A 72089-nucleotide genomic window follows, 5' to 3' on the forward strand; every position below is an offset into this window, starting at 1 on the left:
TTGGAAGTGGTTTCACATCTGTTATCAATATCAATTATTAGGGTGTTACCTCATATATTTGTCTCATCATACGTCAGAGAAAGAAATGAATAAAATACAAAAATCTTTTACTATTATTATAGATAATGTAATAAAATATATATAAATAATTTTATTAATGTGATTTTGATTGTGTTGGATTAAGATTTTAATTTCTTAAGATGCTCAAGCTTAAACTTTTATTATGGATATGTTGAATTACTCATATTTTATAATTAATAAACACAAAAGATTAAATAAGTCATTTATAAATACCGACAAACTTATTTATAAATATATAAATAAATTTAAATACCAATATTTGGGATTCAAAGATTAAACAACAACTCTAGTAACAATCTATGAAAAACAAATGATTAGACAGTAATAAGTTAATATTTTAGTTACTTAATATCATCTCTCGACTATTTGAATTAATCATCTCCGTTAAATTGCTAACCGACTTCAATGTGGGTCGTTAAGTCATTATTTCTCAAATATATTTGGGTAAGCTGTAACATTAATCACCCAATTATTAAGTAAAAGTTACAAAATGATCACTATGGACTGATGAAGTACTATAACTAAAATATCAATTTTGTAAATTTAGTATTTTTAACAGAAAATAAAGATTCTAAAATTATAAAAAAAATGAAATTTCATAATTTATTTTCTGAAATTATAAAAATATTTTAAAGTTTATAATTATGCAAAAAATATAAAAAAAAACTAAATTCTCATTGTCCAGCTGCATGACTTTTCACTGTATGCTCCTTTGCTTATCTCCACTTGATGATGAATAGAGTCCAGGTTCTTTTTCTGCTCATCTTCTTTCCAGCTGATGGTCCTCATTTCGAAAGGAAGTTCAAGATGTTCAACATGATAAGAGCACATTTATTTTATTTTATTTTTGCTTGATGGATGGCATATCTTTGTAGTTTTCTTTCATGTTATTATCACTATCATGCTAAGAATGTTTGAGAACTCACCTGGATTGAAGAGGAAATGCAATGTTAGAATGACTTGAATCATGCCAAAGAAATTCTATTTGGCCAATTGGTTCAAAGGCTTGTTACCTTCACAAGTATTATAAGAATGTTATATATTACTAGCTTGATTACCTTTATTTATCCAATGAATTTTTTAAATTTATGTTTGCTTATTAATGAAATGATTTATGCTAAATCCCAACACAAAGACTAAGGGAATGCAAATGAGTGTATAGCCCGAAGCCCAGCAAAGAGTGCATATAATTTGTGTAATGCCCAAACAACTCAAACATATCAAAATTTTATATATAATCCTTATTGGCAAGTCAATTGATTCCTAACTATTGCGGTAATCTTCCCTAATCATAATAGCATAAGATAAGTACGGATATTCAAGGGTACTTACCTCTTGGATGTACAAACACTCAAGATCAAGCTTCCAAATAATTGACTTCATCTTCATCCTAGCTTGAAAATATATTATCTAACATGTCCTCAATTTCTCATCCACAAAAATATAACCATATATTAGTACCTAAGCTTTTCAAGCTTTTACATGGTAACCAAACTCAAATATCAAGTTAGGAGAGGTGGAAAATACTATTACTTACCATGATGAAGGTTTCTCTCTCTATCTCCAACTTGTTGGATTGCCGGTAAGCCCTTTGGCGTAGCAGAAAAATTATTCCGGCGATCACAACCAATGATTCATGTAAGAGGAATGAACTCGAGTTTGAGAAAGGTCGAAAATATACCTTTAATATTTTGGAAACATGTATAGTACGAAGGGGATCCTTCTGCCTATGTCGCAAACCACAACCGCAATGTAAATTCCGAACTCTACATGATCCACCTAGAAGAGAATGATCAGAAACTGTTCAGAGGAAAAACGGAACTTTTCTTTCTGCTAGTAAAGATAGTCTTTCGGGTGAAAACAAAAGCTAGGATTAAGCCTTTTTCACAAACAAGTTTTAATTTCTTAAAACTCTTAGAGGAAAATTAGGATATATCTTTTTAAATGTGATTATCTCTTTTACTTAAGGAGACATCGATTTAATTTTAAATCCTAATTGAACCCCTCAACCAAATCGTTTATTAAATACAATATTTAATAAATTCGATTAGGCAGGCTTATAAAATTAAAATGTGTGAAACTCATTGTTCACATTATTTTAATTCAGTCATCTATATACATGTGCATAAAGTATGTACATATATAATGTATTATTTTAACATTTTAAAATTAAATTAATTATTAGAACATTACTATAATAATTAAATTTAACTTCTGTGACATGTTAAACATAGTCCCAACTTTCATTACATTCTAATTGTCCCAATCAAAGGGTGTGACCCTATAGGATCCTATAACGTTGGTAGTAACATTAAAATGATTCTAATGTTACAAACAGTGAGTGGCATCTAGCAATGCATCACTGCTACCCAAGTCGCAGGAAGTCGTGGTTCGACATGCTTTTCTATGACAACACTATTATGTAGTGTTGAGAAATGTGCCCATATTGTAGTAAACATGTAATTGTTTTATCTTTATTTGAACGATGAATAAATAAAGTTAATTTCACATTTAACTATTATGTCTTTTGTATTTTTTGTCTTTTATATTTTGCGTGCATAGCGAAATTGTGACAAGCAAATATTAGTTCATTGATTGTTTAAAGTTCAAACCGAAGTTAAGTGGCTTTGTAAAGAATGTTTACATTGTGAGAAAGACAACTTACTTCAGTAGATAATCTAAATGAGTCTGTAATTCCGTAAAAGAATCAAAGTGAGAATTTGATTCAAATACTGAGAAGGATTATTATGTCGTCTACAATTCCAATTGGGGAGAAAGCTAGTCTTGGCTATTGGAGCAGTTGACTCTACGAATAGAGATATAGATGTATTCATTGGTAGAATGATACATTAGACTGGACCCAAGATGAATTAATTCTGAATCTATTTGTGAATTAATTCACTTGTGACGTTCATGGTGTGATTTACCTAAATCCTGAGTTAGTCACTGACCATGCGTATGCAACTCATGTGCTTTGATATAAGTGGAGGTTTATGCTCTAAAGATGATTGAACCCATAGCTGGTATGTTGGGTATATGAATTGTGTATGGTATGGCTTTACTAGCAACAGTCGAATTTATAGCTCAATTAAAGAGTTAATGATATCCTCTCATTGGCATTGTGAGGATTGATAAATATTGGACGTGACCACGAATTGCTTGTTCTCGAATGAGCAATTTATCACAGTCATTTGTTGACAGTGGTCATATTAATCATTAAGAAGACACAATGGTCACAATGAGATAAAATAGTATTGTATTGAGTGAATGAATTTAACTCAAAGGAATCAAAGATATCATATGGGGGTAACACACACATGACGAGGTCATTGGACAAAGTAATTTGATGAATTACTTTCGTAAAGAGTATACAGTAAGGAGTTTTCAACCATGGTACTTCTTGTGGACTAACTCCTTGATTAAGTAATTGCGAATTATCAGAACGATGCTTTTGGACATAATTGCAATCACTAGAGCCTAATTGTATATGTCTGATTGGTCCCTCTGCTTGCTCAACAAAAGTTCGATAAGATTGCATTTGAATCAGAAGAAAATTCTACAACTTTGGGAACAGTTTAATTAAATCGATTTATTCGATGTGAACTTAAATTAGATGGTCGTAAGAATTGTTCAATTAAAGAATTTGATTAAAGAATTTTCTTGAAAAATTAATTTGGAAAATCTAAGTGATTTTTGGAAAAAAATTAATTTTGATTAAGTAAAATTAAATTAATCAAATTAATTAAAATTAATATGATATTTTTGGAAGTTAATTTTCAAGTCAGACAATTGGCCTAATGGACAATTAATTTGAAAATTGGACCTGAGATTGTAAATTGGGTCCGGGAGCCAAAAACCGAGACTAAGACCCAAAAACTGATCGAACTAGGCCTGATATGTGAAACGAGGCTGACGGTTCAATTGGTGGCTAGACTAGACTGGTCGGGTTGTCATTGACACGGACCAAGCGGTATGGTGAACCAACTTGGGGTCTTAGTAAGGCGTCGACTGCATCACCGTACGGTGGTCTTTGATTCTTTGTGAGGTAACATCGTGGTGGCCGACGACAGTTGGTCTTCGGTGGTTGAGTAGTGGAAAGGTTACACTCTTACAGGGACTCTACTAGAGAATTTGATTTCAGATTGATTATTTCAAAAATAATATTATTTAATAGTTTAATAAGATTATATTAAACATTATATTATTTTAATAAGATTTAATATTAAACTTAATCTAATATTTATCTTAATAAATCTTATATTAATTTAATATTAAAGTGATTAAGTTTAATCATAGTTTAACTCTCTAAACTCTCCCTATATAAAAAAAGTCTTGGGTCATTATTTACACACACTTGAATTCAAGAGAAAGTTGTAGAGAGAAAATTCTCTGAAGAGATTATTCCAAAAAATTTCTAGAGATATTTTTCTAATTTACAACTTGACCCAAAAGTTTAGAGAAATTACCAAATTAGTCCACTGGTAATTTTTGTGAAAATTTTTTTGATTTGAAGTGAGCCCACACTCAGCAGATGTGAATTTGTGGATAGCGGAGAAGACTACTTGGTTAAAGTGCTCATCCTAGACGAATCGAAAATGTATAATTTTGATTAAGTGTTTATTACTTTAGATATAACAACCAAGATCTTGTTTTGGAAAAATTTTTAAAACTCTGATTTTTCCCTAAATTTATTTTTCGCTGCATTTTCCAAACCTGTTTTTCCAACATGTAGTACATCCTTTTGTCTTTTATATCTAGATTGAAAACAAGTCATGTAATAGTCACACTTGCATAGTCTAATATCTTGTTTCTTGATTCCCGAGTAGACTAAGATAAACAAATAATTGTGATATTTCATATTAACTAATTTGAGCATGACCATGCATTTCTACTCTCATTCGATCAAGAGGCCTGAGATATTTCTCCCATTATGTAGGAGGGACAAATCCTATCTTGATAACTCACATCCCATTACACAGACTATGGCACACTCAACATCAATTTTTATAGTACAACCATTTATAGAAGACATTTGATTGTGTCAAAGCATATGACTCAAGATGTTAGAATAATGATGATCTCAAGTTTAAGGATCATAAATGTAATTATCACTATGAGAAATGTTGTGACTATTACATAATAATCCAAGAACCATTTTGTAACACCTATATCCCGACTCCGTTGCCAGATAAAGGATCAGAGTGTTACAAAACCAAACAGAACAATTTATTTTAATTCGGAACAAATATTCAATTAAATGATAAATATATAATAATTCATAGAATAATTATTCATATGGGCCCTATTTCAGGTTTACGGGGCCTTAAAATTAGTTTGAAAGCAATCAGGGATCAAATTGAATCAAAACATAAATTTTAGAAAAAAAACTTCAAAATTTGGAAAACAGGGGTCACACGGCCATGTGACACAGCTCAGACCATGTGAGCATTTGAGTAGGGGCACATGGCCATGTCCAGCCCGTGTCATAGATCGTGTAACTCACTGACTTAGATCACACGGCCGAGTCGCATGCAGTGTGCTAGCCCGTGTAACCTACTGACTTGAGACACATGGCCGTGTCTCAACCCATGTCTTAGACCGTGTGAAACTTGCACCTATTTTATAAATTACACACGACTGTACGGTTAGGCTGTGTGTGCCACAGGGCTGTGTGACGACTCGTGTCCCAGGTTATGTGTACCAAATTTAACCCTTACAACAATCCATTTCAACACTTATTCTTGTTCATCAAGACACATCATTTGCTCATTCGTTCAATAGCTCAAAACACACCTTAAACACTCACCAATATACCAAATAAACAACCTAAAGATTTTGACCAATATGCCATTCAAAGGCACCTCAATCTATAAGCAATTCAACATTACACTCTATCCAAGATTTTTCATAAAAACAACCAAATCTATATCAACCATCTTAACCACACATATTAACATTTCTAATCCAAATACACGTCATGATAATCATCAATATATATAGATATCATAATTCAGCATTACATGACACATTTCAAATAGTTAATTAACCTTCTGTAGCATCTATAACTATTAACATTAACATTCTTTCAACAAAAACCTATATACATGCCACAACCCAAAATGAGATACAAAAACTACCAAAATAGATAGATAGTGTGAGCTTTGAGGTTGATCCTTCCAAACTGTCAGCAACAATTATCTACAAAACAACATGAGAAAAAACATAAGCTTACATAGCCTAGTAAGGACATAGTGTAACTTTTACTTTAAATTAATTAAACCTGGTTTATACAATAGGTCAATATTCCATTTTTAGGGGCATCAATGATGCAACTCTGAGGCATTCAGAGGCACTGAATTACAAATAGGAGTACGTATGTGCATTTAAGGGTACCGAAGTACAAACAGGAGCATGTATGTGCATTTAGGGGTATCAAAGTACAAACAGGAGCACGTCTGTGCATTCAGGGGTACCAAAGTATAAATAGGAGCACGTATGTGCGTTTAAAGGTACCGAAGTACAAACAAGAGCACGTATATGTATTCAGGGGTACTAAAGTACAAACCGGAGCATGTTTGTGCATTCAGAGGTACCGAAGTACAAACAGGAGCACGTATGTGCATTCAGGGGTACCGAAGTACAAATAGGAGAAAATATGTATGTTGAAGGGTACCGAAGTACAAACAGGAGCACGTATGTGCATTCAAGGGTACCAAAGTACAAACAGGAGCATGTTTGTGCATTCAAGGGTATCGAAATACAAACAGCAGGAGTACATATATGCGTTCAGGGGTACCGAAATACAAACAGGAGCACGTATGTCCATTCAGGGGTACCCGAGTACAATCAGGAGCACGTCTTCATTTCTGTAAATACTATCCAATGCACTTCGTTCATATATAAACTTAATACAATTCAATCACCATAATAATAATCTTTTCTCAATTTCTTACACATCTATTTAACATTTGAAACTTATATTGTAGTATATCTATAATCAAATTATAAACCAATAAAAATATAAATTATAAGTTAATTGTAATAAGAAACAAGCCACTACGAACTTACCTGGGCTAAATTGCAATGGTTGTAGAAGTTCAGGGACTACTTCGCTACTTTTCCTTTTCCCCGTATGTCTTTAGAATCTTGATCTAAAATATAATTTATTTCATTTATTAGCTTAAATTTCATATATTTATAAATTCTAATGTTTGTACCCTTCTATTTATAAAATTACATAATTGCCCCTAACTTTTACAATTTATGCGACTTAGTCCCTTAACCCAAAAATCGTCAAATTAGCCACTTTTGAAAATCACTATATCCAGTCGAATATTTAAGGCTTCAAAGCAGTCCCTAAAATATCACTAGTTCACCATTATACCATGAGGTTTTTAACATTTTAACAATTTAATCATTTAACCAAAAACTAACAAAAATCACTTTACAAAACCATCCAAAACACAACCACGACTTCAAACACATCATTAACATCAAGAAAAATCAAGATTCATCAATGGCAACATTCAAGAGTTTTAACAGTTTCAAAAATAAAGGTACGATTTAGCTAGACCTATTTGTAATGACCTCAAAAACATAAAATTCATTAAAAACGGGACTATAAAACTCACCCATGCAAAGAAATGTGCTAGTCGAACCTCCAAGCTTTTACTCCCATGGTGTTTTCAGCCACAACAAGTGAAAATCAAGAAGATGGTGTCATTCTGTAGGGAGCAATTGATATTGGAGCAGTACCTGGCATTACTTCAATACCAAACTCTACTTCTCTAATCGGAGGCAAACCTGGCAACTCTTCTGGGAACACATCTAAATATTCACATACCACTAGCACTGATTCGACCTTTATTTCAGACACTTTTGTATTCAACACATAAGTAAGATATGCTTCACAACCATTTTTCAAACATTTCTGAACAGACATGGCAGAAATCACAATTGGCATTACATTTGACTTATCTGTTTCAACCGGAAGAACTGTACCACTACTACACTTCAACTCAAGAATTTTCTAACTACAATTTATCTTAGCCTTATGCAATGTCAACCAATCCATTCCCAAAATAACATCAAATTCATCAAATGGCAACAACATCAAGTTGGCAGGGAATTGTATCATCAAAGGACAATTTTTGCATATTTTATCAACTATCACATGCTTGCCTAAAGGGTTCTACACTTTAACTACACACTCAATCAATTCAACACACAAATTCTTATCGGACACTAAATTCATGCATACATACGAGTGAGTAGAACCAGAATCAATCAATGCAAGAACATCAGTGTCGTAAAGAGAAAATATACCAGTGATCACATCAGGGGAAGATGCTTCCTCTCTAGCTCGGATGGCATAAGCTCTCGCTGGAGCTCTCATTTCAAATCTTACAGTAGTGTCTTTTGTTACACCTTTACCACTATTTCCAGTCCCCACATTTCTCGGTGGTCTTCCTCTAGTAGTCACACTGCTCGATCTCACATTCTGAAGCTTTTCTATCTCTTCTCTTTCTGGACAATCTTTCACAAAATGATCTTGAGATCCATATTTAAAACATGCTTGGCTGATTAAATAACATTCCCCCAAATGTCATTTTCCACAATGTTGACATTCCGGTCTAGTAGGTTTAACACTACCTACACTTGCCATAGAAGTCGCTTGAGCTTTAGAACTTGAATATTGTCTTCCTCGATCTCTTTGAAAATTCACACTAGAAGCATTCAATCGAGTATTCATTTCTCTAGACTTCTTCACTTGAGACTGAAATGACTTGTCCATTGATCTTTTTCTTTCATCTCTTGCTTCACTTTCCACCTTTCTTTTCTCTTTGCTCAATTCTTCAGCCTTGATAGCTCTTTCAACTAGTACCATTAACTCTTTAATTTCAAGGATTCCCACTAACAATCAGATATACTCGTTTAATCCATCTTGAAACCTTTTGCACAATGTAGCTTCATTAGATACACATTCTTGGGCATACTTACTTAATTTGACAAATTCTCATTCATATTCGGCTACCGTCATGCGCCTTTGTTTCAATTCAAGAAACTCTTTTCTCTTTTGATCAATGAAACGCTGACTTACATACTTCTTTCGGAATTCTTCTTGAAAAAAATCCCATGTAACTTTCTCTTTAGGCACTACTGACACTAAAGTTTTCCACCAATTATAAGCTGAATCCCTCAACAATGATATAACACATTTGAGACTTTCTTCTGGAGTACAAGATAATTCATCCAACACTCTGATGGTATTATCAAGCCAGAACTCTGCTATTTCAGGATCATCATTTACATTAGCTCGGAACTCTTCGGCTCCATACTTTCAAATTTTGTCCACTGGAGGCTTTGACAATCTTAACACTTCAGTTTGTTGAGGAGCTATGGGAACAGTTTGAGGAATAGGAGGGGGCGGAGGAGGTTGAGCATTAGGATTAGTTCTAACAAACTTAGTATACCAATTGCTCATCATATGGAGAAAAGCTTCCCTAGCTTCATCTCTTTGACCCTGAGTCTCGGGTCGACTTTCAACAGGCACATTACTTTGAGCATCATCAGCTGTATCTCGATTAGGATCCATTACTATAAATTTTTTTTAAGATGTCAGGAGTCGTCACACTATCATTATTCAATTATGGCATGTATAGATAGTCTATTACACTCGCTACGTTAGTCCGAGAATCAACTAAACTGTAGCTCTGATACCACTAAATGTAACACCCCTTACCCGAGACCATCGCCAAAATCAAGTACGAGATGTTATCCAACTTAACTTACCAATTCGGAGCATAAAAACTTGCTTTTAAAATTAAGTTAACTGTTCACAACAAAACTGTCCACCTGTACAACTGTCACTAATTTAATTATATATTGAGTTATGAAACTCAAAATTTAAATCCTTAAATTTTCTATAAAACTATACACATATACCTTCTTACCATAAAATTTTTAGAATTTTTGGTTTAGCCAATTAGTACACTTTATTCATTAAAGTCTCCCCTGTTTCACTACTTGACAGTTCTGACCTCTTGGCACTAAAAATAAATTATCTCATTTTACAGAATTCATATAAGGTTATCATTTATTTATTTTGAAAATAGGCTCACTAAGGAATCTAGACATATAAATTATGACCTATAATTATTTCTGTGCAATTTATAATGATTTTCTAAAGTTAGAACAGGGGACTTCAAAAACCATTCTGACCCTGTCACACTAAAATTCAAATATCTCAAAATATAAAATTCCTTTTCCTACACCATTTCTTTTATGTAAAAATAGACTTGAGAAGATTTAATTATATATATAATTCATTCTCTAATTACATTTATACTATTTATGGTGATTTTTTCACATTCACGTCACTCTAACATCAAAGAAAGCGCTTCTTTGTATTAACTACCATTTACACATATATAACACCAAAACATAATCTTTACTAACCATTTCAATAGCTAATCTTAGCCATATCATATGAACATACTCAAAATGATTAAGACTCTATACATGCCATAGTTTTAAACATTCTGGAAAACACATAATACCGAGATGGTTATGATAGTGTGATACGAACTCCGACGATCCCCAATTCGAGCAAGCTCAAATCACTATAAAACAAAGGAAAGGAGTAAATGTGTAAGCTACAAATAGCTTAGTAAGCTACATGTAAACAATAAGTACTCATTTAATAATTAACACTTTTAACATATAACTAATCAAAACATTTCTTAGCAATTTCAATCACTTACACATGCACAATCTTACCAATTCACTTGCATATACATTTTCACACTTAACATTTATCACATATGCTCAATTCTTTCAATTGTACCTGCATACACACTTCATTTCATATTCACTTTAACTCATTATTAATCCCGTTGAACACTTGGAATATACACAGATACGTAGAGATTTAGCACATAAGTGCCACACTGATATGTAGCCAAAGCTACCACTGATATGTAGCCGTAGCTACCACTGAAATGTAGCCGAAGCAACCACTGATATGTAGCCGTAGCTATCACTGAATTGTAGCTGAAGCTACCACTGATCAATAACACTGGAAATGTCCACGGGCCTGCTCACACAAGCTGTCAGGTGTCTGCAACACATGCTAGATCACCCACACACGGGACTCCTTGTAACAACTTGTAACTCGATCTCTAGTGACATGTCACTTGTATCCACTTCTATTCCTAAGTTTAACAGGAATTTACACTTAACACTTTATTTTCAACACTTTATCACTTGAATAATTCATGAACAATTTTCCTTCCACATTCAATATTAATTCACATATCAAATATAGTTCACAATTTATAAAAATACAACTATTATTTACACGTAACTTACCTCGAATGCAAAACGACTATTTTTGTAAATTAGTCGATAACCTTCTCTTTTCCTCGATCACTTTCACTATTCCTTCTTTCTTGATCTATATTAACACAATTTAATACATTTTATGAACATTCCATTCAAATTCAATTCATACACAACATTTTGACAAATTTACATTTTTCCCCATAACTTTTCAAAAATTGCAGTTTTGTCCCAAAGCTCGTAAAAATAAAATTCAATAAATTCTTAAATTTCAAGCTTCACTAAATCATAGTTCATGCTCATAACAACCCTCAATTTCACAAAATCACAACTTTATGCACACTTTACCATCTTTCACAATTTAGCCCTTTTTCAACATTTTCATCAAAATTCATCTAGTAAAACTTGTAATTAACACTTCAAACATTCATTATCTAACATCACTAATCAATTTACAATTATATCATGAATGGGTCAATTTTTAAACTTTAATTTCATTTAAATTAAATGGTAGAAACATGAAATTCAAGCTTCAATAAGCATAAAAATACGAAAATAATTAAAAATGGGGCAAGAAATCACTTACAATTGAGCTTAGAAAAATCAAGAACCCTAGCTATGGTGACATGAATTTTTTTGGCAGCAAACGTCTGATTTTGAAGAAGATGGACACTTATTTTCACTTTATTTTGTCTTTTATTCAATTTGGACAAAAATGCCCTTGACCCATTACTTAGATATTTTTCTAGAATTATCCTTTTGTGTCCATGTAATGACCCAAAATTTACAAGCATCGAAAAAGTACATTATTGGGCCTCCGTCTTAGTAAGCTGAGTCAAAAAAAATTTACTTGAAATAATTATGAGTTTAGTTGAGTTCTTAATTAGGTATTAATTGGGTGAATTTAGTTTAATTAAGAGAAATTAGGAAAAAGGATTAAATTGAATTAGGGTAAAAGTTAAATTATAGATTAATAGAAAATAAAAGGATTAAAATAGCAATTAAGCCATTAACAAAAATAGGCGTATAAGTGATAAAAGTATGAGATTTTTATGTTATGTATATTATTTTATTATATAATATAATATATTATATTAATTATATTATATTATATTATTATATATATTAAATAAAGTAAATAGATGACAAATGTATGGTAGAAATTGAAGGCATGTGTAATAGTAATAATTACATAGGTACACTTGTAATAAAAATAAATAAGTAAAAGATTTTTTATAATAATATATTATTAATGTTATTAGTTAAAATAAAAGAAATATAGAAAGGAAGTAAAACAAAAAGAAAAAGAAACAAAAGAAGAACAGAATAGAAACAGAGAAAGAGACGAAAACAGGGGAAGAAAAGGGGAAAATTGGATTTTAAAGCTTCAAGCTTAATTGGTAAGTTAAATTTAGCCATTTTCTCTTAATTTTGATGATTTAGAAGCTTTAAAACAAAGTTTTGTTGAAATCAAGTGGAGGTTATGGAAGTTCATAGGTTTTTGAACATGATTCATTTTGAACAAGTTGTTAAATTAGGGGTTTAGTTTATAGAATTTCTAGTTAGAATAGATAAAAGATTGATGTGTAAACTAAGTTATAAATTTTACATAGTTGGGATTAAGTTATAAAGAGTCTTAAATTAGGGTTTAATTATGAATATTGAAAAGTAGAGTTAAATATGATAAGACATTAAGTAGAAAAGAAGTATGAATTAAGTTAGAAAAATAAGTAAGCTTAGTTAAATTAAATTGGGAATAAGTAGGAATTGAATAAAATTTAATTAATAATAATATTATTATTATTATTAATGCTGTAATTAATAGTGAAAATAATTATTATTTTCGTAGCTAACAAGGAAAACGAGACATCGGCATTCAAAGGAAAAGAAAAGATCGTTGAGGAGTAAATGCGTATTCCGGGTTTGTATTACTATAACTTAAACTATTTACTAAATGCTATATTGAAATATATGTGAATTGAAATAATAGATGTTTTGAATTGTTTGAGTATTTGAGATTGTTGTGGAAATGAATTCGAAATTGGAAAAGTAAAATAATACCCTATTAACTTATCGGACTAGATTGGATACAAATGGCATGCCATTGGATTTGTGATGTGATGATGAGATTTGTAGTTCGGCCGAGAAGATGATTATATTATTATATGCTTCGGTTTATCCGAAGAGGCATTTAATGCCTTATTGGTGTGTTATGGAGGATTTAAATAATTTCGAGTGTGTTTAGGTTGGATATTCTGGTGTGTTTGGGTGGAATCCTCATATCTGTCAGAGTCCGAGCCTTGTTAATAGGGTAAATAATTGAAATAAAAATTTGAAAATGAAATTGGTTGATTTGACACTATAGAAAAATACGAGAAAGAATGTATGAGTTAAATTATAAATTTAATTAGTATGTAAATATATATATAAATTTAAGATCTATGGAATGATATATGAATATGTATATTTAATTTAAAGTGATTTATAAGATTATGGTCAATATTTGAAATTCTATTATTAAATAGATTAATTTATAGTAATACCACTGAGTATGAAATACTCAACGTCTGATTGTTTCCGTCTGTGAGTTGTAGAAGTCAATCTTGAATCAGCATCCAAAACCAGACCCGACTTCAGCAAATTTTGGTGATGTATATTTTCTTTTAGTAATGTGGCATGTACATAGGATGTGTATAAACGTTATTATGTTTTGAATATAAATAGTTAAAAATGTTAGTATTATAAATCTAAGAATTTTAATGAAAAGAAATTTATCCATTCCAATTTAATTAGTACATTGATAAATTTAAATTGATATTGAATTAATTGAGTTTGATTAGAATGTATTTAGAATAGAAAATGTGAATGTGAAATGAATTGGTTGAATTGGTTATGTTTGGAAAAGTTATGGTTTTATTTGCGGAGGTTTAATGTAAAAATAAGCGAAATCTTTGAAATTTTTATAAAAAAAAACCGAATGAAGTCAATTAGTAATGTTTATATGAATTTATGATTTATATATTTTTTTAATATGTTGGTTATTTATGATTTGTTTATTTGTAAATTTTTAATATGTCCGGTAATGTCTCGTAACCCTGTTCTGGCGACGGTTTGGGGTTAGGGGGTGTTACAGTCCATATCACTAATTTATGGTCTAATTTCCACATAAACACTTCCAATTTCATGCGATAATTCAATTAAGTCATTTAATCATTAATTAGACACACTTTGCATTTTTTCTCGATTTAGTGCTAAAAATTCAATTAGGCACTAAATCATTAAAATTTCCTATCCATATTTTCACACAATATTTCAATCAATCGGAAATTAATAAAACTTTATAAAATTAAACTATTTCACTTCGGATTTGTGGTTACGAAACCACTATTCCGATTAGGCCCTATTTCGGGCTATCACATGGTGTTTTCTTAAATTTTGTTTTTAACTTAATTTCAATTAAATTACAAAATTTTCATTACACATGTTTTAATCAATTTACTTTTTCTCCATTACTGTCCACTAGCCATTAGGATGATTTAATTACCACATTAAACCCCCTCATTTAATAGAAATTCAAATCGGCACTAAAACATCAATAGCTATTAATTTTTGCTTTTTTTTTTTACAATTTAATCATTTTCTTTAATTAGTTGTTTAAACATTAAAATTTCTTAACCAAATTTTAATATGACCTTAATGACCTCATAAATAATATATAAATAATATTTATGGACTGACATGCTAGAATTTATGGTCCCGAAACCACTGTTCTGTCACCACTGAAAAATGGGATATTACACATTTGCATGCCAGGTTAGTCCAATACCTTGTTCTCTAATATGTACTTATACATTGACTTTTTGTAACACGCCAAACCCGACCCTATTATAGAATCCGAGAATGATGTATTACTACTTGTAAACAAATTGACTTAAAAACATATTGCGGAAGCTTTGAAGAATTCTTACAAAGTTATGGATATAATTCGTATTTTAGCTACTATTTTACTAAGGTGAATGGAATATCATCAATTTGAAAATAATATACAATTCATATGACGTATAAATTCAAATATGGTAACTTCATAAATATAATTTATTAACTTAAACCCAAATATTAGTACTTCATAAAAACCTCATCAAAACAGAGTCTTAACAAAAAAAAGTTCTATATACAATTCTTTTTCAAAATACAATTATGCGCCACCCCCATAAAACATGCATGGTACAGACACAAAGTTGTCAACTCACAATCGTAACAGCTTTCTAGCGTAGTTCTTGAACAAAATCTTCCTTCTATCAACAGTTTTGAGAAGGAAAAAAGAATAACAGCGTAAGTTCGAATGAACTTAGTGAGTTCCGAAAACAAATCATATAATACATCACTTAATACATTATCTAAACCTTTTCGAAGATCAAACACGTATAACACAGAGTACGCCCATTGGCGTGTACAAGACATAGACAAACTCAATACGCCAACTCATATCGCTTGGGCGTATACTGTACGCCAACTTAACGCAACTCATACTAATCCATCTTCATGCCAGTCACGTAACTAGAATTCAGGATTAGAAGCATATCTTTCAGACTTATTCACATCCATTCTCCCCTTAACTCCTTATATCATTTTCATTCATAATAACATGTTTTATTGTGATCTGCCAATCTGGTTTGTAATATATCTGCCCTACCAAAGGCTACACAAACATATCTCCACTTCTCTTTCATCACATATCAAATCATATCATATCAAAAATTTCAAATGCAGGTGGTAGTGGCTTAAGAATGAAGAATGACGTTTAGTTCATTTTACTAACAAAATGTACTCAGACTGATAATTGTGGACAACCATTAACCACACAAACATCTTTCATTCATTATACACTCACGCAGTTTTCATCCATTACAGAGGAAGAATACTTACCTTACACAAAATATAAAATAAAGAAACTACAACACATGGAAATAAGAAGGAACTCACCGAAAACTCTAACACAAGTCTATAAAGCAGGTCCTTTACCCTTATCACTTGGACCTTCGTTATGTTTTTGAGCTAAAATAAAAATAATTAAACATATCAAATCATCAATCTATCAAATATGGTCATGCATGCAAGAATCACAATAATTATACCAGAATCAGGAAGTTTCCTTCCTCACACACCATTTTAACACTTATGCATTCAGAATGAAGAACATGTAAATGACTTAAAGAATAACCTAGGGTGCATCAGTAATTACCAGTAAGCTGGTACTAATGTATATGTTAGTTGAATACTACGAACCTTACTTCGAAGAGGTTTTCTAAACTTAAAGTTTTAAAGAGTTTTCAGAGAAAGTCAAGAAAGAAGAAGAAAATGTAAAGGTGTCCAGAAAGACCACCGCTAACCTTATATACTTAAGCTCGAAGACAAAGGTTAGTGGAAAAATCAAATAATTCCATTAACTCTCTGGATTTCTGTGATTAAGTGCTCTTAATTTAATTTAAGTTTTATCATCTACAGTAGTCTAGTTCCGATTTAACTAAGTTTTAACTTAACTAACCAAATTACCATACTTAAATAATAAACAAATCTAAACAATTGTGAAACTTACTAAGTTCGCCCAGAGCCTCTTAGTTGGGTGGATACTAAATAGAAGAGTCTGCCAAACCACAAAACACGCCAAAACAAAAAGTTCGCCAAATGACGCATACATAGAATCCTATACTTAGTCAAAACAAACACTTTACCTACTATATCTATGCTTATTTTACCAAAAACACACCAAACAATGACCAAATACAGAGACTTCGCCGGGTGGGCTGTTACACTTTGACATCCCTATGTTAATGACAATACTTTGTCATCAATCAACTACACATCAATCTCAATGTGTTATTTTTGTCTAAGCCCACAATAATACTTGACTAAGGACATTTAAGAATAATCATATTATTGTTAGGACTTTATTATTAAACAATTTATTTAATACACAAAAATAGAAACATAAATAATAATGACAATGCCTTTTATTAATAAACTAGGTGAAAAGTATGTAATTACAATAATCTCATGATTGGTCTTTGGACATACTCCAACACAACTTTCTCTTTCAAGGACCATAAAAACCCTTGTTGAAATGGGGGGTTTTGAAGGTGTTTAAAATTTGTATGGTCCACAATTAAGCTCACCACAATAATAACACCCAAAAGCCTATATAAACTCATACATAAATTATCAGATCAAAATAACATTTCCATAATGCATTCTTGATAAATGACCAAAATACCATTTTCATGATAAATTACCATTTTGTCCCTTTTTGACTCTATGCATGATTTCTTCACAACAGTAGACACTTTTCATATCCAAATCTCATAGTTCACATTTACCCTTAATAATACTCATTGGATGGTGAAAATTTCATTTTACTTTCTTCTCGACAAAAAATGGAAATTTTACGATTTAGTCATTGTACTTTTCAATCTTTTCAATTTGGTCCTAAAACTGATTTTCATCAATACATATTCCAAATTATTCTTATACCAATTAATCATTAATAACTCATATTCCTTTTTTTGGTCAACTTTTTACTTTAGTCTTCAAACTTTTTAGAATTTTCAATTTGATCCTTTTTGCCCCATTTCCACATCCAAGATACTTTTCATTGATTTCCATCTCCATTACAATCATTCCTCTCATAAAATTCTTTATCTTGCTCATATTTCATTTTTTTTGTTGTAAGTTCACTATTTTAGATCCCGGAATAGTGTCATATGCTTTATGAAAAATTTTAGATTGTTACACTACTTATTTCCCTTTTTTTTTGCCAAAACCCTTATTCTTTTTGCTCAATCAGATCTTGACCAAACAAATATATTTAGTGTCTTATCTCAATTTGGATATTTCTCAAGACATAAAGCGAATGTTAAAAAACTCAAATAATCTTCTGGACTAATACAGAGAAGTCAATGCCAGACACAATTAGTTCTCAACTTACATTTTAAAGTATGGATGAAGAAGGAAATTATTTAGGAATTCCTTTACTACATAAACGAGTTAATAAAATGTTTCTCAAAATTCTTATTGATAAAATTCATAAATGGTTGAATGGATGGGATTAGACCTATTCGTGAGTCAGGTTATCTGCCCAGGCCCAAAGGCCTGCCCGAAATATGGGATGGTTTGAACAAAAAATGACGCTCGAAAAATGGGCTTAGGTAAGATTTAAGGCTTGTTTTGTATTTAGGTCCAGCCTTGGATAAAATTTTTTACACAGGCCCAGCCTGACCCAAATATATTATAAATATATTAGATATATAGTTAATATGTTAAATTATAATAATAAATTTATTTTAAAGCCATTTCCCTCAAATCCAAACATGCATATCCTAGTGTCACAGGATGTGCAAAGGAGCCCGCGGCCAGGGCACACTTTGATCCCTCTTGTTCATTGGGGGTCATTTGGCCCGACAGGACTGACCCATTGCTTGGGAGAGACTCAAAGCCCATCTATTTGAATCCTGATTAAATTGTAAACACTTCAGTAAATTGTATTTTTACTAGGATAATTATTGTAAATCCTAAAGGATAAGGATGAATAGAATTTAAATTCCTTAGAACTCTCTTATTGTAGATGAGAACTAATCTCAACTATTAGTGTAATTCGATCTATATTGTTGGACTTGGGAGAGCTCAACTATAAATAGAGTCCTCCCCCTTCATTTGTATTCATTCCATTCTTGAGTTAAATAATATATTTAAGAGTATTTACTCAAAGTGTGCATTGCTTTCTTGTTGCTTTTCAATTATTTCATTGCTCCTTCTTTTTGAGTTCGCTTCCGCTTTATTTTCGATGTCCTAGAGAATTTTTAAGAGAATTTTCACTTTTCGAGAGTTAGGCTGACTTAGGCGGATTTGAAACAAAGAAATTGCCTAAGGCTGCACGGTTTGCCAAACTAAAGTTCTAACCTCATGACACTAGTCAAACCCAAGTAAGAAGTTATCCCAAAATGTAAAAAATAACAGCTCAAAATGTAAAAATTATTTGCTAGTTTAGGATGTTCGACTACTATTTTGCTACTGTTCTACTGTTGTTTTGCTATTGTTTTGTTGATGTTGTATTGCTATTCTAGTGTTGATTTGCTAGAGTTTTAGTGCTAATTAGATGCTACTTTATTTTATTTTATTGCTATTGTTGCTATTATTTTGTTATTTTGTTAATGTTACTTGTGACTTTATTTTAATGTATTTTCAATGCATTGGGAAACATTTATTTTAGTGATTTTTAATGTATTCAATGAATTTTTTAAATTTGTTTCCACACAAAAAAAAATATTAAAAAAATAATATGGGCAAAACAGGTTAGACTTAAGCTTTTAGATTTCTATTTGAGCCAAGCTTAGGATGAAAATTAGGTTCATTTTTTGAGCCGAGCCTGGACAATGGAGATTAATATAAATACTAAGTAAAGGCTTGACATGGTCCACGAACAGATCTAGATAGGATGACCGTCTTTTTTTAATGCAGGTAATTCTATATGCCATTCTGATTTTAATGATGCAAACCATGTTGTTACCAATTAGTGTATGTAATACAATTCATGAGAAGGTTTATTTGGACTTTATGAAGGATTTACGAAAAATCTCTCTTGTCAAATGAGAGGAAGTATGCCAACATCTTAAAGCTAGTGGTTTTAGGATTGAGGAGAATGCTAAAGAAAAACATCTCCTTGATCTACAAGTTTGGAGTGAGCCTTGTGACAAATACGGAATATTTTTGGGCTTAGGTTCTTAGGCAAAAATACTGCATGATTGATACTTGTCGTATACCGATTCATAGGGCTAATTGCTCTCTTTTTTGCTTTAATGCGTGTTTGGAGTGATATAAGGCAAAGTTTCGCTTGGTCAATAAGAGATGATACTAATGGGTAACGGCTTTGGGTAGTACTTCAACAATGGTTCACACCGAACTGGTGTACATGAAGGTGAGGCAGCTGTCAAACTTCCAAGATGACTGTTGGCCTATTCCAGATACTTGGAAACTATTAATTCCACAAGGTATGCATAACAAAATTTTCACATCTTCCTTAATTGAAATGCTCCTCTCTCTTTTGTGATTGTGTTACCAATGGTGCTTTATATTTGGACTGTTCTATTGGAACATTTGGAAAAAAAAAAACAGAAACGAATGGGTCTTTGGAGCTGAACATGTGAGCATGGAATAGATCTTAGCACACTCTTGCTTGGACTAGACACATTTTTTTGAATGTAGTAAACGCTGCACCAGTATGGAGATCAGCAACCAGGCAGAGACACTCGCCAGCTGAGGATCTTCAAGGAACCCCCTGCAGCTATTGTTGTAGTAGCCTGTGATTTGCAATTCGTCCCAAATGATTTATATTGTAATGTTTTTGATTCATTAAGACATTAGACGTTTTGCCTCTTCACCATTAAAAAAAACAAGTATATAATGACACTATCCAGTCGTTCCCATAGAAAATTTGATCAAAAAAGAGCATGGCAACACACTAGTATAGAACTTAGCAACACAATAGCTGAAGACTCAAACAAAATAGACAATTTTTGTAAAATGGAACAAATAAATATCAAAATCTTCCTGAGCAAAACAAAATAGACATCGACCTTCGACAAGGATATGCACATATATATTCATATCCACATCGATTTGTGGATATGTATGCATGCATACACGTATGCAGGCATGTATAAACATGTTTTCACAAACAGTTATGCATTAACGTAATCTGAATGATCGTTAAAATGGAGCCGTGGGTGATTTTTTCCACTATGATCAGCTGGTAACAAATCACTAGCAACCATGTATTTATATCAATTTAATAATAATACATTTCAGGGGTTGAAGCAGTCAAACACCCTATAAACATGAGAAATCCAAACCATGCGATCATATGTATGCTGCCACAAATAAAAACTTCCTGTCATTTTGGAACCATAAGGACTACAATCTAAAGAGTTCTAACCAAAGGGTTGTGATATTCCCCGGGAAAATTGGAGTAAGCATATGTCCCATGAAGCAAACACTTCGACTAAAAACTAACATATCTGGCAGAGGAAGTTGGCTGGAATGGCTAGCTTTGACACAAGATGGCTGAAGTTAAGGTTATTTCAAGTTTCTGGATATGACCTGCTAATTGAAGTCCATTTATTCAATTAAAAATGGGAAAATTAAAGGAAATCTTTCATTAAAAAGCATGCTGAAAGGGGTAATACACCCTGTATGGTAGGAAAAGGAGAGAAATGAATAAGACATAATTTGTTGAGAAACATCAGATAAGGGGAAGTAAAATGTGAAGGGAAATAGAACAAAAAAAAAGCTTAAGGATGAGTTAAATAACCTCTGATATTAACGGCTTAGCATGTTCTTCCCACTCAGCAGCCCATCTTGCTGAAGAACCTGTTTCCAATGCACCGTTCTTGAGAGATTTCAGAGCATCACATTCATTTGGAAATCCCCTGAAGAGCATCTGCCAATGTTGATGTGTAAAATAGAAAACCAAGGAATATCAGAAACCACCATTCTAACAGTCTCAGGAAATGTAAGTCACAAAATAACAACGAACTATTTAATTAGTTATTCTGGTCCCAGTTTATAATAAGGTTCAACAGCCAAACACAAGCTAACATGAGATCACATAGAGACATTAGATTCCAAATCAAAGAATTTCAAGGTCCAGGGGGTGTAAATCCACCCCAGACACACCTAGGAGAAAGGCATTAATATTAATGGTGATGCACCAATAGGCTGTGGGAAAGAGAAATGCAGAGGATTTTGAAGGAATTTTGCATATGGACAACAGTAGGAGGTTATTTTATTCTTTTTTATGAAAATAATTGTCAAGCATCCAACCTAAAAAACCAATTGGTAGAAGGTGGAGGCACCCAACTTTAATATAAGACCACAGGTAACCTAATACTTGATGGATGTGGAATGTTACTGCTACACACTTCCCCTAACGTGTAGCTTATAGGGCCTAAGGAGCTATGGTTCGAGGGTCATCATGATGCAATCATGAGTAATTGTTCAATTTCAAGGAATTTGTTGATGTGGATTAAGTTCATGAGATTTTCAACCTACAAGAGGAGTTTGCTGCAATGAATTGTCAGTTGCAAGTATGGTGACCAGACCGAATGGTTGAATCGTGAACCAGTAGTCCAACTGGTATCATAAAATCAACAAGGGTTTAACTGGTAAAAACCAATCAAACCGGTTAAAAAACAAATTGTACTAGATTGAAGCTAGTTTAAATATTTAATTTTGAGGTTATAATTTATAAAATGAAAGTTTATGTTTCATCATTATCTATTGTGTTTATTAATATTTTTTTCCTATTTTTTATTTTTTATAAATTTTGTAGAATATTTTGAAATTTTTTATTTTATCATGGTTGAACCGGGAATAGATGGTCAAGCCGGTTTGACCACCAGTACAACATTGATTGCAAGTGGAGTAATTTTCAATCGATCCAATAGTGCTCCAACAAATTATCTAGATCTAGGTGAGAATGGATGCTTAACAAGAACTATTATGATTCCTAGGCAGGGTTGTATCAAGATATTGAGCATCATCCACTTTTATTTGCAAGTACCAATTGCCTTTGTCAAGTACAAAACACTTACCAAGAGCTCATCCACTAGCTCTGATGACGATGAAAAGAGCAGACCATTTTTCTCAACCTTCACAAGCTCGTCAATGCTTCAGAAGTCAAACCAGTAGCAGATAGTAATAGACTTTAGCATTAAAAGGTATCGAATTATTAGCCAATAAACCATGAATGATAAGTGCACAAGTTTACCAAGAGTAGGAAACAGCGCATACTGGAAGTCCACAACCAAACATATCCACCACCTACTAGCCAATACAAGTTCAGTGAGTGATAAAGGTTTATCGCTGCAAATGTTTTTTTCTTAAGAAGGCTTTAACAGGAGCTCCAGAATGATATACCTTCATGGGAAGGTCTAATCCTGAGGAGGAAGTATGCCAATAAACACCTAAATCTGCTGAACCTGTAAAATGAAGCAAGAATATGGATGTAAAACAGGTACTATGAAGCACTTCTCCCTTCTTCCTAATGAACTATGAGGAAGAGAAAATAGATTACGAATATCATACCAAGAAGCAATGGATATTCCTCAGTTGACAGCCACATGGTACGAAATGCAACACGTTTGAGGTTTAGCCTCTTTATTTTCTCTTCGTACTTTTCCTTTTCAGGACCTTTGCCTAAATGAATATTGGAAATTTTTAAGCAACAATGGAGCACAGAAGCAGATACTTCAGGGACATACAGTACCATTACCTGTAATGATGAACAACAACCTAGGGTACAAGTATTGCTTTCCACCAGAGATCTCCTTCCAGAGGACCCCTTCATCAGCGGAATCATTTTCATCCAGTAGAGCAGCAAGTCATCTATCATACATCACCGCTGCTTCCAATAGAATCTCAAAATCTTCATCTGGCGTCCTGGAAAGATATTATTCTCGAGAATGAATCACTAAATAGATTTATAAATACTCACCACGCAAAAACGAGCATGTGCATACTTGAATAAAAGGAAGGAAATGGTTGTAATTGAAATTAAATAATCTTAAAATAGGATAGGAGAAACTTCTACAATGAGCATAACTATACTTCAATAAAAGGATAAAATGGTTGAAAATGAAATTGAGTGATCTTAAAATAGAACAGAAGATAAACTTCTTCCATATTAAGGAAAAGTTACTGTAAAAGTCAATTTTAAGAACAAAACTTTAAAAGTTTTAGAGAGCATTTAATAAAACGGTTCTATATTTTATTAACTAAACAACTGAATTTAAATAGAGAAATTGGGAAAATAATTCCCTTATTCTAATAAACTACTAAAACATAAAATAAAATATTCTTAGAATATCTCAAATGATTTATTCTAAGATTTATCTACCTAAATAAGATTTATCTACTAAATAACTTTAAAATATATCCCAAAATGTATGAGTTTTACATATTTCAACACCCTCCCTCAAGTTGGTGCATATATATCAATCGTGCCCAACTTACTTACAAGAAAATCGAAGCTTGTCTTAGAAAGCTCTTTGGTGAGTATGTCAGCAATCTGTTGTTTTGAAAGAACAAACGGCATGCACACTTGGCCTTCTTCAATCTCCTCCTTGATAAAGTGTATATCAATCTCAACATGTTTAGTTCTATCATTCTGGACTAGGTTGTCAGCAATACTAATAGCAGCTTTGCTATCACTATACAACTTCATTGGTGAAGTTATTGGTTTCCTCAACTCTTCCATAATTCTTTTTAACCACATCATTTCACAAATTCCTTGAGCCATTGATCTAAACTCAGCCCCTGCACTACTTCTTGCTACAACATTTTGTTTTTTACTTCGCCAAGTCACAAGGTTTCCCCAAACAAATGTACAATATCCTGATGTAGATCTTCTATCTGTTATTAAGCCTGCCCAGTCTGCATCTGTATAAGCTTCAATTCCTTTTTGTTCGGATTTCTTGAAGAATAAGCCTTTTCTAGGTGAACTCTTCAAGTATCTCAGAATCCGAAACACTACTTTTTCATGTTCCTCCATTGGGGAGTGCATAAATTGACTCACTAAGCTCACCGTAAAAGTTATATCTGGCATTGTATGTGATAAGAAAATTAACTTACCGACTAATCTTTGGTACTGCCCTTTATCAACTAATCGACCTTTATTTCTGAATTTTACATTTGGATCAATTGGTGTGTCAGCTGGGTGACAACCACTCATCCCAGCCTCTTTTAAAAGATCAATCACATATTTTTTCTGAGAGACCACAAGACCCTTCTTTGATCAAGCAACTTCTATTCCAAGAAAGTATTTGAAAGAACTCAAGTCTTTGATCTCAAACTCCAATGCTAGGTGCTTCTTGAGACGCCTTATTTCATCCACATCATCTCTTGTAAGAATGATATCATCGACATAAACTATAATAACTGCTATTGTTCTACCTCTTTGTGAGTGTCGATAGAACATTGTGTGATCAGCTTGCCCTTGTGAGTAACCTTATTTTTTAACAACTTGAGTAAACCATTCAAACCAAGCTTGAGGAGACTGCTTTAGACCATACAAAGATTTCTTAAGCTTACATACTCGAGTTCCAAATTTTTCTTCAAAACTTGGAGGAGGATCCATGTAAACTTCTTCTTCAAGTTTCCCATTTAGGAAAGCATTCTTCATATCTAGCTGCTGTAAGGACCAATCAAGATTAACATGAATTGATAAAAGAACTCTAACAGAATTTAATTTGGCTACTGGAGCAAATGTTTCAAGATAATCTATCTCGTATGTTTGAGTGTACCCTTTAGCCACCAGTCAGGCTTTGTATCTATCTAAAGATCCATCCGGTTTGAATTTGGTTTTGAACACCCAGTTACAGCCCACAGTTTTCTTCCCTACAGGTAATTCTATTGTTTTCCATGTACCTATTTTTTCAAGAGCACACGTCTCTCTAAAATAGCCTCCTTCCACTCAGGAACTTGTAAAGCATCTTTCACATTTTTGGATATTTTCATAGTATCAAGACACGAAACAAAGGTTGAGAATGTCGAAGACAAGGCTTTATAGGACACAAAGTTAGACATGGGATATTTGACAACATTTCTAACACCTTTTCTTTTAGCAATTGGAATATCTAAATAAAAAAATTCATTGGTTGGATTATGAGCTTTACCTGGACTTTTGACAAGATCTTGCGGGTCGATTCTTGGTGATGAATCTGGTGGATTCCACTTTCTTGATTTAGATTTCTTCTTGAGTAAACAGTTAACTCCTTTGTTTGTTCTTTATTCTTATAATCGTAACATACAATGCCATTATTAACATACAAATGTTACGATCCAATTGTTGGTTATACTCTTTTTCATTAACAACATTAACATCATTAATTTCTGTGTTAATAATAAATTCACCTTCCCCATTATTAGAATCCCTATGTTGTATATTCCTAGTGTTTTCTTGATCAATTATAAAATCTTCCTTACTATAATTCCCTTCCTAAAGATTAGAATCAAAGTAAGATTGCGTTTCAACAAATGTGACATCTAAGGTAACAATAATCTTCCTATCAATTGGATCGTAACATTTGTAACCCTTTTTATTAGAAGCATAACCAACAAAGACGCATTTTTTTGCTCTAGGATCTAGTTTACCTTGATTGTGAATATGAACAAAAACACTACAGCCAAAAAATCGGAAGGATAAATCTGTGACCAATTTAGAGTTAGGAAAGTTATCTTTAAAGAGATTGAAAGGAGTTCTATAGTTTAGAGTTTTACTAGGCATTCTATTAATAAGATATGTAGCTGTTAACAAGCCTTCACCCCAAAGATAATGTGGTACCTGACTAGTGAACATCAAGGCTCTAGTAACTTCCAAAAAATGTTGGTTTTTTCTTTCTGCAACCCCATTTTGTTGTGGTGTATTTGTACAAGAGCTTTGGTGGACTGTACCATGTTTGGTTAAGAAAACACCTAATTGGTTACTAAAAAATTTCCCACAATTGTCACTTCAAAGTACTTCTATTCTTACACCAAATTGTGTTTTCACCATAACATGAAAAGACTAAAACACATTTTTAACTTCAGACTTATCTTTTAATAAAAACACCCAACAAATGCGAGTATGATCATCAATAAATGTGACAAATCAACATTTTCCTGAAAAAGTTGAGACTCTTAAAGGTCCCCAAACAACACTATAAGTTAACAAAAAAGGTTTGGAAGCTTTATATTTTTGAGGTGGGAAGGATGACCCATGATGTTTAGCCAATTCACAAAATTGCACAGTGATATGAAAGACTTTTACTTTTAAATAGATCAGGTAACAAATATCTTAAATAGTAAAAATTAGGATGTCCAAGCCTATAATGCCAAATCATAACCTTATCAAAACTAGAAGCAGAATTTAAACATAAAGTAGTTGTTGGTTGACTTAGATGGTCGTCGTCAAGAAAGTAAATTCCACCAGATTCTTTAGCATTGCCAATCATCCTACCCGATACTATGTCCTAAAATTTACACATAGAGGAGCCAAATATAACATGACAATACGAGGACTGGGATAATTTATTGACTAATATGCGATTACAAGCTAGATTTGGCACATGTAAAACATCATGTAAAACCAAGGAATGCAAAATTTTAACAGTGCCTTCCTTGACTATTGCCGAGAACGACCCATCTGCTGCTTTGATTTTTTTGTTTCCTGCACAAGGTGTGTAAGTTGAAAAAAGAAAATGACTACTAGTCATGTGATCACTAACTCCAAAATCAACGATCCACGTGTTTGTTTTACAAGGCTTGGCACTGAAAAAATAGAAAAATCAGTACCTGATTGGGCAAAGGAGGAAAAAGGATTATTGGATGAGTTTGGAAGATAAGAATTCATCAGAAATTGTGGTAATTGAAAAAGCTTGTGTAGATGCTCTAGTTTTTCCTTAGTGAATGGAGACCCTTCTAGAGAATTTTGGCCCTCATAATTTTCATTAGTTGTTTCAACGGTAAAACTTTCTTCCTCTGTTTGATTGCTAGATCTCTTATCTCCAATGAAGGCTGTTTTAACCATGATGCTACTAGAGATAACCTAGCTCAGATGCCATGAAAGTTTTCAAGAGAGCATTTAATAAAACTGTTCTATATTTTATTAACTAAGCAACTGAATTTAAACAAAGAAAAGAGTCATAACCTAATAGGGAAAATAATTCCCTTATTCTAATAAACTTCTAAAAGAGAAAATAAAATATTCTTAGAACATCTCAAATGATTTATTCTAAGATTTATCTACCTATATAAAATTTATCTACCTAAATAACTTTAAAATATATCCCAAAATATATGAGTTTCACATATTTCAACAAACTTGTCAACTTGAGCATTTTCTATATTCCATAGACTAACATCTATTAGCATATTCTTCCCATTACCGCTCTTATTGGGTAAAAGTTTAATGAGGCTAGAGCAACTAAGGGTACAACAAAGAATAAAAAGAAAAGTAGAAATATTGAGTGCAAGAAGTCCACAAATAGGGCATTCATAGAGGATGGTCTCACCAGCTTGTACTGCTTACAACAAGAGCCGGCCTATATGTCTTCAACAAGATGTCAGTGTCAACCTGAGTTGTAAATTATGATTCATTTTAGTCACCTGCCCCAATTTCTGTAGTTACTGCATGAGGGTAAAATCATTCAAAAGTGTTCTTTAAGGCTGCTAATAAAAATAAATTTGATTATTTACTAGACTTACTAGTAGTTACACAATCTTGAACCCCAAGAGGGTGACAAAGATACCTATTTAATCCGAAAAAAACTAAGAATGAAACTCCATTACAAAATAAATCTTAGAGCACAAATCTTTATGAAAACTCAATAACATGAATCTCACATTATGTTTCTCCTGAAGTGAAGTTGGACAAAAAAACTCAGGAGGCTGATCATATAAAACTGTGGCTCTATAAATTTAACCACATGTAATATAATTAGACATTTTCCCATAACATTTCATCAGAAACTGAAAATAATTAACCAACAATGAGCTGGAAATCTTACCTAATTCCCTAGTTTTGAGCTAATTCAAGTTGCATTTCCCTTGTTACACATAGGGAACCGTTTGCTATTTGCCCATAACGCTTCTCAAACCTAAGCAGATACTTAAAATTCAAAACCAGATCCATCCATCGCACAGCTCCAGAAAGGTCTCCTTGACAATACCAAACAGGAGGCTTATAACTTACCAACGGTATATTGAGACAAATGGGCTACTTCTTCCCACAGACAATCCAAGTAAGGTATATCCAAAATTATGCCAATCAACAATAAATGCCGACTTTCTCAATGAGCTCACCCACTTTACAACCATTAATGTTGGAATAGAAGGAGGATTCTACACAAATGGATGAAATATCAAGAGAGTTTCAGAGGGGAAAAAAGAATTTCTTAAAACAATAAAAGAGCAAGACCTAGCTAAATTTATGTAATGAAAAATTAGGCATCTACAACCTTTAAAACCGATAATAAGGAGAAAAAAATAGCTAACTAAAAAATAAGAACTGATAACCACAGAGATATTACAAGATGCTAAAAAAGACATGACAAACTACAGAACATTACAAAGTTTCACCTAAGTCTAAGGTAGAAACTTGGGCAAGTAGTGGCTTTAAATGAAACATGAGATTTTACCTCGTGGAGTAGACCAAATCCAAATAGGATGCCATACATACCAAAAACAAAATTATGATAGTAAGGTTCCATCACCACCTATCCATATTGGCCTAATATGATGTAAATGCTACCACATGTATATTATGAATAAAAGTATAATCATCAATGTAATTCAAAAAAGTTTTTCCATAAGAATATGGATCTGTTGAAGTATGGTCAGCATGTAGCACCAAGAGCAGAAAGGAAGTAAGCCATGCAGGCCGAGCCATGCAGAAGCTGCTAGAGCAAGTGCAACTGTTCATTTTTTGTTTATTTTGTAATATTTAGTTGATGTAATGTATTTTAGTTCATTTTGAATTATGTTAGGTTGATGATTGATGTAATTTGTTGATGATAGAGTTGTTAACTCAGCCTTTGTTTAAGTGTGCAAGCTTGTTTTTACAAGTTTCAAGGTATTAGTGGTAGTAGGTAGCAATTAGGTGACCTTATGCTGACTTTGACAAGCTAATTGCTTGATTTATGTATTGGAATTATGCCATTGAAGAAGTTGAATGAATTTAGCAAAATTTTCTTCCACATACTCTCTAAATTTTCTTTGCTTTTCTTTCATTCATTCTGTTTCAAGTTCGATTGTTTCTTAAGCAAGCCTCAAGCCTTGCTACTCAAGTTTCAGCAAACTTGCGTGTTTCTTTGTTCTCAACACCAAAAATTGGTATCTAGAGCTGTAATCTTAAGGGACTTGTTACTTAGAACAATGGCCACATCAAGCTTTTCACCAACTGTACCACCAGTCTTTAATGGAGAAGGCTATCACATATGGGTGGTCAAAATGAAGACCTACCTGCAGGCTTTCGATCTGTGGGAGGTGGTCAACTTTGATGTTGAACCAGAGCCAATCCAACAGTGGCTCAGATCAGGCAGCATGTTGATGAAAGGACCAAAAGGCACAAAGTGATGTCTTGCATCTAAAACTTAGTGTCAGATGTGATCTTTATAAGGATGAAACACCAAAGTAGGCCTGGGACAAATTGAAAGAGGAGTTTCAAGGGACAGAGAAGACAAGGCAGCAACAATTGTTGAACTTGAGAAGGGACTTTGAGAATTTGAAAATGAAGGAAGAAAAAACTGTCAAACAGTACTCAGACAAAATTATGGTTGTGGTAAATAGCATAAGGCTTCTTGGTGAGCAGTTCAATGAAGCAAGAATAGTGGAGAAGGTGATTTCAACCTTGCCTGAGAGGTATGAGGCAAAAATTTCATCCCTCGAAGACTTAAGGGATTTGACCAGCATCTCCTTGACAGAGTTGATCAATGCTCTTTATGCATAAGAGCAAAGAAGAGCAAGCAGACTGGAGGAGCACCAAAAAGGTGCCTTTCAAGCAAAGACCAAAGCTGCCTCGAGCACTTCTGCCTACAAAGGCAAAAATACTTGGAGAAACAGGCCCAAGTTTGATGCTGCAAGAAGAGAGGACCAACTTTGCAAACATTGCAAAAGGCCTGGTCATCCAGAAGAGAAAGGCTGGTTTAGACCAGATGCACTATGCCAAATTTGCAAGAAGAGGGGGCATGTTGAAAAGGTTTGCAAGAGCAATGACAAACCAAGGCAATACCAACCCCAGCAGCCAAAGGCTGAGGCTCGAGTAGCAAACGAAGACAATGACAATGAGGAGCAAGTTTTTGCTGTGTCATGCTCAGTTGCTCAAGAGAAGGTTACAAATGGCTGGCTCTTGGACAGTGGATGCACCAATCACATGACACCAGATGCAACCATCTTCAAGTCCTAGGACAGAAGTTGCAAAACTAAGGTCAAGATTGGTAATGGTCATTTTATAAAAGCAGAAGGTAAGGGTGATATGTTGATGAGTACTTCTACAGGTAACAAACTCATCTCAAGTGTGTTACTAGTGCCTGAAATCGATAGAAATATGCTCAGCATAGCTCAACTGTTGGAAAAAGGATATTGTGTAGTGTTTAAAGGCAATGAGTGCCAAATTAGTGATCCAAGTGGATCCAAATTCATGATAGTCACTATGACTAATAAGAGCTTTGTAGTTGATTGGACAAAAGGCTCAGACACTGCCTACACAGTCACAACAGATAAATCCAAGCTTTGGCATCAAAGACTTGGTCATGCCAACTACATATCAATGGACCAGCTATGCAAAGATGATTTGGCTGAAAACTTCATTGGTTCAGTTCAAAAACAGGAGGTTTGTGAGGTATGCCAGCTAGGAAAGCAAGCTAGTCTCTCATTTCCTTCAAATCAGGCTTGGAGAGTCTTTGAAAGGCTGCAGCTCATGCACACTGATGTGTGTGGCCCTATGAAGATAGAATCATTGAATGGAAGTAGGTACTTCATTCTGTTTATTGATGATTTCTCAAGGTTTTGTTGGATTTACTTCTTGAAGCAGAAATTAGAGGTAGGCTCAGTGTTTTCAAAGTTTAAAATTGTTGGTGAAACTGAAACAGGCTGCAAGCTTAAGACCATAAGGTCTGACAATGGGAATGAGTACACCTCAGCTCAGTTCCAGGCCTTTTGTGATGAGGCAAGCATCAAACACCAACTAAGACCTATAATCCTCAACAAAATGGTGTGAGTGAGAGAAAAAATAGAAGCTTAATGGATATGGCCAGGTGCCTGCTGTTTGAGAAGAATCTGCCTAAAACCATGTAGGCAGAGGCAGTCAACACTGGTGTGTATATTCAAAACAGGCTTCCAACTAAGACCTTGGCTCATAAGACCCCATTCGAAGCCTGGCTCGACTTTAAACCTTCATTGGCTCACCTAAGGGTTTTTGGAAGCATATGTTATGCTCATGTACCAGTAGTGAAGAGAGACAAATTGGGGAAGAAAGCTGAACCTAGTATACTGGTGGGGTACAGCTTAGTCAAAAAGGGCTATAAAATCTTAGATCCTTCAACAAACAAGGTGTCTATAAGCAGAGATGTGGTGTTTGATGAGAAAGCGTGATGGAACTAGGAGAAGAATGAACCAGAGACAGTTCTTGAAGACCTTGTAGAAAACCAAACTGAGCCAGATCAAATTGGTCCTGAAATGGACATTGATGATAAACCAGTCAGACGCACTAGACCATTGGCTGAGATTTATGAAAGGGTTCAAGTAGCTATAGCAGAACCAACTTACTTTGAAGAGGCTGAAGCTCAGCAAGGGTGGAAGTAAGCAATGGCTGATGAAATCAGCATGATTGAGAAAAATCAGACTTGGGAATTGGTAGAAAGACCAGACAAAAGGAAGATCATTGGGGTGAAATAGGTCTATCGAGCCAAGCACAATGCTGATGGTAGCTTAAATAAGTTGAAAGCAAGGCTGGTTGTTAAGGGGTTTAGCCAGAAGTATCGTCTGGACTACCTAGAGACCTTTGCATCAGTGGCTAGACTTAATACCATCAGGCTGTTGATTGCCTTAGCAGCACAAATGCATTGGAAAATCCACCAGCTTGATGTAAAATTAGCCTTTCTCAATGGATTTCTTGAAGAAGAGATCTATGTTGAACAACCTCAGGGCTTTGAGGTGGTTGGTAAAGAGCACATGGTTTACAAGCTAAGGAAAGCCTTGTATGGCTTGAAACAGGCTCCAAGGGCCTGGTATAGTAGGATCGATAGCTATCTAGTCAGTTTGGGATTTGAAAGAAACAAGAGCGAGCCAACATTGTATGTCAAGAAGGAAGGGGTACAAGCACAACTCATTATGTCTCTGTATGTTGATGACTTGTTGGCGATAGGAGGAGACCAAGCAATGCTAATTGATTTCAAGACCAAAATACAGCAAATGTTTGAGATGTCTGATCTAGGAGGGATGACCTACTTTCTTGGCATGGAGGTGTCTCAAACACAGGATGGGATATTCCTAAGTCAAAAGGCCTTTGCCTCCAAGGTTTTGACTAAGTTCTCCATACAAAACAACAAAGGAACTAAGACTCATGTTGCTTTTGGAGAGAAGCTATTGAGCAATGGTGAGTTTGAGAAGGTTTGTGAGACAACCTATAGGAGCTTAGTTGGTTGTTTGTTATATCTAACTGCCACTAGGCCAGACATAATGTATGATGTTAGTTTACTCTTGAGGTTCATGCATTGTTGCAATGAAAGTCATTTTAAAGCTGCCAAGAGAGTACTCAGATACATCAAGGGAACTTTGAGCCATGGCATGTTGTTTGGCAAGTCTGAACATTTGAAGCTATTTGGATACAGTGACAGTGACTGGGCTGGTTCGATGGATGACATGAAAAGCACCTTAGGGTATGCTTTTAATCTTGGTTCAGCCATGTTCTGTTAGAGCTCGAAGAAGCAAACATTAGTGGCTCAATCCACTGCTGAAGCAGAATATGTTGCAGCAGCAAGTGCTGTCAACCATGCCATTTGGCTAAGAAAAATTATGGCTGACTTAAATATGCATCAAAGGGAAGCAACAGAGATCTTTTGTGACAATCAATCTGCTATTGCAATTGCAAAGAATCCAGTGTTCCATGGAAGAACTAAGCATTTCAGCATCAAACTTCATGTTGTTCGAGAAATGGAACAAGCACAGGAAGTGAAACTAATTCATTGCAATTCAGAGGATCAACTAGCTGATATTTTGACCAAGCCCCTTAGTCCAAAAAAGTTTGAACACTTAAGAAAGAAATTAGGAGTTTGCAACATGCTAACCAAGGAGGAGTGTTGAAGTATGGCCAGCATGTAGCACTAATAGCAGAAAGGAAGCAAGCCATGCAGGCCGAGCCATGCAGAAGCTGCTAGAGCAAGTGCAAATGTTCCTTTTTTGTTTATTTTGTAATCTTTAGTTGATGTAATGTATTTTAGTTCATTTTGAATTATGTTAGGTTGATGATTGATGTAATTTATTGATGATAGAGCTGTTAACTTAGCCTTTTTTTAAGTGTGCAAGCTTGTTTTTACAAGTTTCAAGGTATTAGTGGTAGTAGGTAGCAATTAGGTGACCTTATGCTGACTTTGACAAGCTAATTGCTTGATTTATGCATTGGCATTATGCCATTGAAAAAGTTGAATGAATTTAGCAAAATTTTCTTCCACATACTCTCCAAATTTTCTTTGCTTTTCTTTCTTTCATTCTGTTCCAAGCTCGATTGTTTCTTAAGCAAGCCTCGAGCCTTGCTGCTCAAGTTTCAGGAAACTTGTGTGTTTCTTTGTTCTCAACACCAACAGGATCATGTATAAGCATGTACCATAGGAATTCTCTTTCTTTAACAAAAAAAAAAAGACTTTGCACATTATTAAGAAAGAATGGCTACTAGAGTTTGGTTGAAGTTTTCTCCTTGTTAAAATGAATGTTTGAAAATGAAAAAACTGAGCAACAAAATTTATTCACACATGCACAGGTAGCAAGTGTACACTCCAACCATTGGCATGCTCATACAAAAATAAACCCAAAAACACATAGAAAGAAATTTGTTGCAGTAGTGTGAGATAACTCTAGTTAAAACTCATTTATGAATCATAGAAAGCTTGATGAATAAGAATCAGTAGGAAAACAACCAGAAATCCAAAAAAACTCATTCATACATGTAGAGGTAACAAATGTACACCCAACCACAAGCCTGCTCATACAAAAATAAGCCCAAAAATATATAGGAAGAAATTTGCTGCAGTAGTGTGAGATAACTCTGGTTAAACTCATTTAAAAATCATAGAAAGCTTGATAAAGAAGAACCACTGGGGAAACAACCACAAAACTTCATAGGGAATACAGTATGCACAAGGTCCCTTGTTCTTAAGATAAATGAAGAGGATGTCATTCAAGTATTCTGTACAGTACATATCCTTCCCCTCTCTCCCCCACCCCAACAAGTCTTTTTCCTAATTTAAATGGAAAAAGAAAAACAACTAATTTAGATATTGGTCCAAGGAGAGAAAAGAACCCCTATCCTTCTATCTATTCCTTTATTTATCTCTCTCTCTTTTGAAAACATTGCTCATAAGTCATAAGCCTGCCACTCATCGCTTGAGCTTTAGAAAACTGTTATTTTCGACCTCTTAAGGAATTCATAAAAGGAGCTAATTTGTGGTTAACCTCTAACACCATGATAGTACATCAAAATCTTTGAAAGACAGATTCCACTGAAAGGATTCTACAATTTTTGGTGCAAAAGACATAACAACATTCCGTAGCAGTTAGAGTAAGACTATTTGTTCTAAACAATATAGAAAACAGAACTTGAGATCTCTCTAGTGGAAAATAGAAGCTCACCTGCACTATGAAGGCATCAGGAGGAAGAACTTTGAAGCAAAGAAACCAAAGAAGTATTACAAACTGAATGATTGGCTTCAGTAAGAGCATTAGTGGGTAAAGTATCTTCGGTAAGCTATGAGAGTGTTTTTGCCGTTGTATCTTCGAATTAGTTAAAAAAATTAAATAATAGCCTAGTAATAATACCTTAGCCCCATGATACTCCTCCAGACAATACCGTTGTGTGAATATGAATAGATTCATTCTCTATAACAGCAGAGTGGGGTTCGGAACCTATCAAAATATTTAAATTCGCATTCAATTAGTATATTTATTAATATAAGAAATTCTTAAGATAGCCTATCTACATTTAGAGTTCGAACAGAATAATCTTTCATATATAGTGCATATGGAAAGTTTGGGTTCACAAAATCTCCATCCTACAAGAAAATTTTCCTAACTTTTTTTCTTATTGAAAGTTGTTAAGTAGTACACATGATTCTCTCCTATTAACTTTACTATAAAGTAAACATTCGATGGCAGGAAAAAGGAAAGAAAAAAAATAAGGTGTGCAATTTAATTCATTATTACGTCGAAAGGTATACCTCCATAAGCAACAATGTCCACTTCCAAAGATGCCTGCGAAATCAATTATAATGAGAAGAATAGACAACTTATTCATTTATTTAACTACCATTTTGTTTTAACGAAAGCTCTTCATGGCATTTACAAAAAATAAATATAATGTTTTTTTTCTTCATTTCTAAGACATAATTGTGCCTCCTAAAACAACATGCTTTCTTTTCCATGTTTCCTTTCAGTGTTTCTACTATATCTAGGACATGTTAGATAAGCATGTCATTACATGGGACTAGCATATACAGAGCATTAAATTTTATTACTTTTCTACTTCTGGAGTGTGGCAGATCTGTGAGGACTGGAAGGTAGAGGATGCGTATTTGGGCATATAAAAATTGCATATCAATAAGTACTGATCATCCTACACCAAGAAAGAAAAAAACAAAACAAAAAACAGAGTACTTATTTCCCATGAAACTTTTAATACAGGGCTAATTTACAAAAGCTAACCTTATAGAAAATTTCCTTTAACTACGACAATTGAAAGTATGATAGCTTGGAAGTTGTAGAAGCCGGTCTTTATCATAACTAATTTCTTCCATCTAAACCTTCTAAAAATCATGGAAATGGTTCAGGCCTATCCACCAAGGTGTAGGCATGAATTGAAGGAAAATATAAGAACCAAGGAGACTGGCAACTGTAGTAGAATATTGATGTCACATAAAGAATGATAGAAAGTCAACAGTCTTCTCCAAAGTATATAGAGGGCATAACCTGCAAAATGTTTGTACCAGTCATTGCTACCTTAATGCCTACATATGTCAAATCCTATAGATTATATCAAGCTTTGTTCCTACGAATATTAATTAAGTACTATAAAAAACAATGTAGATACATAGTTTAGGGGTATTCATTCTGTTCAAAACAAATGAACAAGTCTCCTGGCACAAACCAATTCCTTAGGCTCCACATGGTCATTCATCTTCTCAGTTTGCTCTTTTCTATTTGATTTAAAAAGGTACACTTTACTACTAAAACATAAAAGAAAATGGTAGAAAGCAAAATGTAATTGCTTAAAACTTAATAAAAGACTATGTACCCAAGAAAAGTTTAAAAGAAAAACAAATCATCAATCCTAATACAATTATTCCATATGAATCTAAAATGCGGTAGTTTTTGTCCAAGAATAAAGTTTAACAGTTTAACTTCTTATTCTTCAAAATGTTAATGTGTTTCCACATTCAAACTTATTTATTTTGCCTCCAACACAAAAGGCAAGTATAAAACCAAATACCAAATAAACATTTTATCATAAGGATTATTGTCCTTCATGCCAATACCCTTAATTATATTACATCATAAACCCATAATGCAAACATATGAGCGAAAATAACATCATTGCGTCAGTAAAGAAGTTGAGCAAGAAATTTGTGAAAACTAAACTCCATTTGGCCTAAAATAAACGTTTCAGCTTAACCAAAAACTCAAGCATATTAAAGCAAAATATTTCAAAGAAATAAAACCGTAAATCCTTATTACAGAAGAAAATTACTACAATACCTGACGCGCAAGGGAAAGGGCATGATACTGCATACGAGGGCTATGACCAAGATCTCCTAGAATCACCACGCATGCTGATACCAACCAGCCCAAGGACTCAATAGACTCCAATCGAGATCCAATCAAGCTACAAACCGGTCCAACTAAACGAGCTTGATCCAAGCAATCAAAGAAGCAAATTCGACTTTGGTGGGACAAATTTGGGAAAAGGCTTCCACCAATCGAGCTTGGGATTGCTCGTCGAATTCCCTTGCACTTTACTTCGAACTGATTTGCCATTTAGCTAGCTAATCTAGCTGCTGAATAAGTTTCAAACATTCTTAATTTTTTCGGTTTAATTAACTTTGTTTTAATTTTTTACAGCTTTAATTACATGTCGGAATGTTTTTGGTGTCATTGTTATTCGGTCATTATTTTTTCTTAGCATGCTACATATTTAAATCATGTCTTAGTATATTACACATTAAAATCATGTCTTTGTTTTGTCCATTAAGTATGTCCAATTTCGGACAGATTTATTGCATATTAGTAAATCAAATTTATTAATGGGTCTTAGTTTATTACATATTTAATTGTGTGTTTAATTTGTCTTGATGTTGTTTTAATCAAATGTTTAATTTGTCATAACAGGGAGCTAAAGCATGCAGCTGAACATTCACGCGGCTGAACATACATGTATTTAGCTGAATCAATGAAACTTATTATAGTGGAAGCATGCACCCGCATGTGCATGAACAAAGGGAGCTATTTTTCAGCTGGAAATCCATGCATCTAGCTGAAACATTGAAGCTAGTTAATGAAGGACCATGCACCCGATTGTGCATGTAACTTAGGAGTTGCTTGGTGCATCATTCAGCCGACTATTCATGAAAAAAAGAGTCAACAATTGTGAGCTGATCAGCCAGCTCCTATGACCATTCGGCATCCCATCTTAATTCATTTGCTGATTCATGCATTAAGGCAGAATTTATTTCAGCTAGTAAATATCTTTGGTTGAGCATGCATGAACGTACCAAGGGGGACGAAAGTGACCATTCGATTTGAGCATGAATCTGCCAAATTCAAGAACCAATTTTAATACTTTAAGTGTGAATATTTTAATTGTTAAGTGAACACTTAGATGCCGAATTTGAGTAGTCATTTTGATACCTATATAAACAGCTTGTACAAAACATTGTGGACATATTTTTGACATATATGAAATATAACTATGTGAGTTATTCACTCTAGTTTTTCTTTGAGATTCAACTTCACTTATCTAGCTAAGCTAGTGGCGTCAAACTTGTTTCTTTTTTGAACTTATCACTCTTTTGAGTGTGGCGTTCATCTTGATACTGTTTGGTTCCTATCTCATTAGATGGTGGGTCTTGGTTTGTTTTTTCATCAAACCATTTCACCTTAAAACTTATAAGATTCGGGTCCTTAATCACTATTAAGGGTTCTTTCTTGTTTTAAGTCCATTTATCCATCTTTCCATCAAACTATCTTTATTTTTATCTGTTGCTTATTAAACTATCTTCTTTAAATTTAGCTTTTTGTTAAACCAAAACGAAAACTACTTTATTTACGATCGGACAAACAAATGATTCAATTACATCCCGTAAGTGAGTTCGTATCATTTGGTATCAGAGCTTTTCAAATTAAGTAAGCTTTTATCGTTTTTGTACTCTCAAAATTGAAAGAGAAGTAAAAAAAAGTTCGATTAAAAAAAATTGAATATAAAAAAAAGTGTGACGGTTACGAATTCACTTACGAGATTTAATTGAGTCGTTTGTTTGCCCAATCGTAAATTACGTAGTTTTCATTTTGGTTTAACAAAAAGCTAAATTTAAAGAAGATAGTTTAATAAGCAGCGAATAAAAATAAAGATAGTTTGATGGAAAGATGGATAAACGGACTTAAAACAAGAAAGAACCCTTTATAGCGATTAAGGACTCGAATCTTATAAGTTTTAATATGAAATGGTTTGATGAAAAAATGGACCGTAACCCGCTATCTATGAGATAGGAACCAAACGGTATCAAGATGAACGCCACACTCAGAAGAGTTATAAGTTCAGAAAAGAAACAAGTTTGACGCCACTAGCTTAGCTAGATAAGTCAAGTTGAATCTCAAAGAAAAATGAGAGTGAATAACTTACACAATTATATTTCATATATGTCAAAAATCTGTCCACAATGTTTTGTACAAGCTGTTTATATAGGCATCAAAATGACTACTCAAATTCAGCATCTAAGTGTTCACATAACAATTAAAATATTCAAACTTAAAGTATTAAAATTGGTTCTTGAATTTGGCAAATTCATGCTCAAACTGAATGGTCACTTTTGTCCCCTTTGGTACGTTCATGCATGCTTAGCCAAAGATATTTAATAGCTGAAATTAATTTTGCCTTAATGCATGAATCAACAAATGAATTAAGATGGGAGGCTGAATGGTCATAGGAGCTGGCTGATCAGCTCACAATTGTTGGCTCTTTGTTTCATGAAGAGTCGGCTGAATGATGCACCAAGTGTCACGGACTTAGAGTTTTCGCCTAACAATCTGTACGGCCTTAGGCAGTTTCTTACTTCTAAAACCGCCTAAGTCAGCCTAACTCCTATAGTATGAGGATTCAATAGAATTCCTCTTTAAAACCAAACAAAAGTAACTCAAAAATCAAACAAAGATGAAAGAAGAACGAAATAAGAACAAGCCACAAAATATCAAGAACACAAGAGAGAGAGAACTTTGAGTGAATACTCTCAAGAATTCTTATTACTCTTCAAAACTCAAGTGATTTACAATTAGGGGAGATGCCTCGATTTATAGTAGAGCCTCCCCAAATCCAACGGTACAAATCAAGTACATCAATGGCTAAGATTGAAAGACATCTCCAAATCAAATCTCTAAGATTACAAAATCATATCTTCTAAGATTACATATCATATCTACGATTGCATATTCTCAAAGATTATGTTTCCATATGTGACAAGCTTGTAGACGGGCCTTCAATCTCTTCAAGCAATGGGTCAGTCCGATCGGGCCAAATAACCTCCTTCCCACTTGATGGATCACACAAATGCGTCATGGTTGCGGGCTCCCATGCTCAACCCATGACATTCTCCCCCACCGATTCTAGCGACGCCTTCGCCGCGTCCTTCGCATGGTACTGATCTATCTTGTCTTGAAATTGCCACAAGGCTTCGGCGGGTTCCCAACTTGTCTCACTATCGGGAAATCCCTTCCATCAGACTCGGTATTCATGCCACGGTCGATAGTACTTTCATCTGATTGCACAATCCACTTCGATTTTTTCAACCTCTTTATCATAGGTGACTTTTACCCCCATTGGTGTTCGTTTGGACTCGTTTCGTTTTGGGTCTTCTCCATCTTCATGGAATGGCTTAAGCATACTTACATGAAACACTGGATGGAGTTTGAGTTTTTCAGGCAACTCAAGCTTGTAGGCCACCTTGCCTACCTTCTTCACAACTCGAAATAGCTCTTTATATCGTCGCACAAGCCCCTTATGCAATCCATTGTGTCACAAAATCAGGTGTAGTTTAGCAAGGACTGAGTCACCAACCTGATATTGTACATCCCTTCGATTCTAATCCGCCCACTTCTTATTGTGCTTACTTGCCTTGTGTAGGCAAGCTCTAGCTAAATCTTTTTGCTCTTGCCAATCTCTTGCAAATCAATAAGCTACTGGATTCGGTCCCCTGCATAACGAGTTGTAACAACATTGGGTGTAAGTGGTTGTTTCCCTGTCACTATCTCAAACGGACTCTGGTTTGTCGGCCCACTTCTTTGTAAATTGTACGAAAATTGAGCCACATCCAACAACCTTGGCCAATCCCTTTGTGTGGCACTCACATAATGTCGAAGATACGTCTTTAATAACGCATTCACTCATTCAGTTTTCCCATTAGTTTGTGGATGCATGCTGGTTGAAAAGTTCAAGTTTGAACCCATTAACTTGAACATCTCCATCTAGAACCGTCCCGTAAATCATCCATCTCAATCACTGATGATAGACTGCGGTACTCCCCAATATTTCACCATATGCCTAAGAAACAAGCGAGCTGCCTCCTCAGCAGGACCCTCCTTGGTTGCGGGGATAAAAGTGGCATACTTGGAAAACCTGTCCACCATAACAAAAATGCTTGCAAATCCATTAAATTTAGGCGAACCCACAATAAAGTCCATGGATAAACTCTCTCATGGGCGCTCCGGAATAGGTAAAGGTTGTAGCAAACCAGCAAGAGCCTTCAACTCGATTTTATCTTGTTGGCACACGAAACAAGTCTTCACATAAGTCTCCATATCGTCACCCATGTGAGGCCAATAAAATCGATCCTCCAAGGGAGCCAAAGTGCGGTGTATACCCGGATGGCCAGCCCATCTTGAATCATGACATTCTTTCATGACTTTATTTTGTAAGTTCCCATGTTGAGGCACATATAGACGTTGTCCCTGAGTGTATAGTAATTCTCCCTCGAGCCAAAACTGCCTCGTTTTTCCATCTTTGGCAAGCTCAATCAAATTTTTGGCCATGGGATCGTGGGACAAGCCTTCTTGAATGCGCTATAATAAGAGACTATTGGGTTGGCTTATTGTTGCAAATTTTATCTTTCGGCTAAGTGCATCAGCCACAGTGTTGGCACTCCCCGACTTGTACTCCATACTAAAATCAAACTCCGCTAAGTAAACCTGCCAACGAGCCTATTTGGGGGACAACTTTTTTTGGGTTAGGAAATAACTATTTACAATATTATCAGTGAATACCACGAACCCGGAACCCAGCAAATAGTGCCTCCATGTACGCAAACAATGCACCACAGTAGTCATCTCTTTTTCTTGGACCGTGTATCTTCGTTCCGTCTCATTAAGCTTTCGACTCTTGAAAGTAATTGGATGCCCCTTTTGTATCAATAGTCCCCCAATTGCATAGTTTGAAGTTTGAAAAGTCCAATAAAGCAAGTACAGGTTGACTCATCATTGCTTGCTTTACTTGGTCAAAGGCTTTTTCGCACCGAGAGTCCCAATCTCATACTTTACCATTTTTCAACAAGTCTGTCAAGGGTGCAGTGATCTTGGAGTAGCTTTCAATAAAACATCGGTAGTAATTTGCTAACCCAAGAAAATACTGCAACTCTGTTACCTTGGTTGGTCGCTCTCAGTCGGCAATTGCTTGAACTTTGCTTGCATCCATTCGTATCGTGCCACCTCCCACAATATGGCCTAGAAATGGCACATCTCGTTGGGCAAATGAGCATTTTTCCTCTTTGACATATAACTCATTTTCCTATAGGACTTGGTACACCTCCCTCAAATGTCCCACGTACTCCTCAAGCATCTTACTATACACCACAATGTCGTCAAGATAAACAACCACAAAATGATCTAAGAAGGGTTGCAATACCTTATTCATTAGGGTGTAAAACGTGGCCGGAGTATTTGTCAACCCGAACGGTATCACTAGGAATTCAAAAGACCCGTACCGAGTCACACAGGCTATTTTGGGCTCATCCCCTTAGGCTACTCTCACTTGGTGGTACCCCGATCGCAAATCTAACTTAGTAAATCATCTCGCGCTACCAAGTTGATCGAAAAAATTTGCAATAAGAGGAATGAGATACCTATTATTTACAGTGATCTTGTTTAAGGCCCTATAGTCAATGCACAATCTCAAGGACCCATCATGCTTCTTTTGGAATAACACTGGTGCACCAAATGGGGCTTTAGAAGGTCTAATGAACCCGACATCTAAAAGTTCCCTTAACTGCTTCGGTAATTCCTCCAACTCAGGTGGAGAAATCAGATATGGTGCCCTTGCTGGCGGTTCAGTGTTGGGCAACAACTCAATCTTGTGATCCACCTCCCTCTTAGGTGGCAACGTTTTGGGCAAATCTATGGGCATTACATCTTGAAATGACTTCAACAACTGCTTCACTTCCTTTGGAATTTTCCCCTCGGATTTCTCATCCACATTGTCCCTTAAGGTGACTAAATAGGAGACTTCATTTCTACGTACTTCTTTGGCAAATTGGATTGCCGACAATTTTTTTCCTCCCATGCTTCCCTTTCTTTTCACTCGCATCATATATCAATGGTTCGAATCAGAGATCATCATGTAATTCTTGGAAGGATGAATATCCGTATTAAGTCAGTCAAGTAAGCATAATCCAACCATAAAACCATAATCATCAAGGGGGATTACCTTAATGGTTGCCTTGCCTGTCCACTCGCCAAGCCTGAGTTCCACTCCTTTAGCCACACCCGTTATGGGAATGCTTTTCGAGTTCACTGTTTTGATTGCCGACAATTTTTTTCCTCCCATGCTTCCCTTTCTTTTCACTCGCATTATATATCAATGGTTCGAATCAGAGATCATCATGTAATTCTCGGAAGGATGAATATCCGTATTAAGTCAGTCAAGTAAGCATAATCCAACCATAAAACCATAATCATCAAGGGGGATTACCTTAATGGTTGCCTTGCCTGTCCACTCGCCAAGCCTGAGTTCCACTCCTTTAGCCACACCCGTTATGGGAATGCTTTTCGAGTTCACTGTTTTGATTCGACCCGAATCTTCCTCTATTTTGGGATCGAGTTCCTTTGCCATCTCTTTGGACATAAACAAATCAGACGCACCGGTATCAACAAGGGCATTCAATCTTCTGCCCGCCACGATGTTATCCACAAACATCAGCCCATTACTCGCCTTGTCTTCGACACCACCCAATATCGTACTAAGACTTTTGGTGTCATAATCGGCCTCTTCGCGCTCTTCCATGGCATTCAAAGTGGCTTTCTTTGGACAAACCCTCATCCTATGTGGGCTTTGAAAAAGATAGCATTTCAATAGCCTTTCTTATCCCTTGGTCTACATTCATTAGCCCTTGGAGCTTCGCCATTCTTTTCTAGTTGATCTTTGTCTCATTCACCATTGCCTTTGGGTCTTGGCTTGGGCTTGGAAGCGTCATTATTGTCAAACTTTCTCCCCCCAACATTGTATAAGTTTTCTACCTCGGCCATGGCTACGGTCAAATCAGTGATACCTAGGTGACGAAACTCTTTCTTAGCCCACATTTTTAGCCCATCCTCAAACTAATAAAATGCTTCATTCTCATTCAAGTCTGAGATCTGAAGCATCAACTCACTGAATTCCCGAACGTAATCTCGAATGGTGCCTTGTTGTGTAAGCTGGCGCAACTTAGCATGAGCCTTTTTTTCAGCATGCTGCGAATAAAACTACTTCTTTAACTCTCTTTAAAACTACTCTCAAGTCTCAATACTCGTTCCTCTACGTTTTACATTCGTGGACCTACGTCGCCACCACAAGAGAGCAACATCAGTAAAGTAAATTGAAGCAGTGTTTACTTTAGTGGCATCATCCTCAATGCCCATTGCTCGAAAATATTACTCCAATTCCTACAGGAAGTTATCCACTTCTCTCGCGGACCTAGCCCCCTTGAACTTCTCAGGTTTTAAAACATCTACATGACGTTGCTTCGGTCTCGAAGTTGACATCCTATTTCCCAGGGCAGCCTTACAGATTGTGAGCTCCCCCATAAGTTCAGCAATCTCCTCTTTCATGGAAGTCACCAGGGCCTCAAGAGCTTCGTCCCTTACCGTCAATTTGTCCGAAGTGGATCTAAAAGTGTCCAACACAAATTCCTTGTTGCCTTCCTTCAGTTATTCCATACGGGTTAGGACCACTTCGAGTGTCTTCCTCATGTCACCAACAGACTCCTCGAGACTGACCACTCGATTTTCCAAGCTCGACAACATGGCCCTTGATCGACTAGCCTTTTTTGCCCTCCCACGGGTATCCATTGGCTCATTCTTACCCACTTCTTTCGACATCCTTCAACAATGCTTTCGCAAGACTGCTCTGATACCAACTGTCACGGACTTAAAATTTTTACCTCACAATTCGTGTGGCCTTAGGTAGTTTCTTGCTTCTAAAAATGCCTAAGTTAGCCTAACTCCCACAATATGAGAATTCAATAGAATTCCTCTTTAAAACCAACTCAAACGAAAGCAACTCAAAAATCAAACAAAGATAAAAGAAGAACGAAATAAGAACAAGCCACAAAATATCAAGAACACAAGAGAGAGAGAAATTTGAGTGAATACTCTCAAGAATTCTTATTACTCTTCAAAACTCAACTGATTTACAATGAAGGGAGAGGCCTCTATTTATAGTAGAGCCTCCCCAAATCTAACGGTACAAATCAAGTACATCAACGGCTAAGATCGTAAGGTATCTACAAATCAAATATCTAATATTACAAAATCATATCTTCTAAGATTACATATCATATCTACGATTGCATATCCTGAAAGATTATTTTTCCATATGTGACAAGCTTGTAGATGGGCTTTCAATCTCTTCAAGCAACGGGTCAGTCTGATAGGGCTAAATGACCTCCTTCCCACTTGATGGATCATACGAATACGTCATGGTTGCGGGCTCCCATACGCAACCCATGACACAAGTGGCTCCTAATTTACATGCACAATCAGGTGTATGGTCTTTCAGTAACTAGCTTCAATGTTTCCGTTAGATGCATGAATTTCCAACTGAAAAACAGCTCCCTTTGTTCATGCACATGCGGGTGCATGCTTCCACTATAATAAGCTTCATTGATTCAGCTAAATACATATATGTTCAGCCGCATGAATGTTCAGCTGCATGCTTTAGCTACCTGTTATGACAAATTAAACATTTGATTAAAATAACATCAATACAAATTAAACACACAATTAAATATATAATAAACTAAGACCCATTAATAAATCTGATTTTCTAGTATGCAATAAATCTGTCCGAAATTGGACATACTTAATGGACAAAACAAAGACATGATTTTAATGTGTAATATACTAAGACATGATTTAAATATGTAGCATGCTAAGACAAATTAATGACCGAATAATAATGACACAAAAAACATTTAGACATGTAATTAAAGCTGTAACAGCCTGAAATTGGGCCTAGTCGGAACAGTGGTTTTGGGACCACAAATGTAATATTTTGAAAATTTCTACAGTAAGATATTATCCTTGGTATAGTAAAATAAGGAAATATAGTGATAAAAATGGTAATATTGAGTTATGTCAACATTGGGAAGTATATTATGACATATTAATTCAAGAAAGGACTAAATCGCAAAAGTGAGAAAAGTTTTGTGGGTCAAGAGTAAATATTCAAAATTTGAGGGGTTAAAGTGTAAATACAAAAAAGTTTAAGGACCAAAGGTGTAAATATTTTAAGGGTGGAATGATCTAGAAACTAAGAAAAATGGATGGATTAAGACCAAATTGAAAAAGGTAAAGAATTTTGAGGGACTAAATCATAATTTTACCAACTTAAGTGATGACTCAAGGATGAAATTTTAAAAGATCATGAAGGGCAAAATGGTCATTTAGAAGAGAGAGAAATTTAGAAGATAATGATGATGTTGGAGATATTTTAGATTAAATAAATAAATATTAGTTTATTAATATTTTAATTTGATTTTTAAATATTATTTTATTATTTTATTGTTTAGTATATATATGTGGAAAGAAAGATGAAAAAAAAAACCAACCAACCCATCATCTTCCATGCATCCAACGTGAGGAGAGGAGAGAAAGAAAGAAATTTTTGCTTTCTTTACAATTTGGTCCCTCCTTCAAAAAAAAAAGTTACCATTTTCACTTAGAAATCAAAAGAATTTCCATATTCATCAAGAGAGAAAGATAACAAGGAGATTATGGGGAGCTAGAATATCAAGTTAGATTCAAGAAATAGAAGTTGGAGGAGGGAGAAAATCAAGTTAAAGATTGAAATCAATGGCATAAGGTAAGAGCATCAAGATTTTTATATACCTTTGAGTTTGATATTATTGAAAAAGTAGTAAATTAATGTTAAGGTAGAGTTTCATTATATAAGGTTCTATATTCTTGTTATGTTAGTAAAGGAAATTAGAGAAAGTGATGGAAAATATTGAAGAGAAAGGAAAGGAAAGTGCTATAAATTTAGTTATCAACATTTTACACTACAATAGTTTTGAGACAATGACAATAGTTTGACTTTGAAAATCTATAAAAATCGTATAAATGGAATTAGAGGATGAAAAAATATGAAATTAAAGATTATTGAGTCTATTTTCTCATAGAATAAACGGTGTAAGCAATGTAATTGTAAATTATGAGATATAATAGGTTTTGTGAGATAAGGTCGAATGATTTGGGTTCCCTATCTTGAATTTGGAAAATCATAAAATATTGTATAAAAATAATTAGAGGCTTAAATTTGTAAATACTTAATGAGTATATTTTCAATATAAACAAATGGTAAGATCATTAATATTCTGTATGAGGAGATAAATAATTTTTAGTGAAGAAGGGTTGGGACTGTCAGACAGCAGAACAAGGATGACTTTAAAGAATAAACTGTACTTATTCGCTAAACCAAAAATTCTGAAAATTTTATGATAAGAATATATGTGAGTCTAGTTTCAAAAAAATTAACATATCTTAATTTAGATTTTTGTATCTCAAGATATAAATAATTTAGTGACTATGACTCAAAGTGGACAACTTTGAATGAATATATAAGCAAATGGTGAAATTATAGCTAATGTTACCTATAAGCATGTTATATACATTAAGGATGTGGAATGGAGAGGAGGAGGAGGAAAATATATGATTATTCAACTAGCATGAGTTTTCATTAAAAATGATCAATTTACATGTTTTAGGTTTAGGGACTAAATTGAACAAATGTGAAACATTAAGGGTAAATTTGTAAAAATGTCAAAAAGTGACCAAATTGCATGAAATGAATTGTTTTATGATTTAAATTAGTAAATTGAATGAAATACTAATTTAGATCAAGATTGGGTGGAAATTGAGAAAATAGAAAATTACCAAAATGTCCCTAAATTTTGGTATTTCATAATTTAGCTCGGTAAGTTCGTATGAACTATATTCGTATAATTTTAATTAAAGTGAATGTTATTTGATGATGAATATTATATAGATATGTGTTTTATTATTGAAATTGAATTATTATTGGTAATATGTACAATTATTAGATACAGTGAGATGATTATCGAAAGCTCAATTGTGGTTGGTAGGAAATGTTGCATTATTTATATTGTGAAGAATTATAAAAGCATGTTAATAATTTGAAAGTTTTAATAATTAATGAAATTTTATAACTCGGTTCAATACGTTTACAAGTGTATGTGTTCTGGTAATGCCTCGTACCCTATTCTGGTGTCGAATTTGGGTAAGGGGTGTTACAAAATCTGTAAAAAATTAAAACAAAGTTAATTAAACCAAAATAATTAAGAATGTTTGAAACTTATTCAGCAGCTAGATTAGCTAGCTAAATGGCAAATCAGTTCGAAGTAAAGTGCAAGGGAATTCGACGAGCAATCCCAAGCTCGATCAGTGGAAACCTTTTCCCAAATTTGTCCCACCAAAGTCGAATTTGCTTCTTTGATTGCTTGGATCGAGCTCGATTAGTTGGACCAGTTTGTAGCTTGATTGGATCTCGATTGGAGTCTGTTGAGTCCTCGGGCTGGTTTGTATCACATGCTCTTCCCCTCTTCCCCTCTTCCCCATCTTTTCTTCTTTCTTTCCCCTGCCAAATATGCAGTCAATATGCCAATCCAAAAAAAGTAGCTACCTTTTAAAATTTCCAAATTTTTGGGTTTCAAGGTTAAAAAGCACTTACAGCCACTATTGGTTGTAGCTGTACCATCCACTGCTGCTAAAGAACTTAATAGCAGTGTTAACAAATTTCACATCAAGGACCGCATACGCTAGTAATAATATAAAACAAAATAGTGTCGATAGCATTCCACTATGTCTGTAAACTGATACCATTTAAAAAATTGGATCAAAGAGAGTAACAAGCAATAGGATCAAAAACAGAAAATCAAATATAGCAGAGTGAGTGCAAAGGCAGAGAGTAGATAACATTAACCGAGCCCTAACTCAAAATCTGATGACTCAAGTTTCAAATTTTACCTTAATTAATATTATGCTATTTGGTTTGATCTGTCGGAAGCTTGAAGACGGAAACTGGAGGAGGAGGAGAATTGGGCAAGACTGGCCAGAGTTGTTGTGAGAAGCTTGATTTCGAGAATTTTAGGAGAGACTTTAGGAAATATAATTTTACTACTTCTATGAATCTATACCCATGTAAATCATCGATGTGTGTTTTTTTTTTAAATAAGCAGGACTAATTTCAAAATGCATGAATAAAACTGTTTGTTTTTAAGGGGACTCGAACTTTTTTGAAAATTGAATTAAACCCCTCCCAATTTTTTTCATCCAATTAAATCTCTAATCTAAAGGAAATTAACTAAATAAGCCTTTTGACTGATATTGACTGTTAGTATTTAACATAAATACTGATGTGATCGTTAACAAACGTCACGTCAGAGCCATTTTTAACATGGTACAACCACATGCCTATTGCCACGTTCGCAAAAAATAAAAAACTAGTTATTTTAAAAATAATTACACAATGAGTCTGGATAATTAGTTGTCCAAGTTTTTTTGAACATTGACACATATTTGTCTATATTCATTCTAGAAGTATAAAAGCATAAAAATAAATAAATTTTATAAAATTATTAGAAACTATTTAAAAGAATAAAACTTTATAAATTTATAATAAAAATATTATAAAAATATTAGAAATTTATTTAAAATCATTAAATTTTTTTTAATTTATAAAAAATTAAAATTTATAAAAATTATTAGAAATTAATTTAAAATCATAAAATTTTAGAAAATTTAGAAAATTTTATAAACTATTAGAAACTAATTGAAAAACTTACTCTAACACAAGCCTACTCTAATGTCATGAGGCTAAAACTTTAATTTGACAAATCGCGTGGCTTTAAGCTATTCATTTACTTCAAATTCGCCTAAGTCAGCCTAGCTCTCAAAAGACAAGAATTCTCCCGGAAATTCTCTAAGGCGTTGAAAAATATAGCGAAAGCAACTCAAAACAAAAAGAGCAACAAAAGAGTTGAAAAGCCACAAGAAAGCAATGTACACCAAGTGTTTAGGTATACACTCTCAAATATATTCTTTAACTATCAACGGGATGATTACAAATGAAGGGAAATGTGCCTATTTGTAGTTGAGCTCCCCTATATCCAACAGTATAGATTGAATTAAATTGTCACACCTGATTTTCCAGGATGCCCGAACTCAAAGAAGAGTCAGGGAGCTAATTGAATAGTATCAGAAAGTTGGGGACACTAGCAATAAATTTAGAGAATTAAGTGGCTAGTTAGGAGAAACTTAGACTCCAAAACTAGTTTGGTTTGATTGGGACCGACTAGTGACATAATAGGAAACATAATAATTAGGATTGTGTGGTGATAACGATCTGTGAAGATCGTGCCATAAGGGTATATATATAGGTAGAAGGATGACAGAAGAGGGAATTTATTAATTCTATTTACCCATTCTTCTTTCAAAAATCGTCGTCTTTTTCTTCAATTGTCCTGAAGAAGAAGAGGCTGTACTTGCGGGAGACTCTGCATGTTGTAGTAGTCATGGGCATGGATGTCCGGAGAGGAGAAAAATTGATGGACTGTTGCTAGGTCTAAGAAGGCATTAGAATTCGAGAAAGCCAAGGTGACAAGGATAAGGAAAAAATGTGAGTTTCTACACCCTGCTTCTAGGTGATAAATGATGATATGCTACTTGTATGAACTAGGGAATGCATGAAGAGTATTTTATGCATGAATGATGTTGTTGAGTCATGACAAGTTGAATATTGTTGCTTTAAGATAGATGATGATTAGATGAATATATTGCATGATAACTATGGGGAAAAAACTCAATAGGATAGATAAAGTTAGGAGGGGAAATGAGGAGTGAACTGTTGGAAAATTGGGTTTGAAAAACGCAGCAAAAAATAAGTTTACAGAAAATCTAGAGTTCTATTTTTTTTCAAACAGGTTTACAGCAAAAAAATAGGTTTGTAACCACGAAACCTAACCATTCCCTAAAGAGAATGTAACAATGTGTAATAAATTCGAAAGACATGATCTTTGACATGGATGTATTGAATTGGACTATAATAATAGTCATGGTAGACGATCGTAATAAATTTTCTCACCACCAGATGTGAAAAATAAAGAAAACAAGAAAATAACAAGAATTCGCAAAAACTCTTTAAGAAGAGAGACAACTTATGTATGAAAAGTCATTGGTTATGTACCTGTTGTACACTTGGAAAATAACATTCACTCTCAAAGTTTGCTATTAATAGATTTTGATTGGATTCAATGTCTACTACTAAAGTTTAATTTGCTTACTTCTTATCGTCAAGACTCAACGTAGAACAAAATAATGTATGTTTTTAAATATTAAATCAACCTGATATATGATTTAAATATGTTGAGATAATCTTCTTTTTAAGTTTTGATTACATGTGTTACATTTTGTTTTAAGCATCTTATTTGTTCATGAAAATGAATATTAACTGATTTATTTATGTCTCTATAGTAGGTTTTATAATTAAATAATATATTTAAAACATATCTAGTATGCAAATTTATGTTAACAAACCAATGATTTTTACGGTTATTGATTTGATTTAGTTCAAAGAATTGTTAAATGTAGTAGTTCATACATTATATATTATTCCATTTGTTAATTATTTAGAGAAATAACACGAGCAATTGTAAATGAAAAGTTCTATGAGTTTGAATGGTTGGATTTTGAATTAAATTTCATGCATGTTATGATGATTGTTTTGAAAAAAATTGCTAGTTTTTCATTATGTCATATTTTTATGTTTGAGATGTGACATTTATTGATATATGCTTGTTTCTATACATGACCTAGACAATTATTCTTGGTAGTTAATTGATAATGCAAAACTCTTGTTAAAAGGGTTTTAAATGTATTTTGAATTAAACTCGAGACTTTTCGCATCCGAAGCGAGAATCATACTACTAGACCAAATGCCTTACATTTAAAGATTTGGCGTATTCTCTAAAGTGAATATTGCATATAACTATTTAGAAATTATATTTATTGGCTTCGTGGCATTATAAACTTCACATTGATAGTAAAATTATCAGTTTGTTACAATTTAGTACAATTGAAACAAATGTTAAAGTAAACCAGAAGTTTACTGATACAAATGCATTTACTACTTGACGTGACCAGTTAGACCATTCTGGATCATATTTGATGTGAAAATTAGTTTAGAATTCATATGGACATCCATTTGTTCTGAATGAAATTTGATTGTTCTCATTTAAGGAATTCTCATTTGTTGCCTTGATCGATACCAGAGAAATTTTCATCAAATCTGTAATAACAGGTTTGGACCACATGGCCAATTTTGCCATATAATTGTCACTACGGTCTAGAACAAGACCAACCACGACCATTATCACGAAACCAGTCTCTTCCTTGCCATTTGTGTCATTGCTTAAACTCCTGAGGATATCTTTGGAGTCTTCAGTATGTTTTGATCTTGCTACTGCATCTTGTTTATGGTAAGATGCCAAATTAGCTTGTAAAAGGACTTATGTTAGTAGAGCCAGCTGTCGTGCTTCACAATCAAGAAGCATCACAATCAGTAAGTCAAGGGACATAGGAGTTGCTGAGGCAATCACACGAATGGACTCATATTCCATCGAAAGACCAACCAAGATAATGCTAACTTGTTCATGTTCAGTAACCAGAATACCAGCTGCAATTAGCCTATCACTCAGACTCTTTACTTTGAACAAATATTATTTGATAGTAAGATTTGTTTTCTTGAACGAGTATAAAGCATGGCCCATACTCGAGATTTTGATGTTGGACTTGGCACCAAACTGTCTTTCAATGGTTGTCCAGACTTCAAAACTAGTATTGGCCGTCGTGAGATACATCAAGACATCATGTGTGACCGTGTACAATAGCCAGGAGGCAAGAAACTTGTCCTATTTCTTATGAACAAGATAGGCAGGGCTTTCAATTAATTGACCCTCGTTCCTATCATAAGTGGAGAAGGAACAAAAACCGTGCCTAAAACAAACCTCTAAAGATCGCATCCTTCAAGAATCAATAAAATTTGATGCTTCCATAAGAGAAAATTATTGTCACCGAGTTTGATTGTGTCATGTTTGGAGAATTAATGAACTGTCTGCAAAGCGATACTGCCTTGACCCTACGAATGAATTGCTTTCCCAGTGTTGGAGGAATGACGAGGAGTATCAACCACTGGAATAGCCTTTGTAGCCATGAAACAGAAAAATAAAAATCTAGTTATACCAAGAAAATACTAGCTCTTGATACCATGTTAGATTCAGTGATAAAGAAGATAAGAAGAATTGTTTATTAATCTCATGAACCCACTTGAATATAGTAGTGAGAGTATTTAATACAAAGATAATAGCTAACAGCTAAATACTTTGTTTAACAACTATCTAACTCATTTAACTAACTGCAACAGTAATAGTAACTGATGAAATACTCATAACAAAATGCATTTCGATGTTAATTCTGGGTGTGTGTTTCTAATCATTTTGTTGTCAAAACCATTTTAAAGGAGATGTTAGAAAATTTTATCAGAGATATTCCTCAAAATATGAATGCATTGATAAATATACTCAAGAAGAAGATTGGACAGGCCAAACGAGGTAAGGAACAGATCAAGTATCTTCTTGTGCTTGATGATGTATGGAGTGTTGAAAAATGGGATGAACTGAAGAATCATCTTATGGGAATCAATAAAAATGGTGGGAATGGAGTTATTGTAACAACACGTATTCAAAATGTAGCATGAAAAGTGCAAGCATTTCCAAATCAAATTCATCAACCAGGAAGACTAGAAGATGAAGAATGCTGGTCCATAATTAAAGAATGAGCATTGATGGCCTCCTTAATGTCTCACGAATTAGAGTTAATTGCAAAGGAAATTGCTAAACAGTGTCGAGGTGTGCCATTGGTAGCTAACATTATTGGAGAGACAATGAGCAACATTAAAATGAATCCTCGCGCATGGTTGGAAATTCAAAAAAGTGGTGCATGAGGTTCATCGAAAAGTGTGCTAAAAGTGGAAAGTGTGTTAAAATTAAGTTTTGATCACTTGTCTTCTCCATCTTTGAAGAAATACTTTGTGTACTATGTCATGTTCCCTAAAGATTATTGCTTTGGAAAAAAATTTGATCCAACTGTAGATGGCTGAAGGGTTTCTTGGCAGTTCTATTGTTTCAAATACTTGAATGAATGGTAATCAAATTCATTGTTTCAAGATGTCCAGAAGAACACTTGCCGGAATATTCTTACATTCAAAATACACGACTCGGTGCATGATTTATCTTTGTCTGTGTCAAAGTTTGATACATTATTGTTTCAAGAAAATTTCAGTCTCACCCTTATTGAGTGTTCTCATATCCGTCACTTAATTTTGGATGTGATAGGGAATCATTACAAAAAATTTTAACTGCATTTACTCCAAAATTATACTCATTGTTTTCAGAGATTGATGTGTCTAAGAAACTATCAAAAAGCTTCACAAGATTAAAATTTCTAAAGTTTGTGTGTGCTACTAATATTTGTGAGTTTCTAGATTCCCTTGGAGAATTAAAGCACTTGAGGTATTTGGGCATCTATAGACTTTTATCAAAGCACTGCCTAAGTCCACAGCCAAAATTTACAATCTGCAAACATTGAGGCTTTTAGGTTTACTGAGTCTTACCTTTTTGGATAAATTGGAAAATCTGATAAGCTTGAAGCACTTGTATTTTGATAGAAAAGAGCTTCAGCCAGTTAATATTGGAAACCTAACTTGTCTTCAAGTATTACCCATATTTTTTGTGGGTTCAAAAAGGGGACGTTCAATTAAGGAGTTAGGATCCCTAAAGGAATTGCGTGGAGAACTGAAGATATGCGATCTTGGGGGTGTTAGAGACAAGCAAAAGGCTAATGGAGCAATTTTACATCTTAAAAAACAATATGCAAGTTGATAATTGATTTTGAAGGGAGTAATAGTGGGAGTAGTGGTTATAACAGTGAGGAAGTGATGGAAGGTCTCAAAACCCACACAAATTTGCAAAGCTTAGCTGTTAGCAATTATCAAGGTGAAAGCTTTCCCTCATGGATGTTAAAACCTGTTGGTGATTCTAATACTGGTTTGTTTTTGCTTAACATTTTAATAGAGCTAAAGTTTTCCTAATTGCATCAACTGTGAAAGTCTTCCACCTCTGGGCCAATTGCTTAATCTCCAATTTCTTGAGTTGAGAAATCTGAAGAAAGTGAAATGCATGGGTAATGAATTTTATTGCAACGAATGTATTGGTGGTATGAATAAGGTGATTGTTTCACCTTAGAGAGGATGGGAAGTCTAGAATAATGGATAGCAATGGTGGCCACAGAGACATTCATGTTTCCTTGCTGGAGGAGTTGGATATTTGTGATTGTCCCTTTTTGAAAAATGTTCCACTAACGGGGCAATGTTCATCTCTTAAAAAGCCTTACATTTCCAAGTGTAAAACATTAAGCAAGATCAGAGACGGGTTGTCAACCTCTATTTATCTTAAAGAATTAGATTTAAAAGGTTGTCCTAATTTAAGTTGGATTCCAGATTTGGAAGAATTTTCCTCTCTTCAAAATCTGTCAATTGATAGCTACAAGGAATTGGAAGTTCTTCCTATAACCGGAGGTTGTTCATCTCTTGAAAAGCTTAGTATTTTGGGTTGTGAAAGTTTAAGCAAGATCGAAGACAAATTATTTAGCTCCACTTGTCTGAAAGAATTATATCTATGTCATTGTTCTAATTTAAGTTCGGTTCCAGACTTGGAAGAATGTTTCTCTCTTAAAATTCTATCAATTAATAGCTGTAAGGAATTGAAAGTTCTTCCAGTAATAGGAAGATGTTCATCTCTTTAAAAGCTTAACATTTTCGGTTGCGAAAAATTAAACAAGATTGGAGACGGATTATTTACCCCCTCTCTTCAAAACCTGTCAATTGATAGTTGCAATGAGTTAGAAGTTCTTTCGTTACCTGGAAGGTGTTTATCTCTTGAAAAGCTTAGCATTTTTGGTTGCAAAAAATTAAGCAAGATTGGAGATGGATTATCTACCTGCGCTTGTCTTAAAGAATTAGGTCTATATAATTGTCCTAATTTAAGTTCGATTCCAAATTTGGAAGGAATTTTCTCTCTTCAAAGCTTGTCAATTAATAGGTGCAATGAATTGGAAGTTCTTCCAATAACTGGAAGATGTTTATCTATTGAAAAGCTTAAAATTTCCAGTTGTAAAAATATAACCAAGATCGGAGATGGATTATCTACCTCCCCTTGTCTCAAAGAATTATATATATCTTTGTTCTAATTTAAGTTTGATTCCAGATTTGGAAGGATTTTCCTCTCTTCAAAATCTGTCAATTGATAGCTACAACGAATTGGAAGTTCTTCCCATAACAAGAAGATGTTCATCTCTTGAAAAGCTTAGAATTTCCAGTTGTAAAAATATAAGCAAGATCGGAGGTAGATTATCTACCTCCACTTATCTTAAAGAATTAGATCTATATCTTTGTTCTAATTTAAGTTGGATTCCAGATTTTGAAGGATTTTCCTCTCTTCAAAATTTGTCAATTGATAGCTACAAGGAATTGGCGAGTTTTCACTAAAAGTACAACTGTCGTCCCTTAAAAAATTAAGGATACATGATTTCCCTAAGTTAAAGTCCATTCCAAGTCTAGATGGACTCTCTTCTCTCACAGAATTAGAATTTAACAAACTAGCGAAGGATGGAGTTGTCTGCTACCAAATATGTTACGATCCAATACTCCCCTTTTTAGTCTAATAATAGTAAATTTGCTTGATCTGATATGGATTCTAGATGACGGCCTTGGTAGGCTTAATTTCTTGGGAGAATTAGCCATTGGTGGTTTCTCAGAAGAGTGATACAATCTCAAATCCGAAATAGGAAAATATTGAGAGAAGAAGAAGAACAGAGAAAAGAGAAGAATTCTAAAAATTTTCTTCAGTATTTTCATAACCATTTTTCCATAAACTCTTGCTTAAAACGGAAAAATAACAAAATAATAATGTGGCAATTTCTGTTATAACCATACTCACTATTTAACTAAAGTCTCTACCATTTAGAACAGACCCCTTTTTACTCTCCCATTTCTTACTTAGTTTTCTAGCCTGTAACAAGTACTGCCTCCCAAGGAAAGGATCCTTGTCCTCACGGATGAAAGTGAGGAAATTTGGTTTGAAGTAGGGGTAGAGATTCCCATGCTGCATCTTCAGGAAAGGAGTAGATCCATTCAACTAAAACTTCAGTAACAGCTTGGTTTCCTTTTTTAACTATCCTTCTGTCCACGATTTTGACTGGTTCTTTCTACAATGCACCATGAGCATCCACCAAAGGTAAGTGAGCTTGAGTAGGAACTGAGCCTATATGTTTCTTCAACTGAGAAACATGAAAGGTCGGATGAATACGAGAGCCTAGAGGTAACTATAGAGTATACGCCACTTCTCCCACTTTCTTGATCACAGAAAAGGGTCCATAATACTTAAGAGATAATTTTTTTATTAAGGACCTTCCTAACTGTCTGCTACCTATAAGGTTGTAGTCGCAAGTATACTAAATCACCAACTTGGAAACTCCTCTAGGATCGATGTTTATCAGCGAACTACTTCATACGAGCCTGAGCCCTTTGAGATGGAATTGTAATAGTTTTCTTGTAGCCTCCCTAGTTTGCAAACTTCTATCAACCACTGCCACTGAGGAAGCTCCTGCTAAGTAGGGCACGTGTGGAGGTGGAGACCATCCATACAAAGCTTCATATGGGGTAAGTTGAATGGAGGAGTGGAAAGATGAATTATACCACCACTCTGCGAGGGGTTACCAATAGAACCAATTTGCATGTGTTTCACCTATCATACATTTCAGATAATTCTCAAGACACTAATTTAATACCTCTATTTGACCATCCATTTGAGGGTGGTATGCTGTGGACAATAGAAGTCTGGTACCAGCTCATCGAAATAACTCCTGCCAAAATCCACTAACAAAAATCATGTCTTTTTCTGATATAATTGAATCAGGCATGCCATGAAGCTTATAAACATGATTCAAATACTCTTGTGCCATATCCTTAGCTGTATATGGATGAGATAGGGCCAAGAAATGACCATATTTAGTCAAATAGTCCACTACAACCAAAATGGAATTTTTCCTGCTTGAGTTCGGCAATCTTTCAATGAAATCTAAGCTGATAATAGACCAAACTCGATCAGGCATAGGTAACAGCTGAAGGAGTCCTGGAGATGCTACTGTCTCACTCTTGCATCTTTGATAGACCAAACACTTCAGAATCCAATGTTTAACATCAATGGTTAGGCCCTTCCAGTATAGCAAACTAGCTAAATGCTTTTGGGTAACATGTACACCCGAGTGACCTCTAACAACGCTGGCTTGAAAATGATGAAACAATTCCTGTCGTAACTGTAGATTCTTCCCCACCAGAATTTTCCCTTTCCTTCGCAGAAATTGGCAATTCCACAAGTACTTTTGGTCTTGAGATCTATGCTGCTGGATATCATGTATGGTCTTTTTCAACTTATCATTTATTTCATATGATTGTTTCACCTGCTCCAAGAGCCCAGAAATGATAGAACTAATTGATAATTGAAAGAACTGACCTTGCTCTAGCTTAGGCTGTCGAGAAAGAGCATCAGCCACTGTTGTTGATCCCTTTTCTGTAGGAGACCTCAAAGCCATAACCTAATATTTTAGCTACCTAGCGTTGCTGAAATGGAGTGATAGCTACTTTATCAGAAAAAATCCCAGGCTTTGGTGATTAGTTCAAATTTTGAAATGTCTCTCCACTAGGTAAGCATGCCACTTCCTAATAGCCAATGAAACTGCTAGCATCTCCTTTTCATAGATTGATAGAGCTTGATGTCGCACACCTAAAGCCTTGCTAAAGAAAGCCATCGGTCTCCCCTACGGTTGCAACATTGCTCCAATTCCAAACCCACTCGCACCAGTATCCACTGTGAATTCAAGCTGAAAGTTTGGTAACACCAAGACATGTGCTGCACATAAGACTTCTTTTAATGATTGAAAGGCCACAGTTTCTTGGTCAGACCAACCTCAACCTTTTTTTTTCAACAAGTCTGTAAGGGGATTGGCTAGCACTCCATAATGTTTAATGAATCTCCTATAATAGGCGGATAGTTCAAGAAAGCTTCTCAATTCTTTTACTGATTGAGGAATGGGCCATAAAGAGATACATTCAATCTTGGATTTATCCATGGAGACCGTTCGCGCATGTAGCACATGTCTTAGATACTCAATTTGAGAAGTGCCAAAACAACATTTATTCTTTTTAGCAAACAGTTGTTGCTCCCTTAAGATGAGAAGGACTGCTCTCAAATGTCACAAATGTTCGGACCAAGACTTTAAATATACCAGTATGCCATCTAAGAATATGAGTACAAACTTCCTCAACAATGGTTTGAATATTGAATTCATAAGAGCCTGAAAGCTAGAGAGAGCATTAGTGAGGGCAAAAGGCATCACGAGGAACTCACAATGCCTCTTATGTGTCCTGAATATTGTTTTATGTACATCAGGTTCCCACATTCGAATTTGATGATATTCGGACCTTAAGTCTAGCTTGAAAAACACCCGAGCTTCCCCCAACTCATCCAGCAACTCCTCAATTATGGGAATGGGAAACTTATCATTGATTGTATGTTGATTTAATTGTCTATAATCAACGCACAACCTCTAGCTTCCATCTTTTGACCATCACTGTAGGAGAAGCAAAAGAGCTATTGTTATCTCTAATTATTCAAGCTTGGAGTATCTCTTGAATTAATTTTTCCATCTCTCCTTTTTGAATGGTCGGATATCTGTAGGTCGAATTTTAATCACAGCTCCTTCGTCCTTCAAGTTAACAAATGTTTCCAGTAAACCCTGAAGTTGTTCTTCACTGTCATTAACTACCATAGCCAAAAGTGTCACTTGATTAGGTGAGCTCATTACCACTATATAAGGTCCCAAAACATACCCCACAGCCATAAAACATCTTGAATTCGAACCAAATTTTTTTGCTGCTAATGAACCAGGAACAATACCATGAATAATACATGGTTCACCCTTAACCATAAATTGCATGGCTAAGGAACTAAAGTTCCAAACAATATCTCCCAAACCTAGTAACCATTGGACCCCTAACACCATGTCACAGCCTTTCAGAGGCAATACCATAAAATCTATTTCAAACTGGTAGTTTTAAACTTCCCATTGAACTCCTTTGCACATTCCCCTGGTGAACAAACAACTCCCATTTGCAACAGAGACCTTCAACTGCTTTCAGTGCATTACGGGCAACGATAACCTACTAACCATCCTCGCATCAATGAAATTATGTGTGCTGCCTAAGTCGACCAGGATGATGGCCCAACTGGATCCTACCCGAGCAGCCACTCTCATGGTATTATGGCATTGTAAACCAGTGAGGGCATGTAGCGAAATCACAGGAGATTTGGATGGCTCCTCTTCAGGACTACCCTCCTCAAGTCGATTAGAACATTCTTGGAATTCCTCTGCTTCACTGTCAAAAAGAGGTTCTAAAAGAAACAGATATAGTTGAGATTTGACACACTTGTGTCCAATGTGGTATTTGGCTCCACACTAAAAACATAGGCCCTTCTGTTTCCATTCCACCATTATTGCTGGTAAAATGGATCAAGAAGTCGATTTACTAACTAAAGCACTACTCACAGACTGTGAAGCCGAAACAGCCCTTGTAGGAGCTGAAGAATAACCCGACATAATAGAAGGGTTGAACAATGACCTACGTGAACTATTCAAAGGTGTTGAGGTCTTCTTTGCCAATCAAGATAGGAGCACATCAATCTTCCTAGCCAGCTGAAAAGCCTCCATCAAAGTAGAGGGTTTGAATTGATCAAGATAATGACTGATTTTGGTATTCAAATTACTGAGACAAATGCTAAGGGTATATGGTTCAGGAAGGGGAATTGATTTAATAAACCAAGAAACATATCTTGATATTGTTCCACTGTACCTTGTTGTTTTAGATTAACCAGCTCTTTCATAGGATTCCCAAACTATCCAAATCCAAAACGATCTTACAAACTCTTCATGTAAGTTGGCTAAGATAACATTTTGAGACCACAATTTCGTTAGAAGTAAAAATGGTGCCATTCTAAAACTCGACCCTCTAAATTCAACATCACTATGTGAACCTTGCTAGATTTTGGAGCCTCAAAATATTGTTCAAGCTTGGTCCACCATCCCCGAAAATCATTGCCATTAAACTTGGGACACTCAAGTTTACTTGGTTTCTCAGATGCTCCTACCACAGGTGACTGATTCCACAGAAGCACGTTGCTCGCATTAGCCAAAGGTATCACATTCGGTCCAACTGGGGCGTTGGGTACCCCCATATCTTTTAGAGGGAAACCAAGTGGCGCACCTAAAACCCCCTTCCCTTTGTCTGTGGTCCCGTTTGCTGGAGGTCCATTTGTTGAAGGTCAAAAATATTGCCTTAACAAAGCTTGTAAATCTCTACGAAACTCATCCTTAAACTCGTAGAACTTAGTCTCCATCTTGGCCTCTAAACGAACCATCTCCTCTTGTATTTTAGAGATTTCTTGCTGCATTCCGCCAACCTCTTTTTGCAATTGTGTCGAGACACTATCGTCGACCATCACAAGGATTGTAAAAGCTCTGATACCTTGATGCAATCTCAAATCTGGAATAGGAAAATATTGAGAGAAGAAGAAGAACAAAGAGAAGAGAAGAATTTTGAAAATTTCCTTCAGTATTTTTATAATTGTTTTTCCATACAACTCATGCTTAAAAAGGAAAAATAACAAAAGAATAGTGTGGCAATTTCTGTTATAACCATACTCACCGTTTAACTAAAGTCTCTACGCCTTATTTTGCTAAATTATTCTTAGGATTGAAACTCATCGTTTTACTTAAGTGAAACTCACCGTTTAGAACAGACCCCTTTTTACTCTCCCATTTCTTACTAAGTTTTCTAGCCCGTAACAAAGAGCTGCAAGAATTCCCATGTCTTAGTTCCTTTCAATATCTCAGTGCCTCTCTTCGAGTTCTGGAGTTGACTGGTTGGGAAAAGCTTAAAAGTCTTCCCCCCAACTTCAATTCCTTACTGCTATTAAAGAATTGACAATATTAGAGTTTCAAGGAATAAAAGCCTTTCCAGAGTGGTTGGGAAACCTCTCTTCTTTAAGGTATTTATATTTAAGTAGTTTTGGAAAGCTAAAGAGTCTTATTTACCAACTCCAACTCCCCACTGCCCTGGAAGATTTGAATATTTGGGGGTTTCATGAAATAGAAGCCTTGCTAGAATCGTTCAAAAACCTCTCTTCTCTATGCTGTCTGCGTATCTGGTCATGCAATAAGCTCATGTACCTGCCTTCTGTAGATGTTATGGGAAGCTTCTCCAAATTAGAAACAATTGACAATTTTATGTGTCATCAATTAGAGACAAGATGTGAGAAGGAGAGTGGCCCTGAATGGTCTAAGATTTCCCACATTCCACATATATGTATTAATTATAGGATGTAAGTTCAGTTACTTGAGCCACAACTCTGCATCTTTTGGCTATTGATATAAAATATACTAATCGTCTCTTGATACTTTTTACAGTTAGACCCTTTGATCTTCTCATCCTAAGCTACTTGATTAAGTCTCATATAAAGCCTTCTTTTAAAACTTTTTGGCTTTTGTGGCATAATGTTGCAGGATTTAGTTTGGGCAGGGATTCTTTTGAGACTATCAATATGAGAACAAAATTAAAAATTGAACCTGTGGACACAAAAGTAAGTTCCGTTTTTAATTTCCTTTCCATGAAAATTATGATATTATGCTTTTAGATTTTGCCTTAATAAAAAATTCCATGGATATCATAAGTCCCTTTGCCCATATCTCATATTTTTAACTTAAATTTTTATACGGGTTTCATGGATATCATATTTTTCTTCTTGTCTTTCCTACAAAAATATCTCATTGCTACCCTCTCTTACAAAGTTCTTAAATTATATTGTATTGTAAGTTATCTATATTCATTTGATATGAAATTAATTTCACAGATCCAGGTTTTATGTGTAGCTGCCATTGGTGACATATTTAAGGTAAGTGGTGTATGACCATTGAGAATAACTTCAACTAGCTTTATTAGGAAATTTCTTTTCTTTTTAAACTTTTATTCTTCTATATTTGAGAATCATAGATCATGCAACCAATAAAGTCCAGCTTTGAATTGCAATTGTGATTGGTACTTTTGTGATTGACAACAAATTCACCATACTTTAGATTCTAATCAGAAGCTTGTATCTTGTTTGCATTGCATTTGTGTCTCATGTTAAGTTGTGATCAATGAGGAAGTTTCTTGCAAGACTTCGATTTCCTTCTTATGCAAATTATGACACTTCATTCTACGACATAATTATCTTTGCAATTTACAATCTAGATTTTATGTTTTTATTTCATAATGATTTTGCAGATATGGTAAGTCTCTTTCTATATATAGTCATTTGCAATGTACAACTAAATTGAATCACATAACAAAAAGAAAATCATGGTTGTGCATCATTTATTCTTCCAATAAATTTTCTTTTTGCCCTTTGCTTTTTGTCATTAAAGAGCTTTTGTAATAGAGAGTAGTGTTGAGTGATCAAGTGAAAATCTTATCAAAGTAAGGCATTATTGACCTATCATAAGAAAAGTGATGTAAACCTTTACAAATAATAATAATAATTAAAATCTCTGCTCCCAAGAGTGCTTTGCATAAAGTCCTAGAGAAAGTAGTAACTGCTGCAGCTTGGGATGGAGGAAAGCTGTGGTGAGGATAGATAGGGGAGGGATGAGATCTCTTTTCTAGCAGAAGAAATCATCCAGTTATCAGTCAAGGTTTCGATGGTGATACCAAACTCTAAACCAACGCTGATATATACAGTTTGGACAGAGAAGCTATACAATCCAGAAAGTTTTAGGGCACAAATGAAAAGTATATGGAAGACAAGGAAAAAGTTTGATATCTAGATGGTGGGGCAAAATTTATTCCTGATAGTGTTTGATTTGGAAGAAGATATAGAGACAATTATGGAGGGGAGACCTTGGCTTTTTCGTAAAAGTATTATTTTATTTGATAGGTTAATCAGGCGATGGAAAGAGATCAGATTAGGCTTACTTTATCACCGTTTTGGATAAAAATAGATTCGTGTTTACCAAAATTTGATAAGAAAGATCTCTTGCATGCAATCGGTGTTACGTTTGGTGGGGTTCTCAGATTTGAAATTAATGAAGTCTTTTGTCAGCTCAGAATTAACTTGGATGTTCAGAAACCAATTCGCCAAGGTATTTTTGTCTCTAGTGATAATGTTAATAAAGTGTGGGTTCCTTTTAAGTATGAGAATTTACCGATGTTTTGTTTTGGATGTGGAAGAATGGGGCATGGGATAAAAGATTGCACTCAGATAATACCTGCAAGGAAAAACAAAATTAGTGTTGATCCACCTTATACGCTGGCTTTAAAAGCAGAGAATCAAAATTAGTTGGAAAAGGCAGTATGAAATTTAATGTTATAATGAAGAAGATGGGGGCTCAAAGTTCTTACACAGGAGGCAAAGTAGTGCTGGCAGAAAGCTCTAGAATAATAGAAAAAGAGAACAACGAGATTCGGGGTTCACAGGGGAATATGGAATTGATGGAAGGGGAGGAGATGATAAAGGAGTAGGGATGTATATCTGGGATAGAGGAGGTCAAGAAGTTGAATAATAGTACGAGAAAGAAGGGTAAAAACTCAAATCCTAAGAAGAAGACAATTGGAAAAGAATAAAACCAGTGGCCACAATGATACAAATAAAGGATGAGAATAATACGAGGAAAAGGAAGTCCCCAGAAGAAGATCTTGCAAGATGTGATAAGGAAGAAATAGATGTAGATGGGACAAAAAGATTGAAACATAATGATTTTGAGGGTTGTGAAAAAGCCTTTTCAGAAGTGTTGATAGACAGTTCTGAGCAACTTGATATTCAAAAATTTTTTAGATCGGCAGCTGCTAAGAGGCAAGCCGACCGGGCGCAATAAAAATTATAAGTTGGAATGTTTGTAGATTGGGGAATCCACGGGCAGGAAGAAGGCTGCGATTTTTTCTAAAGCAGTACAATCCCCATATGGTCTTCTTAATGGACAAAGTTGGGAAAAGGGATTTGGTTTACTTGGGAAAAGGGAAATTTGTCGGAGACAAATATTAAAGAAAGACTTGATAGGGGAGTGCCAAATGATAAATGGAGGCATATATTTCCAACAAGCAACATTAAACATCTACCACACTCGATGTTTGATCATTGCCCACTTCTTCTAAACACAAAATGTGGAAATACTTATAAGGGTAATCCAAAATTTAAATTTGAGGCATGGTGGCTCATGGAGGAAACGATTGAGAAAATAATTAAAGAATCTTGGGAATCAGGAACAGGCACAGTAGTTTGAAAACTTGAAAGATTACAGGCAGACTTAAAGATAGGGGCGAGATCAATCAAAAAAGGGCTAGAAGGACTAAAGAAAAAGCTTACGAAGCAACTTGATATGTTAATGGCGCAAGAGAGGACTGAGAAACGATGGCAAAAGTTATTGACACCAAGATTCACCTGAATATGGAAATTGATTAAGATTAAGCTTATTGGGAATAAAGGGCAAGGGCAAATTGGCTTAAAGTAGGGGATAAGAATTTAGCTTTTTTTCATAGGTTTGCCATATATCGAAGACGCATGAATACCATATCAAAGTTGGAGTTAGGTGGAGGAGGAGAGGTTAATGAAGTAAGCGAGATTAATGAAGAGGCTACTATGTAATTTCAGAAGCTGTTCACATCAAATGGAGTCGGGGATCCTTCTTATCTCCTAACGGGTATTGAAAATAATATTTCGGCAAATACTAATAAAGATTTAATGTCAAATTATACAGTAGAAGAAGTCTGTGATGCATTGAAAGGAATGGGACCTACTAAAGCACCAGGACATGATGGTTTTCCAGCAATCTTCTTTTAGAAATATTGGCACATTGTAGGTAAGGAAATTGAAAACTTTTGCTTGGAAATATTAAATAATAATGAGAGTTTTGGTCATTTCAACCAAACAAAGATCGTGTTGATTCCAAAAATCCCTAATCTCATAAGTCTAGTTAACTTTAGACCCATTAGCTTGTGTTCGGTCATTTATAAAATGGTGGCAAAAATAATTGTAAATCGATTACAAGTAGTTATTGGGAGATGCATTGATGCGGCTCAAAGTGCTTTCGTCCCGGGAAGGCTAATTTCTGACAACATGCTTCTAGTTTATGAGGTCTTGCATACTTCTCGACAAAAGCGCAAAGGAAAAAAAGGATATATGGCAGTAAAGCTTGACATGAGTAAAGCCTATGATAGGGTCGAATGGAATTATATAAAAGAATTCATGTTACGAATGGGCTTTGCAAAGGACTGGATGGAGTTGGTTATAAAATGTATTTCCATAGCGTCCTATACAGTTAAGACAAATGGAGGAAGTGGACGAAGCTTTAAATCGACAAGAGGCTTGCGACAGGGAGATCCTCTAAGTCATTTTCTATTTTAATGTGTAGCGAGGGATTATCATCTTTGATGAGATTGGCATTGAAGGAATGATTGTTAAGAGGCGCAAAGGCGAGTAGAAGAGGCCCAGAAATTTCACATTTACTTTTTGCAGATGATTATATTCTGTTTGGGGAAGCATCAGATAGGGGAGCAAGGGTGCTAAAAGGAATTCTGAAGATATATGAAAGGTGTTCTGGCCAATGTGTAAATTTCAATAAATCTACAATCTTTTTCAGCTCGAACACTACAGAAGGAAAAAAGGAAAAAGTCTTGGCAATCTTGAGGGTAAGGACCTCAACAAATATGGAAAGATATTTAGGTCTCCCGAATGTGGTTGGTAGACAGAAAAAAAAAGAATCTTTTCAACATCTCAAAGAGAAGATTTATGCCAGAATTGAAGGATGGAGTACCAGAATGTTATCTCAAGGAGGTAAGGAAGTATTTTTAAAGTCGGTACTTCAGGCTATTCCAACCTATGCTATGTCTTATTTCTTACTACCAAAGTCGCTTTGTGGAGATATAGAAAGCATATTTGCTAAATTTTGGTGGCAAAAAGCGCACAGAAAAAGAGGAATTCATTGGTGACAGTGGAAATATTTGTATCGGTCAAAAGAAGAAGGTGGTTTGGGTTTTAAAAACATGGCTCAATTTAATGTCTCATTACAAGCCAAACAGGGTAGAGAATTTTGAACAATCTAATTCTTTAATAGCTCAAGTTTTAAAGGCAAAATATTATCCGAGTGTTAATTTCCTAAATTCACGATTGGCGAACAATGCTTCATATACATGGAAAAGCATTTGGGCTACAAAGGGTATTTTAGAGGAAGGATTGTGCTAGAAGGTGGGCAGGGGAATGAATATTTTAGTTAGTAATGACTTTTGGATCCCAGATATGAAAAAGAATAGGTTATCAGCTTTAATTACGAATTTGAATGATTTTAAAGTTGCCGAATTAATTGATTCAAGTAATAGAACATGGAAGAAAGAGTTGATAACTTCTACCTTTTCGGAGGATGTTGCCGAGAAAATTATTTGCATTCCGTTGGCAGAAGAACCTCATGAAGACTTTCGGGTTTGGAGTGCTGAGGCGTTGGGCTAATACACAGTACGCAGTGCCTATAAACTATTACAAAGCATTGAAGATGACCCTAGAGCTTATGCTTTACAAGCCAACTATAAGAAATTCTACAAAAAACTATGGCTACTGAACCTTCCTTCAAAAATAAAAATTACAATCTGGAAGATATCATGGAATTTCCTATCTACACGAGTTAATATGCTACTAAGAAAGTTAACAAACACAACAATATGCCCCTGATATGGAGTAGGAACAGAAAACATGGACCATCTTTTTCGTGAATGTCTTGTTTCAATTTCAGTTTGGAGAGAGTTATCATGCCAAGTATTTTTGCAAGAAAATCATTTAGAGTTTGTACAGTGGCTAACCTGGGTATTTTCGCAGAACTCGGCATCACAGTGTAGGATATTTTACTGTGCATTATGGGCAATCTGGGGAGATAGGAATCACAGAGTGCACAAAAAAGTGAGTAAATCTGGAAAAGTAATAGGGAGATTTGTTAACAGTTATATATTAGAGTTGAATGAGATTGATAAAAACAAACCACAAACCTCTATAACTATTAACAAGTGGAGAAAGCCACCTGATCAGGTAGTGAAGATTAATTTTGATGCAGCATGCGACAGAAAGTTTAATCAAGCGGCAGTGGGGGTTGTGGCCAGAAACAGTGAGGGCAAGGTCCTTTTATCGTGCTCGGAGATCTATCAACGGGTTGCATCAGCCTTTGCGGCCGAGGCACTTACGTACTGGAAAGCGATCCAAATCGGCATAGACATGTATTGGGAAAAGTCATTATTGAAGGAGACTCTTTATCAATAATAAAAAAGTGTAAGACGAGAATCCCAGATAAATCAAAGGTATGTGCTTACATCCACGATATTCATAAGCTACTATTAAAATATAAGGAGTGCAGATTTGAATATATCCCAAGAGCAGGAAACAGTCTTACGCATACTTTAGCAAATGAAACGATGAAGAGTAAAATAGTAGTTTACCTGGTTGGAGGTGTCCCTGAATCTGTAGAAGAACAAAAGGAAAGGGATAGGGTGAGAAAGCCAGATTGAATAATGAAAGGGAGAAGATGAAATGGGGGGAGTCTAAAAAAGGGCTGGTAATGGGTTAGACGAAATTAAAGTCCCCTCAGGAGTTTGAATACGTCTTGTTGAAGAAATGGCAGATGAAGTGACAAGACGGTGAAAAAATATCTTTTTGATTGGGTAAAAATAACAGCAACATTAATGTGATTCCAGAGACTTCTGATTCTCTTTCTGTTTTGTTGATTTTCTAGGCCGAATTAGGATTTGGGTTGTTGCTTTTAGTTTTTTCGTTTCTTTGTTTATTTTGATACTGGGCCAAGCCTCATATCCGGGCCTTTCTTTTTCTCTAGGTTTTTATATATGTACTTTTGAAGTTTAATAATAAAGCCCAATCTGAAGATTAATTTAAAAAAAAAAAAATTGAATCACATGACTCCATAAAACATTCATTTAGTTTGGAACTACAAGTCTCATATATTTCTTTGTTCATCCTTTTTTTTTTTTACTATTTTATTGCTTCTAATTTAAGGACGATGAGATTTTCATGTTTTAACCTTTTGTTAAAACCAGTACTGCTTATGTTCCATGAATTATCCAGTATCCACTCATGAAATTTCCGAATTCTCTTTAGATGTGAAGGGAGATGATGATAGGACTTGAGTTAGAGTGAGTTGTTCTCCTTTCCAACATTGAAGAGCTATAATATAAAAGACAGAGTGTTGATCAACTCTTCGATCGGGGGTTTATCTGATGTCTGTCTGAGATGAGTTTTGGACAATGACTAGGAGGCTCAAGTATTTCGATTGTGCAAGGTTGGATTTTTCATACGGATTTTGTAGCTTTAAGTTTTTCATTTTCAATGTTGTCATATTTGGGTGATATTCTCAACTTTTTCCTTTAGTTTGTTTGAGATTATTTATTGTTATTCTTGTTGGAGTTGTATGTTTTTGATTGTGGCTTTATATTGTGATCTTGTAGCAGACCTTCTAAGTATAGTGAAGCTTTTGAGTGGACTTTTAAGCCTCTTAGTTTTTATACACTTTGCTTTAAAGGGGTTTCTCATGTAAAAAATCGCGTGTCTCGTTTAATTAATTACTTATGATTATTGTATTTTATTTTGTGTTGATTAGTGATATATTATGCAATTAAATTTGTCATAATTATTAATTGATTTTCATTAAGAATGAAATATCGATTATTAATTGATCAGTGTTATATTGTGCTATTAAATTATTTCAGATAAGTTCCAAATTGCAATTATTTGGAACCTTTAATATATCAAGCTTTGAAGATTATGAATTTTGAGCAATGGCACATTGTGAGGGTGAGGAGCCATTTCGGACCCCATAATTACAAAAAAAATCATTCAAAGCAATGAAAAGGGGGAAAGAAAAGAGATCCCGTTGTGTTATTAAATTGCTAGTTTTGACTGCAGTTCATCACATTTGCTTCCATGGAGGTTTATGGGCAGCTGAATCAAGAGTTGAAGCTCATTAACACGAATGGGGGCAAACCAATCATGGAATTAAAATTATTATAGCATTTGATTTATTCATGTTAGTTGGATTAGAATCGTACCTCTTTAACTTTGTTTCACTCCATTAAAGATAGGTGCAAGGTGACAACACAACTTGAAGAGTTTTATGCCAAACTAGTTTTTTAAATATTTTATTGTATTAAATATATTTTTAAAATTTTATATTTTGGGTTGGGTTATTTAGTTAGTTAAGTTTTCTTTTTTTTTTTTTAAGTTTTGGGTAATGAGTTTAATTGTTATTGTGTTAGTGATTTAATATAAATATATATAATTATTATTTAACATATATAATTAATATAATATTTTTTTATAACATGATATATTCGGGTCGGGCCAGGCTCGAGCAAAAAAATCTTGCCTAAAGCCCAACCTATACAGAAAACAAGCCTTAAAATTTACCCGAATCCATTTTTAGGCCTTGTATTTTGTCCAAACTCTCTCATTTTTTGGACGAATCTTCAAACCTAGATAGATAACCCGATCTATGAGTAAGTCTATTAAAAACAAAATATACTTTCATACAACATATTCTATAAATTAAGCATACATAAAAAAAATTTAGTTGTCGTGTGCCAACTTGAGCCTCATTTATGCCTTGACATGAATTAAACCTAAAACCCAAAATTAAGATTGAAATCGATACTTCCTATTCTGATTTGGGTCTCCATCAACCCATTTTTCTTCTGTAATTAGGTTTTCACATATGTGGTTCCAGTGCATTCAAAAGTATCATTATACAAATGATTGAATAATGCTAGAGATTAATAAAAAGAAAGCATCACCCACTAGACCTGTCCATGGGCCGGGCCGGGTCCA

At 34.6% G+C, this 72089-nt stretch overlaps 1 protein-coding gene and 1 pseudogene across 1 annotated transcript; one reads left to right on the plus strand and one right to left on the minus strand.

The window, feature by feature from the left end:
* Window positions 1-20168: 20168 nt before the first annotated feature.
* On the minus strand, window positions 20169-38247 carry LOC105798052 (UDP-glycosyltransferase TURAN-like; annotated as a pseudogene).
* A 16327-nt stretch (window positions 38248-54574) lies between these two features.
* LOC128032497 (toMV resistant protein Tm-2 netted virescent-like) lies at window positions 54575-56164 on the plus strand. The gene is made up of 2 exons (XM_052620848.1): window positions 54575-54752; window positions 55971-56164. Exons 1-2 carry the CDS (start codon window positions 54575-54577, stop codon window positions 56162-56164), a joined length of 372 nt encoding a protein of 123 aa, XP_052476808.1.
* The last annotated feature ends 15925 nt before the right edge of the window (window positions 56165-72089 follow it).

Source organism: Gossypium raimondii, chromosome 9, assembly GCF_025698545.1.
Source record: "Gossypium raimondii isolate GPD5lz chromosome 9, ASM2569854v1, whole genome shotgun sequence".
Classification (NCBI taxonomy): Eukaryota; Viridiplantae; Streptophyta; class Magnoliopsida; order Malvales; family Malvaceae; genus Gossypium; species Gossypium raimondii.

What these genes read in the sequence shown, in the direction of transcription:
- LOC128032497 (XM_052620848.1), top strand. Translation starts at nt 54,575, where the DNA reads ATGAATGCATTGATAAATATACTCAAGAAGAAGATTGGACAGGCCAAA. An exon ending in TGGAGTTATTGTAACAACAC is followed by an intron (nt 54,753 to 55,970) that starts GTATTCAAAATG and finishes TTGATTTTGAAG; the next exon opens with GGAGTAATAGTGGGAGTAGT.